This window comes from Mesocricetus auratus, unplaced genomic scaffold, assembly GCF_017639785.1.
Source record: "Mesocricetus auratus isolate SY011 unplaced genomic scaffold, BCM_Maur_2.0 Super-Scaffold_100028, whole genome shotgun sequence".
NCBI classification, from domain to species: Eukaryota; Metazoa; Chordata; class Mammalia; order Rodentia; family Cricetidae; genus Mesocricetus; species Mesocricetus auratus.
Window position 1 is genome coordinate 4,523,067 of NW_024429209.1, and position 70,974 is coordinate 4,594,040.

Here is a 70,974-nt window from a genome sequence, read left to right on the forward strand (position 1 = left end):
GCATTTTACTTAGAACATTTTCACCTTCAGCGACTTAATCCGGTGGCAGGCGACCCCGTCATAAAGTGCAGGCAGTAAGTGCTGGGAGAGAACTTAGAATGGGTGAGGGCTGTAGATGTGGCTCAGCTGGCAGGGAGGTTGCAGAGACGGGTCACTCAGTAAAGTGCAGGGATCTGAGTTCAGTGTAAAAGCCCAACACTGGGCCACATGCTAGAAATCCCGATCAGAGACAGGAGGGCCCTGAGGCCTGCCGGCAAGATAGTCTAAGTGAATCAGTGAATTCCAAATTCAGTGAGAGATCAAGAAGTAGGCAAGGAGAGCAGTTAAGGAAGACACAAAGTGACCTCTGGCTACCTCATGAACACATGTGCACGCATGAACATTTGTACACGACACATGAGCACGCATACACACATGGTCATACACAGGAACTATGGTGGCAGTGATGACGAGTCATTTCTGGATTCTATTGCTCAGGTTGATTTTGTCCTTGTGTCCTTGAGAGTTTTTTTTTAGGCTACTTTGTCTTAGAACCAGGAGCTGGGAGAAGCTACATGGAATATCCCTGTGTAGGCCCCATGGCATCCATGCAGCCTTAGTTGGGGGGTGGGGGGGGGTTTGGGCCTGTCTGATCATCCCACAGCAGAAGGAGCCTTCGGAGGACAGAGCCAACTGCATCTCCTGCAGCCAAGGAAAGCCACCCACTGAGTCCCAGCAGTCTCTGGATCTGTGAAAGGTGGCTACTCTAAGCTGCTACTTTTGGGTGGCTTGTTATATAGTAAGACCCCTACTGGAGGCTGGCAAGATGGGACATGGGGAAAAGCGCTTTTTGCACAAGCCTGATGACCTGAGTTTGATCCCCTATACTGACTTTCAAAAGTTGCCCTCTGACTTCCCACATGTACTGTGGCACTGCCCACCCCACCAAAATAATAGCAATAATAATAATAATATAATAATAAATGAAGTGAAACTTTAAAAATAAAGGACTGGAATACTGTGGTCTAGATGAATATGTCTGAGCATAAGTCTTGGAGAAGGAAAGGAAACGTTTTTGGTCTTTCAGAAACTCAAGTTTAGCTGGAGTCTAGTAGGGCTGGGGTGGCAGAAGCAAGTGTGGGGCAGATTACAGGGACAGCTGAGTGGTTTGGGCAAAGGCAAGTGATGATAGGTTCTGTCTTAAAGAAACTTCTGGTGACTGAGAGGAGAGTAAGTGGCAGAAGGACACAAGGCCCTGGGGTGCCACCGGGCTTATGCTGAAGGGTGATCCTGGTGACTTAGAGCAGGAAGGTCAGACAGAGCGGGTTGGCAGTAAAAATCATCCAGTCTTGATAGTCTGAGGGCAGTTTGTGGGATTTGGTTTTGAGCAACTGAATGGCCAGTGATGTCCATTACTAAGATAGGGCAGTTATAAGAGGAGCAGGTTAGAAAGGAGGATTTTTTTAAATTAATGGGAAGTCTGCAGTTCTCAGGACCAGCCTCACAGGGATGGATGTGAGTGGCCAGTGCCTGTGTCAGTCTAGTGTTTAGATGGATGTGAGTGGCCAGCGCCTGTGTCAGTCTAGTGTTTAGAAGAGAGTTCTGGGCTGGTCAGAACGCAACGCTTAAGTTAGATGAGTTGAGCAAGTGGTGGCAGGTCAAAGAGGAAGTGAGCTCTCAGGTGTCCAGTCATCTGGAGTCAGGAGGAAGAAGAGGAGGCAGTATGAGGCAGATGAGGAAGAGTGGCACCATCAGACAGCTATAAAACACAGACAAGCAAAAAGCACAGGCATGCTGTCTCCGTTCCTGAATGACCACCTTGAGGTAAATCCTCTGCTTACTGTACCATTCCTGACAAAATGGACTGAAAACTTCTGATGCCATGGCCTTCAAAGTTGTTCCAGTCAGGTATTTTCTCACAGCAACGAAATGTTTAGCTAACACATATATCTTAAATAATTATTACTTATACAATGTAGGTTTCCTCTGTCTGAATTAGTAATCCTTGCCTATTTCTGGCCACCCCTAACTCTGGAGGCAAGCCTCATGTCCTTAAAACCACTTCTTGGCTAACCACAGTGAAGACCAGATGTCTTCTTCATTTGATCTTTTTGTGTTTACTTTAAGACAAAAAAGGGTATTTCCACAGTGAATAAATGCATGTTCCATTGTGGTTCTCAATCTGTGGGTCAAGACCCCTTTGGAAAACTTCCATCTCCAAAAATATTTACATTATGCTTCATAACAGTAGCAAAATTACAGTTATGAAGTAGTTATGAAAATAATTTTATGGTTGGGGTCTTCACAGCATGGGTCACTGACTGTATTAATGGATCACAGCATTATGAAGACTGAGAACCATTGCATTAGGAGCTCATTTATTGAATGAAGGCTGATATGGAAAAATGGACAATTAGAGTGAATCCTCTGCACCCTTTTAAAGATGCAGTTGATAGCCTGGTGGTGGTGGACCATGCCTTTAATGCCAGCAGAGGCAGACTGATTCTCTGAGTTCAAGGCTAGCCTGGTCTACAGAGTGAATTGCAGTACAGCCAGGGTTACAGAGAAACCCTGTCTCAAAATAAAAATAAAATAAAAACAATTCCATTGTTGTTATTGTTTGAAAGTGAAACGTCCCTGCAGGCTCATGAACTTTGACATTTGGCTCTTACCTTGGGAAACTGTTTCGGTAGGAGGCTGTGAGACAGTTGTCAGGATGGCTGAGCAGACCAAGAAGGCTGTGGGACCTTTAGTGGAAGTTCATAGGTTATCGCCTGATCACCTAGTTTTAGCATGAGCACACTCCTCTTCCCATCCCCCTCCTGATCCACTGAGGTTTGAGCAAGTGGTCTCCTGTTCTTGCTGCCATGAACCTGGCCATTTTGAAGGGCTTCTGTGGCTTCCCTGCCATGATGGACTGTGCCCTATCAAACCATGGGTTTTATTTCCTCTTTAAATGAATACATAATAAATAGATGTTTCCTCTTTAAATTGCTACAGATAGCATAGAGGTGAGAACAGTAGTTACTATGAACGCCTGTTGCATGCCAGTCCCAGTGAGGTCTTCTGTCTCCAAAATTTCACAATAAAGTAGCAGAGGCAAGATGAGTTCTTAAATCATGTCAGCTGTAATAAATGTTGGCAACCCAATGGATGGTGCCCTTTAAATCATCACCAAGGAGTTCGGGGGACAGACATATGCTTCTGACCGGAGTCTATTGAGGAAGTCTTTGTAATGGCCTTTGAGCTGGGTCTTGGAAATCAACAACCTGTAGTCACTCAGAGAAACAAAAGAAGGAAGGAGGGACTTAAGTAAGACAAGAGCCTAAACAAAAACATGAGTACCTTCTTATTTTAAGGTTTCATTTTTGAAACGTTTGTGTATTTTTGTGTCTGAGTATGGGTATGTTTGAGTGCAGTGCCCATGAAGACCAGAGGCATCAGATCCTCCCTGGAGCTTGAATTTCCAGTGATTGTAAACCACCTGATATGGGTGCTAGGAATTGAACTCGGGTCTTCTGCAAGAGCAATCTGTACCCGTAATTGTTGAGCTGTCTCTCCGTCCTCATCTTTTTGTTTTAAAATAGAGGTATAGCTTATGAACCACACACTCACTGCCTGAAAGTGTGGAATCCAATATTCTCAAGTCTGTTTAGGACTTGCATAACCATTGCCATCATCTTTAAGTTTACAGGAGTTTCACCATCTCCAAAGAAAATACTCGTTAGCAGTCACTCTCCACTCTCCTCCGCCCCCATGCACCCATGGCTAATCTACTCTCTGTCCGTTGGTCTGTTTGGGGGTTATTTCACATAAATGCAATCATACAGAGTGTGTGCTGTGAGCAGCTTCTTTCACATAGGAAAATGTTTTCAAACCACATCCATGTGGTTTAACATCACTACTTCCTTTTCATTGCATGATAATATTCCACTGTGTAGTTAGTCCCCATTCACCTGCTTATCCGTTAATGCAAGTTTTCGTTGTGTCCACTCTTTGGCTGCTGTGAATGCTGGTGGTCAACTTTTGTGTGGACACGGATGTGTGTTTCACTTTCTAGTTTTACCCTGGGAGGAACCAGTTGGTCAGATGTTTGCTATGTGCTTAACTTTTGGTAATAAGCACTTGTTTCCCCAAACAGCTGCCTCGCAGAGTGTCTCCAAGTGGAGCTGTGAGAGCGTCCCAGCTTTCCACATCCTGCCCTTGCTTGCCATCATCTGCATTAGGGTCACAACCCCCAAGTGGGTGTGATGAATCTCCTTGTGGTTTTGAAGTGAAAGCATCTCTACTAAGTATCTTTCCATATGCTCAGTAAGCCTTTTGCATAGAGCCCCTCCCTTCCTCTCCCCCTGCTTCTTGTGTGTGTGTATGTTGTGTGTACGTGTGCTTGCATGCATTTCCTGCCATGTAAGACTTCAATAGCATTCGATGAGACTGATGATAACAATCCATTCCTCTTCCGGGACATTGTGAGGGGCTAACGGTAAATGTTTGCACGGTGCCTCACTCTGGGTCCCACATTAGCGCATGGTTACTGTTATTGTAATTATTGTTGAAATCTAGCTGTGGGCCTGGGAAGACGGCTGAGCAGTTAGGAGCACCTCATGATGTTGCAGAGGACCAGAGTTCAGTTCTCAACACCCAATCAAGCAGTTCACAATCACCTGTAACTCCAGTTCTAAGAGATCTGACACCTTCTTTTGGCCTCCACAGACACCTGCATGCATGCGGTGCACATATATACACTTACACGCACATAAAATAAAATAAATACGTCTTTAAAAGCAAAAGTTATACTTTAAAAAGATAATCCAGCTCTGCCCATTATTTGTTGGTGACTTTGGACTCAGGTCATTTCCTATCGCTGGGCTTCGTTTTTCTCAGGACCACCAGGCAGCAGCATCAAGGTCAAGAAGCTCCCCACACCCACCAAAGGAATGGGCCAAAGCAACAAGAAAGAGGAAGAAGTGCTTGCGAGGGGGTGGGAGGGTGGTCTGTGATGGATGAGAGACAAATCGCTAAGGCTGTGAGGACCTGGCGCTGCAGAGCACAGGGTGTGGGCGGCTTGTCAGCACTGCGCAGGGCCAGCCAGGCCTGGCAAAGAATGGAGGGGGAGGGGGAGCTGGCAGAGAAAACCCTTTCGGGGATTTGGGGCCTGGTAGTGCCTGGTGGGGCTTGGGCTGCTCATCTTCAGCCAGCCCTGTAGGGCAGGACCACTCGGGAAAGCATAAGAGGCCAGGCTCCCTCCTCTTCCATCCCCATCACAGCCCCTCTTCCTGGCTTTTCCCAAACCTCTCAGCCCACCTCCCGTCTACATCCTCTCTCTGCTGTGTCCACCGTGGAAAGCATCTCTGCCATCTCCCCTTTGGGCAACTTGGCACCATCCCTCCCAGCTCTCCCCACTTCTGCCCTGGTCTAGCGCCCCCTAGCTGGACACAACTTACTAGAGCAACAAGGAGACTGGCTGCCACTGCTGTCAACCCACAGCCCTCCAGGGGGCACCAGTCATGAACATACATCCCAAAGCTTCCCTGGCCTGAGGCTAAACCAAGGTTTTGAGGAATTTGGTTCTTGAATGCCAGTGCAGGTTTGACATGTACATAGAGAGGGCACAAATTAGCAGTGTGTGTGGGCTCATGTCTGTAATCCCAGTACTAGGGGGTTGAGGCAGGAGAATGACTGAGTTTGAGGCCTGGGATGCTTAGTGAGTGAAACCGTCTCAAAAGAACAAGAAGGGGGAGGGCCGAGGAAAAGGTTTAGTGGATAAAGTGCTTGCCTAGCAGTGGTGAGGACTGGAGTTCCTATCCCTCATGTAAAAGCCAGGTAGGTGCTCACTGAGAATTTCAGCATGGGAGAAAGGGACATAAGATAACCAGAGCAAGCTGGCTAGTTAAACTAGCAGGAATTGGTAAGATCCAGGCTCAAGGAGGGCTCTCACCCCAACAAATTAACTGGACGTTGATAAAGACACCCACCCAATGTCAACTTCAGGTGTGAACACACACACACACACACACACACACACACACACACACACACACACATGCTCTGTTACAGAGCAGTCAGAGGCCAGCCTGAGATAGCTGAGACCCTGTCTTTTTTTTTTTTTTAATTTTTGAGACAGGGTGACAGGGTTTCTCTGTATTGCTTTGGAGCCTGTCCTGGAACTTGCTCTGTAGATCAGGCTAGCCTCCAACTCACAGAGATCCACCTGCCTTTGCCTCCTGAGTGCTGGGATTAAAGACAAGTGCCATCATCACCGGGCCCAGTGTGTTTTCTTAAATAACCCAGTCACGCTAACTAGCATCCAGACTCCGAACACTGCTGGCACCCACCCCCCAGAAGCTCCCTGTTCCAAGAGCCCATTCTGAGCTGTTGCCCAGCCCTTAAAGGTCACCGCCACCCTGACCTCCATCATTGTGGACCAGCTATGCCTGGGATGGAGCTCCCCCATCTGTGCTCACTAGCAGGTGAGATGCAGCCTGCTATCCAAAAGCACCATGTTGGTCATTTCTCCTCCCTTTGGCATTATCTGCAGGACTGGTCACAGATTCCCTATCTGTGCTGGGAGTATCAGACCCTACATTGTTTTCAGCTTTGGGGTATCTGGGAAGAAAGATGCTCTGAGACTTCTTGCTTGTGACTTTTGGAGGGCACATAGGCTCCCATACATCTGCTCTATGTCCAGTAGGGCTTGCTGACCCAAAGGGGAAGATGAGAGTGCCTCTATTTAAGCTTAAGCTTCTGCCTAATGTTCCCCAGGGTGATGTGCCAAATCTCCCTTCCCAAAGCCTGTTCCACATCTTCACTGACGTGTGTGTGTGTGTGTGTGTGTGTGTGTTACAACTTACTGATAGACTTTACTGTGGTTTGACAATATTCTCATATGAGAATATTGTTTTCCCCTTGTAGGACACATTAAAAACATAAACACAGAAGACCAGGGTGTGGTGGCAAGACTATAACCTTAGCACTTGGGAGGTGAAGGCAAGAGGATCAAGAATTCAAGGTCATCCAGCCTGGGCTACAGGAGACCCTGAGTCAAAGCAAATGAATGGATAATAAATAAACAAACAAACAAAAACCCTACTCCCAAACCAACGCCATGTCAGCTAGCCAAGCCTTTGTTGTAAGGCAGACTTTGGCCCAGTCATAGGTTGTTGGAGTGGCCAGATGGTCTCTGAGGGAGACTGGCTGACCAAGGGTGTCTGGCTGTTCGTGCAGTGTACATGTAGTGGGAAGAGGATGGGAGTTTGCAGGGGCACTCGCCTGGGTGCGCTCAAGTGGAAGCCAGACACAGATGTCCAAATTCCTTCTTCAATCACTTCCCCATTGTATTTTCTGAGACAGGGCTGTCAGGGAACTGGGAGCTTGATGGTTCATCTAGACTGACTGGCCAGGGAGTCCTGGGGATCCTCCTGTCTCAGCACCCCAGTGCTGAGGCCACAGACACTCACCTTTTTTTGTGGGTTCTGAGATCCAAACCCAGGTCCCTACATTTGTGCCGCCAGACACTTTATCTACAGAGCCATCTCCCCAGCCCATAAACATATTTTTACTATAAAGTTTCAAAGTTATGTTATAATTTGTTGTAAGTGAACAAATGTGTATTTTAAAAATTTCTTAATTTTACTCCCTCTGGCAAGGCAACGGTAGCTTTACTTTTTATTTTGACAGATCGGATTTAAGGAGAATGCAAAAGGAAAATGATGAACAGCAATTTGGACACAAAAGTAAATATTTAGTAAAACTGAAAAGAAACCACAGCAAATTGCTGGAGACCTCTAAGCTGAGGATTCCTTTTTTTTGAAGTTTCGGAGGCCAGTTCCTAAGAGCACTTTTTCCCAGATGCCTTCTTAGGTGGCCGCCCAGCCTGGGATGCATAGCACAGCTCCTAACACTGGGCCCACACAGATACACAGTTGTCCCAGCCAATGTACCCTGTGCTTCCTAGGACATGGTCTCCCCATCCTCTCTCTGCATCCCCAACCCAGCTCACAGGCTACCCCCACCTCCAGCAGCCCAGCCGCCACACTCCCTTCTTGTCCCTGGCTGATCCTCCTTAGGCTCCTCTCCATAGAGGCTTCTCTGCCCCCTGCCTGAGTCCACCAGTGTGTGTGTGTGTGTGTGTGTGTGTGTGTGTGTGTGTGTGTGTGTGATGTACATTATACTGTCAAACTGTCACATGCTGTTTGAGCTTACTGAAAAGCTGCCTCTGGAGGTGGGGTTCACCGCCCCCATTTCAGACCCAAGCATGTGTTTCTCAAGATGTCTTCTAAGGCTCCTTGTCTGGGGATGGGCTGTCCCCCGACTCTGACAGGGAGTAAAGGGACACAGCAAAGCAATTGGAGAATAAAACCATGTGTCCTTAAAAATAGCTAGAAGGTAACCATTCCCAGCAGACATTGCTATATTTATCCCGTGATATAAAAGCTCAGTTGATAACCTATCCTCAGGCAGACTCTGCTGGATGTTGTAAACACCCCGTCTGATGGTGTTGGTTTTGTTTTGTCTTATTGAGACAGGGTTTCTCTGTGTAGCCCTATCTTGGAACTTATGATGTAGACCAGAATGGCCTTGGACTCACAGAGATTTACCTGCCTCTGCTGGGATTAAATGTGTTTTGTTTTGTTTTACCTGTAAGTTGCACCTAAGGGGACACTCTGCTCTGCCTGTGACTCTCTCTTGGAAACTGCAGCTGCCTGTACAGTTTCCTGAGTCCATTTTGGCGGGATGTTTCCAACCTCTGTCTGATTAGGTTTTGATCTCTTCTTGCTATCTACTTAATAAACTCACTCATTCAAAATTAAAACTACAACTATTGTGGATGAGTCTCCGAGCCATACGGAACACCGTGGCAGGTGAGGACAGGGTGGGAAGTTGCAGGCAGTCACTGTGGGCCATCTTGACTGGTTGGCGCTCTGGCTCTACCATCTGTTTCCAAACGATGTGGCCCTGGCCTGTGCAGTAACCTCTCAGCCTCTCTTTGAGCTGCTCTACAGCAGGACAGAGGTGTGGGGACACAGGACCAATGCTGGGGTTGCATAGGTGCTGGGGATTCAAATTCAGGTCCTTATACCTTCAGAGTAAATGCTCTTATCCACTGAGCCATTTCCCCGCCTCAGCTTGCATCTTAGAAACGATACCACATCTATGCTCTTCTCAATCTTTTTGGCTCATCTTGTTTCTCCCCAGAGTCTGCTTGGACATTCTATAGGGTAGTCTTGCCATGGTGACCTTGTTGTCCCGGCCCGGCAGCCACCTCTGCATTCCCTGTCGTGGGAGCTGATTAAACAAAGAAATGAGCCCTGCCTCCGCCACCTATGCTAATCCCACCCTTGTGTGTATTGCCTCAAACTCACAATCCTGCCATAGACTCAGTGCTGGGATTTCAGGCATGTACTACACTGCTCAACACTTCCTGACCTAGGGCAGCGGCTGAGAATGCTGTCTAGGGGCAGCTCTTTGGCCATTTGTGAAGCGTGTAGGTTAAGGGTGACCTGCAGATGGCCAGAGTGGAGGTAGTGGTGAATGATTAGGTGTTTACCAAGGCCCCGAGGAGCCTGCTGACTTTACCCTGTGGGCCAGCGTACACGTAACCATGGGCAGCTGTCATGAAAAATGTAACATGCTCCCAAATTGATGGCACTGACCCTTCTCTCCTCCCTCAGCAGCAATAACAAAGACCCAGGGAGGGGGTGAGATTTTCACTGATCATGCCCAGGCAGAATACCAGGTTGCTGCTCTAAGCTCAACCTTTTCCTTCCCTGTGCTCATATTAATTATCTAGACAGCTTTATTGAGATAGAATTCACACTCTTTGCAAGTCACCCATTTAAAGTACACAGTTCAATGACTCCAGTCCAGACTACTGTATCTACCAGTACAATTTACAGCATTTCCATTACACACTTTAGTTCTGACTCGCCATCCCTCCATCCCTCAAGCCCCGGGCGGCTACCCTTCTACTACATCTAGTCCCTGTAAGTGGGACCGCACGTTCTGATAGCTTTCCCTGTATGTTTTCCCTGTAAGTGGGACCGCACATTCTGATAGCTTTCATTTCTGTTTTCTTCCACTCACGTGATGTTTTCTCCCTTACTGTAGCGTGTCTCGGGGCTATGTTCGTTTTTATTGCTGAGTAATATTCCATGATGCATACACCGTATTTATTTGTCTCTTAAGTTAATGGACAGTTGAGCTGCTTCCACTTTTTGTCTACTATGAATGATGTGACTGTGGACATTATTGAACAACTTTCTGTGTGCACGCATGCTTTCATTCTTTTGAATAAATACCTGTATGTGGAATTTCTGGGTCGTAGGGTAACTCCATATTTATCAATCTGATCTTTTGACCCTGTCTTTCTCAGCCCCTGGGGCTGTTGATGGGGAAACAATGTGTGGATAAACTCAGGACTTCCAATTTCCAGGGTTCAGGAAACAAGCCCACCCTCTCCCTCCTATTTTGGCCATTCTGTTGTGGGCCAGCTGGATTCCAGCTCCTTTTTGCTTGCTGGGGCTTGGGTGAGTCTGTGACCTGTGACTCTGCTTCTCTGACTGGTGTTTGTGGGTTCATGTGAACAGAGTTACCAAGCAGTGTTTTCTGTCTACAGTTTTTCTCAGCACTCACTGAGAGTCTGGCCCTGTTCTTCAAGGCTAGACATGCCGTCCTTTGGGCACAGCTTCTCATTTCGATGGGCTATTTCTTTTCCCTCATGTCCCAGGTTGCATGGGGTTCCCAGTCCCTGTATACTTTCTCAGGCCTGTGCTTAGGAGGAAGCAGGGGAGACCCTACATAACACCCCAGCCTGGCTGTCGATAATAGCGGCATATACAACTCGTCTTTTCTTCCCCCAGTGGCTTCCAAAGCAGCTCTTCCCTTTCCTTGTCTTCCATAGAAAGCATACCTTCTGGAACCTAATAATTAACAGTAGAATGAACCTTTGCCAGGAAAGGAGCCAAAAAGACTCAAGCCACACACTTCCCTAATCAGTAACTTTTCTTTAGACCTGCCAAACCCAGAGTACCCAGTGGCCTGCAGATAAGGACAGCTTGGGAGAAAGGACGACCCCACCCCTGGCCGATCTGCCCACACAGCCCTCTGCCTGTGCATGCCTGCAGGCACAGTGCCACGGCTGGAGGAGCCTCCATCTTCTTTGGTTTGTTGGCTTTCTGAACAAATCTTTTCTTTGTCCCAGCTACATGTCTTCCAGCCGCTGGCTTTTTTGACTGGGTTTCCCTGTTACACCAGCCCCAAGGTAAACGTGCTTGGAGGAGGCACTGGCTTGGCCCCACCCCGCCCTCTCTCCTGGACTCCATCAGCATTCTGTCATTCCAGGCTTGGCTGGAGGCTGAGGGGTGAGCTGGCAGACATCCTAGGCAAACAAGAGCAGCTGGAACAGAAAGAGGCCCTGGGGTAGGAGGATGGACCTGACCCCCCCCCCACAACTCCACAAGGGCTGCCAGGCACGTATGAAGTCCTCCATCCCAGGAACCCTGGTCCCTGGTGAGCAAGGAGAATGCTGGGAGAAACAGGCCTTCATGCCACACTGTGCTGGGCACAACTGCTTGTGTAGACTAAGGCTCAGTTTTGCAACCTACCAGCTGTGTGACTTGGGGCAAATTGCTTAACTTCTCTGCCCTTCCATTTCTGTATCTACAAATAGGTAAAATGCCACAACCCCCAGGGTTTCTAAAATCCCAGATGTGGAAGTGCACCACATAAACACATTTGAGACACTCTGCCTCTCCATGGAAGAGCCACAACAGGAACCAACATGTGTCTGTCCTGTTCAAACAGCCCTATTTCTCTAGGCTTTTACTGAAACTTTTGTATTCTAAGTAGGCAATGGACCTGTTGTGTGAGTGTTGTGTGTGTGTGTATGTGTGTGTGTGTGTGGTGTGTGTGTGTGTGTGCACATGGAGGCCAGAGGTCAACATCAGGTTTCTTCCTCAGCAGCTCTCCAGCTTACTTTTTGAGACAGGACCTCTCATTGAACCCAGAGATCACGATTTAGCTAGACTGGCTGACCCCAAGATCCACTACCTGCTCAGTTTCATCCTCCAGTGCTGGGACTGTGACCTTGGGTGCTGGGCTCCCAGCTTCTATGTGTGTGCTAAGGATGCTCACGCTTGTGGGGCAGGCATTTTTCTAGCTGTACTTTCGGATCACAGGAACAAGCAATAAGTAGAAGTGTTTACTGGCGTGGGGAGCGCTGGGTAAGCAGGAGAGAGGGCATAGGTCTGCTGAGCTGTGAACAGCAGAGCTTGCTGGGACAGCTCGGTCCCTCCATGCTAGGGGGGAGCAGGCAGGTAGGGAGCCTGAGTGGGCAGCCTTGACTTGAGTGAGTCTGCCCTTGCTGTGAGTCTGCCCTCACCCTGGAGCACCCAGAGCACAGTCAGGCGCAGAAACGACTGCTCACAGCACTGGCGGCCACCTGTGTAAACATCTGCCCGAGATGCAGAGGCAGAAGCATCTGGCACAGCCTAGGAAGACCTCAGAGAGGTGGCCTCCTCGGGGCCCGGTTTCCGAAGCCCAGTAAGAGTCCTCCATGTAGGCTGACAGGAAGAGTCAACGACAATAGGTCCCACCCAAGCCCGTCCTTCCCTTGACTGACCACCTCTGCTTTCCAGGGGAGTTTCCCAGAGTCCTTTGCCACCTGATCTCTACTAAGTATCTGCCAGCAGGCGACATGAAGGAGGATTAGCCAGGCCAGCCTGCCTCTCTGGTAACCCCTCCCCAGTGAGATAGCCCTTGCCATGCCAGGCCTTCCAGATTCCTGGGCCTTCAGTGCCTTCTAGGTCTTTTAGAACCCTTCTCCATGGGAAAAGACAGCTACGTTTATCTATTTACTTATTGTGTGTCTGCATCCGCATGCGGAGATGAAAAGACAGCTCTCAAGAGTCGGCTCTCCCCCTCTGCCACGTGGGTTCAGTCATGTATGTGGTAGGTACCTTTACCTGCTGAGCCATCTTGCTGGCCCTGTGTTCTAGTATGTCACTTACTGAGGCAACGCCCAAGCTACCCTAGCCAGCACAGGTATACAGCATTCAGGGATCACAGGGACTTGGCACCCAGGAAAGGTGATGTTAGGGTTATTTTACATTTGTGTGTATGTGTGTGTGTAGGTGTGCATGCATCTGTGTGTCTGTATGTGTATTATATATGTGTATGTGTACACTCATGCATGTCTGTGTGTACCAAATGCCAACCCTGAGGTGTCATTTCTCAGGTACTTGTCACTCTGTTTTTGAGATAGTCTCTAACTGGCCTAGAGCTCATCAAGTAGGCTAAGGTGTTTGGCTAGTGAACTGGAATCATATCCCTAAAACTGGGCCTATAGATGGGCACCACCACTCCATGGTTTGTTACCCAACACACGAAGGTGACCTTCGTGTGAAGCCAAGTAGATAAGGAAAGACAAGGAAGGGTATTCCGGGCACAGGGAACAGCATGCAAAAACTAAGAGGTACATGAGAGGAAAGGACACTGGGGGACAAAGGGAGTTCCTGGCTCTGCTAGTGGGAGAGCTTAATGGGTAGAGCCTTGAGTGCCAGGAAAGTGTAGGGCCAAGTTAAGGCTTGGGTGAGGAAGCAGGGAGTGGGCACAGGTGTGAGCGAGCCTCTCCATCCGCTCCCCTTCAGAAGCTCCCAAAGGATAAGGGTAGACCTTGCTTGAATGTGAAAAATAGACCTTTATTTCAGTGTTCATGTGTGCTTCAAAAGCATGCCTACTGCCTGCTTGGAACCCAAAGCTTGCACAAACCAACAGAAGCATTGCTGTGTGGGGATGGGCAGACACATGGCTCGTGGTACAATTCTCTGTGTAAAGCGGAAGTGTTAAAGGCATCAGTGTGATTCTTCTCAAGCTCTTCTCTGGGATTTCAGGGGGTCCCAGAGCCTCTGATCCCATCACCTAGAGAACTCCCCCCTGAAGTCTTCCAGTTTGAGGGCCCAGCCATGGAGAGGTAGTAAGGGATGGCAACCCCATAGGCTCCCATGCTTTCTTGTAGACAAGTGCTGTGCCTGGGGGTGCTGGCTGGTGGAGGCGTGGCCCTGGTGGACGTGACCAGCAGGGACAGTTAAGGCTCCTCCTGTGAAGTCTAGGCTAGGCACTGCAGGTAGCTTATGGGTAGTCCTGGAACTGCATCTGAGGGACTCGGGCATAGGTGAGAAGCAGGACAGTCCGGGCCCAGGCCTGGTGCTGCTGTCTCCTTCCTAGCGTGCCCTGGACCTGGGTGGCCAGCTTCAGAAGCATAGGGCCATAGGACTCTGCAGATGGGATCACCAATCATTGCTCTGATGAAGGAGCATCAAGCCCAGAAGAGGAGGGCAAAGTATGGCTCTCCTTGGGGTTCACACCTAGGCTCTGAATCCCAAGCTCCCCAGCCTCACTGCCCTTCCCTTACCTCCTCACCCCAACTGTGTCCTTCCAGATCAGTCCCATGTGGCCTCTCTGACTCTCTCAGGTCAGGGCTGATGTCACAGATGGAGTACTAGAGTTCAAGTCAGATGGCCCAGGCCCTGTTTGCAGGCTCACCCACTGGCCGTGCAAGTGATGGCCAGCCTACTGGCACAGCACAGCACGGGCAACCTTGGTTTCCACCCTGCAGTTTCTCATGGACATTAAACAGGCTGGTGGCCCTGTGAGAACTTGAGGTGCCTAGCACATAGTAGTTCCCTTTCAGAGGGGAGGTGGCTGGGATACCGATGGCTGGGGCAGCTGGGTTCCTTCATTGAGCCAGAGGGCTCTCCATCCCTTTGTGCTTTCTCTGGCGATCTAGGGACAGTTTGAACAACACAGGGTGCTGGCAATGGCTCTCTTCTTCCCCTAGCTCTGGTCTGCCAAGGCCAGGGTTCCCACTGTGTTGGCACCGAACATTCCTCACAGCTAAGGGGACAGATGGGGAACTAGACCAGAGGAACAGGATGGACCGGAAGTACATTTCCTTCCAAAGAGCCCCCAGGCAGCCATGTCAGCCTGAAGGGGTGAAGTTGCTCATTATCTTGGGATAAAGACCAGGTTGAGTTGAGGGCTGGCAGCAGGTGAGGTGGAGTTGGGTGAAGGGGTTCCTTAGGCTGGGCCAATGATGACGTTCCTGTAACCCTTCACAGACTTCAGCTTGTCACACTGGAAGTTCACCACCAGCTTGTGGAGGCCAATTTCAGTCGGGAACAGGTCGACCCTCACCTTGACCACTTCTCCTGCTGGCACTGGGTCTGAGCTGAAGAAAGAAAGAGGGTGAGGAGACAGGCCTGGCTGCCATGTGAAGCATGGGGCAGCCGTGAAGATACACAAAGACTTAGGCCAGGGCCTGGAGAAGGAGGACTAAGGCCAGTATTAATGATGGGTCCTTCTCATGGCCTATGCAGGACTTACAGAGTTGGGCCTTCTAGAGTGGTGTGTGTGTGTGTGTGTGTGTGTGTGTGTGTGTGTGTGTGTGCACATTTGAGTGCGTACATAAGTTTGGGTGTGTATGAGACAATAAGTACATATGCTCATGTGTGTACATGTATGAATAGGTGTGAATGGGAAAATTGCTTGTGGATGTGCAGTCCTGTGTGATGAGTAGATGTGCCCATGTGTGCTGGCAGTAGGGGCACATGCACATGTTCAGTGGCTACAGGAGAGACAACACATCATGTGGATTGTGCATGCACTCCAATTGCTTTGATTGTGTGAGTTCTATGGCACTGGAAAAGAAAAACAGCATGCGTTCCTACACGTGTGTGCACAGATGTGAATGAATGAAGACACACAGGCATGAGTGTGCATTTACAAACAGACTCATGTGTGGGCATCCATGTTCTGTGAGGAGTCTGGAGGCAGTACACCGTGACTGATGTGTCTTGGGTCAGGTGTGTGCTGGTGTGGGAACAGCCTGTGGGCACTCTGGCTTGGGGCTTAGGGTAGATGGATGCAGGTGAGCAGGAGATGGGTGTCGTGGGCTACAGGCTGGGCTGGGTTCAAGGGTGTCTCCTGGCTCCAGCCTCCTCCTTCCTGAGACCTAGGTTCCCAACACTTACACTTCCACAGACTTTTGCTCATTGGTCAGGCCGGCCCCCTCCACGGTGAAGATGCAGTCATTCAGGGGCTCAGAGAGTGGATTCCTCAGGGACACCTCAGCCACCAGTTTGCGGTTCTGCTTGGGCTCCCCCAGGACCTGCAGGGGGGAGGGCAGATGAAGGTTAGAGAAGGGGGCCAAGCTGGGTGCCTACAGAATTTGCCCCAATGCTTGCTAAATGAAGCCTCCCCCAGCTCTGACACGTCCAGAACAAGTATTAGTGCCTGTTTCCTATCTGCAAACTGCGGGTGGTGGCTATTCCCTGGGTCTTTTTCATGGAGCTTTACTGAGGCTCCCCAGGACCCTGGAGGTGTATGAAGGCTCTCCTGTGTTCCAGGGTCTGAAGCTGACAGGTCAGGACTGGAGCTTACTGACCCTGCCCTTCTCTGCTGTGTGGTATTGTGGAAATCGGACCCTCTTTGAGCTCTGTGAAAGCTGCCAGTTCTTCAGGACAGGGGAGCTAAGGCGTGCAGCCCTTGGCAGACCCTGGCCCATGACTACAAAGCACTCTAGGGCCACTGCATCTGGGGCTCAGGGCCACCTCAGAAGAGGGCTAGGAGGAAGATGGTGCTGACGGCACAATTGGCTTCCACCAAGTCTCTAAACATGCAGGGCACACCCCTGATATTTCCTGTGGCCACCCTTGGATTCTCACAGCATCCTGAGTGCCAGCATTGATGCCATCCCACAGAGGACTGAACTGGGACTCAGAAGGGTGAAACAGCACCTTCAGTGCCACCCAGGCACAAGCCTGGGCCTCCATGCTTGCCACTCCTCCCTGGCCCCAGAGGTATCACCAAGGTGGGTACGCTGGTCTTTTAATACCTGGATACTAGAATCCCACAGTCCCCCCAAGCCCAGGGCTCTAAGAGCCCTTTCCAGAGGCTCGAGTCCTGCATTCTCTTAGCTTTATGATACCCTCCTTCCACAAGGATCCTGGGGTCCAGAAAGGCTCCAGGCTGCAGGGAAGCAGGTATGTGCATAGGTGCAAGCTGCCTCTTCCCCAGCCCTAGACGGTCTGTCCTGGGGCCCCACCTGCTCCTTACCCGGATCTTGATTTCGGGATTCTCCAGGTAGACATCTCTCTCGGCCAGCAGGTAGCTGTTGGAAGCTGGCTCAACAAGGAGACCCCGCACCTTGATGAGGTTTGATTCTGTCAGGCACTCACTGTACTTCTCGTAGAGGATGCGAAGGGGGATGGTATTCTCTGTGGTGAGGGAGAGGGGGGTGTGATGTGTGAGCTGTGAGAGATGGATCCTCCCAGCTGCGGAGATTACAGACATGCACCGCCACACCTGGACAGTGCCCAGAGCCTCGTGCACACCTAGCAAGCGCTCTCTCACTGAGTTGCATTCCCAGTTTGCCTCTGTTCCTTCTAGCTGGTGAACCTGCAAGTGTCCACCTTCTAGGACCTGTTCACAGTACCTGGGCTTAGGAGGCTAGGGTGGGTTTCCTGAATGGGACATGGATGCACCTGGCTGCTGCAGGGAGAGGACAGCAGCTGACTGCCACACACCACACCTCTTCCAGTGCCTCCTATTTTACCTTCTTGACAGCCCAAGCATGGCTGTGCTTGGATCATTACCTGGTTTACAGGCAAGGGAACCAAGGCTTGGGTAAGTAAAATGGTATTGCCATACATCATCACACAGCTGAACATGCCACCCAGGCATCTGAGTCAGATCCCCACTGGGCCCACAACCTTGACCCATTTTATGGAGGAACACGTGCCTCTGCCAGGAAGTGCTCACCAGTGAGCCAGCTGGGGTCAGCGTGTGAAGGGCAGAGCTCCAACCAGAGATGATTGCAGAAAAGTGGCACACAGCTTAGGGGCTGAGGGTGGGCTTAATCTTATTTTTCTGGCAAGAAAATGGAGGCCTGGGGTAGCAAAGGTCTTTCAGATGCAGGCAGGTTTAGAGAAAGGAGCCAGAGCTGGGATCTACTGGCTTGCACAATGCACTCTGTCTCCTCACTCACTGATCCCCTGGGCAAATCCCTTTTACCACCACCACCATCATCACCATCACCACCATCATCATCACCACCATCACCACCATCACCACCATCATCACCATCACCACCACCATCATCTTTTGCTAAGAGAAGATTTTCACCATTATTTATAGCAAGCTAACACCATAATAAATACTAACACAAACCAACAAACTCTTCCTTGCTGCACTCTGGCAGGACACTGATGTCACAGGGTCCAGGGCTAATTGATAATGAGGGGACTCACAAGGGCTGGGGATCCGAAGGCAAACTAGTACCGCTCTGCTCCCACCATGCGGCTGCCACTCAGGTCAGCTGGAGGACTGACAAAGCTGAGAGACAGTGGCCTTCTCATTGCTGGCTCAAGCAGCAGGTGGCACAGGCGCTAGAAAGCTAGGCAGTGGGGTGGCCTTCCCAACTGCATCACCCCCAGAGGGATCTACTCCAGCCTGATGACATGATTGGAGAGCAAAGCCCCGTTCCCAGGAGGAAGACTGGAATGAGCAGCCCTACCCTGGAGGCATAATAGAAAGAGGAAACACCAGACACTAGGAGGATGTGGCTATAACTGTGGGTTTTGGCAGAACATCAGGCCAGGCCAGGCCCTGGAGAGCCAATGTTCACAGGTCAGTAACCAGGCCTTGGTCTTGGGCCAAATGCTGGCTGGGAGGAGAAACTGAATGTGGTCAGCCCAAGTCCTCCCTTGAACATTATGCCCTGTTCTTGAAGGTCCCCTGGGTCTGGTCCCTGAACCACACTGACCACTGGTGGCTGAGGGAGGAGAGAGAGAGAGCAGGGTGGAGGAAGGGGAGAGCAGCTGGGCTGCGGCCAGGCTGGGACAACTGAACTCCATCCAATTGTCCTGGGCCTGGCTTCCTGTCCATTAGCATGTGGAAGTCCCCAGATCGTATCATGAAAGAGCAATAATCGTCAACAATGCTGCCAAAGAGGAGAAGAATCCATCTCATGTGATCCTTGGATTTGGAAGCCCCAACAGGCCACGTTGGACTAGCTGTGCCTTCCAGTCGGAGCCCAGCACACAGAGCTCTTGCCCTGTCCTCCCTGTTCCCTGTGCTGTCTGTCCCTCATGGATTCCGGGCAAGCAGGACACCCTCAGCTGAACTGTGGGCCTGGCTGGAGCTCCTGCAATACAATGCAGGCTCTCTAATGCTATCTGTGGGGCAGAGGTGACTCCATGGCTGATGGTAAGGCGCCTGGCACTTAGCGCTTGGCCCAGGTTCATCACTGCCTCCCTCGGGGTAGCTCATTTAAAGGCTCAAGTGACTGGTATCGGCTGGAAGGCCTTAAAAGATGGACTGACCTTTGTACGAATGGGGGCCTGTGACCTGTATGGGAAAGCAATGTCCAGGGCAATGGCAGCAGGTGGTGGCAACCAGAATATGGGTATCCAAGCTACCCCATGCAGCCATGGTGACAAGGCCCTGCCCCTTACTCTTGGATCCAGATATAGTGGTGTCAGTGTGTTCTTCCCATGCCATCAAGGTGACAGACATACCCTGAGCTGATCCTGCCTCCTGTCACCACCGTGGTAAGGAAAGACCCTGCCTGTCAGTCTCTCTGGATGTCTCCTGAAGCAGAAGCATGGCACCAGGTTCTGGCCACGGTGACTCCACATCTGCTCTGAGTCCCCAGAGCTGTTCATCAGGCGAGTGTGCTGCGGCCTCCCGTGATGGGTGTGGTCACCTTGCCAGCCTGTGCACTGTGCACCGTGAAGGTGGCAGCGGCAAATGCCACGTGAGTCCAGCTGGCTTCAGAATGCATCATTCAATAGTGTCAGTTCTGGGACCCCAGCCTAGGGCGGGGGCTTTCCAAGCCTGGGAGAGAAGGGCCAAGAGCTGGTTTCAAGCTCAGGGCTGTCTGCCCAGGGAAGCTGAGCTATGCCAGTGCTGGGTGGAGGGCCTGGAGTACTGTGTGAAGGCAGGAGTGGGAGTTTGGGCCTCCCCCCTCTCCAGGCAGGTCCCACTGGCTCTTCATTACGGAGTGTTGATAGTGCAACCGTACACGACCAATGATGGATGGCTATGGAGATGGACTGTGTCCTGGCACTTTGCTATCTCAGCGTGCGACCTCAGGGCCCAGAACAATTTTAGGAGAACACGGAGGAAGGGAATTAGCTGGGACAGGAACACAGCATCTAGGAAGCCAGCAGGGTCGTGGGAAGATGCCATGAAACAAGATAGGCTCAAACTCCTGACTTGACTGCTCTGTGCCTCCGTCTCCTCATCTAGAAAGTGGGTGCAGTGACGGAATCCACACACCCCATACACACACCTTCGGGTTTTTGTTGTTGTTGTTTTGTTTTGTTTTGTTTTTAGACAAGATCTCATTATGTAGCCCAAGCTGGTCTCAGACTGTCAACCTTACTGCCTCAGCCTCCAGAGAACTGGAATTGCAGGTATGCTCCATCATACTGGCTCCCATTTCTCTTTTAGATATAAGAATTAAGCATGCTGGGAGGCTGGGGAGACCACTCAGTCAATAACAGACTTGCCTTGCAAGCTCGAGAACCTGAGTTCCATCCCTGGAATGAATACAAGTGAAAAGAAGAGAAAGGAAAAGAAGAGAAAAGAAAAGAAAAGAAAAGAAAAGAAAAGAAAAGAAAAGGAAAGGAAAGGAAAAGATGCCAGGCTTGTAATTGCAGTTCTGGGAGGAGGGATAGGAGGGGACAAGAGAACCTTGGGACTAGCTGGCCAGTGAGAGACCCTGTCATATACAAACAAAGGTGGGTGGTACTTGAGGGATGACACCTGTGGTGGCTTCTGCTCCCCCGCCCCACACACTCACGCATGCACGCACACTCACACGCCATGGTACTAAGAAAGTGCTTAGCACGTGCTTGGCCCTGGTGATGCAGGGAGGTGAGACACACTCGTGAAGTACTGGATGCTCTGGGCAGGCAGAGCCTTACCAGAGAAGGGGTCCAGGGTCAGGTTGATGTTCTCAGCGCCGCACTCGGGCCCCAGCACCCCGTTGTAGCTGACAGTGCGGGCACAGAGCAGGAGGTGACAGTCACGGCTCTCAGAGGTGTCATTCCCGATGTGGGCAAACACATCAAAGTCGTTGCCCATGCTCATGCTCTCGCCCACACGGATCCGCATGGCCACCCCCGTCTCCTCCTTCTCGGCCAGCTTGTTCAGGTGGTTGGCCCTGGTGAAGGCGTCCCTCTCCTCAGGCGACCCTGTACAATAGAAAAGAGAGCTCTGATCTTACCTGCGACAATGGGATAGACTTGATGACTTTTCAGAGTCCTCGTGACTCCAAGCAGCCCCAAGGGAGCCAATCTCTTCTCTACAGTTCTGTGCTAGGAAGTTGGATCCCATTCTCCACAGCTGAACTCCTATACTACTCTCAAAATCCAACCTTAAGCAACCCTTCCCCCCGAGAAGGTTTCCTTACCACTCCTTCCTTTATGTGTTTACCCTGCCCCCCCAGCACCTCAAGAGTCAAGGTTACATTTTTTAAACCTCTGTGCCGCACTCAGAGTTGTGACAGTGGATGGAGCACGTGAAGCAGGGACACAGTGATTTGTTAGTACAAGGACTACTCCTCCTGACGGCCCTTCCTTCCCTCCTCTTCCTACTGTTGAGGCCTCCAGTGGAGACGACCATTTCTCCCTGTGTGTTCCACCCACCCTCTCCGTGTGCCCTTCCCTTCTCTGGCCACTGTGATTAGGTACACAGCTGGTCTTCATTTGTAACAGATTTATTTATTGTTATGAGAATAGGTTTTATCTGCATGTATGTATGTGCACCATATACATGTCTGAAGCCCATGGAGGCCAGGAGAAGGGGGTCAGATTCCATGAAACTGGTGTTACCGATGGTTTGAGCCACTGTGTGTGTGTGTGTGTGTGTGCGCGCAGGGGGCGAGTGTGTGTGGGCAAGTGTGTGTGTGTGTGTGTGTGTGTGTGTGCTCACACATGCACGCGGCACTTTGTAGGTGCTGGGAACAAACCCTGACTCTTTGTAAGAGCAGCGAGTACTCTCAGTCGCTGAGCCATCCCTTCAGCCCCAGCTCTGTTTTTCTATCAGTCTATCAGCCTGAACTTTTGAAGGCCAGAGAAAGCATGTTTTCTTCTGTCTCCTCCTTCCCAGCTAGAACATGTCCAGACAGTACCAATCAATCCCCAGGTAGCCTTGGACTCAGTGGGGGCCAGGCCAAGGCCAGGATTGCAATATTTCAGTCACCTCTGTAAGTGTCGTGAAGGTTGGCACACAGTGAGACTTAGGAAACCTCTAACATACCAAGTGGGTTGGTGGATGCACCCAGTCAGTCTTGCGAAACCTTTTCCTTACTGATTCTCCACTAGCGAGAGAAAGATGCTGCCTTCTGGGTGGGATTGAACCTGTTACTATCTGGTTTTCAGGAATGTGCCTCATGGCATCTCTGGACTGCTAGCTTTTCTGGCAGTCCCTGCCCCAACACACCCCATTAATAACATAAGACACAACATGGATATTATCAATTTTCCTCCTGAGATCCACGTCTCTCCTATTTTGCAGCTATGCTCTCCAGTTTTATTGAGAGTCAAAACAATGAAAAAGTGAGGCTTACAAACCAGGTGGACAAGGATGAGGGCATGGGTCAGTCAGTGCCATTGTGGACCCACTTCAGATCCTGAGCACCCTTGCGAGCCCAGGCATGGTAGAGCATGTCTGTAACCCCAGTGTTGGGGATCTACAGATAGGAGGCTCCCCATAGTCTGCTAGCCAGCCAGCTTAGCCAGCTGGTGAGCTCTGGGCTCAGTGAGAGACTCTGACTAAAGAGTAAGGTGAGGCTGGAGAGATGCTCAGAGGTTGAGAGCACTTCCTGTTTCTCCAGCATCCACAGCACTCAACTCACAACTGTCTGTAACTCCAGTTCCATGGCCACCAGCACTCTCTTCTGGACTCCTTGGGCACACACACACACACACACACACACACACACACACACACACTCCATATGAATAAAAAAATAAGTCTTTTGTAAAAATGGAGAGCAATAGAGGCAACCAACATAGTCTCTGTCTCCAAATATATGCACATATGTACATATGCATATGCGTATGTCCACATGGACACACACATACACCACATTCTATCTCTCTCCAGACCATTTTTTTTTAAAGATGAAGGACCTCAGAGTTGGAGAGATGGCTTAGTAGTTAAGAGCACTGGCTACTCTTTCAGGGGACCTGAGTTCAATTCCCAGCAATCACGTGGCAACTCACAACTATCTGTAACTCCAGTTCTAGGGGAGCCGGGACCCTCATACAGATATACATGTAGGCAAAACACCAATGCACATGAAACAAAAATAAACAAATCATCTAGAAAAAAAGATAAAGGACCTCACTCACAGTGTTAGTATTGAACTCATGATTTTCCTGTCTTAGCTTCCCAAGTAGCTGGGATCACAGACATGTACCCCTGTGTCCAGCTCAGACAAAATCTTTTGTCGAATGATTTTTCTAAACAAACAACCCTTTACTACTATACTTCAGTGTCTACACCTGCTTTTGAGGAGTTTCTTAAGATAGATCACAACATGTGGGTCACTGACATAAATAGGTTGCCAAATGTAACACACATGTATACACAAGGCTGACGGGCTAGTAAAACTAGCTGCCCATCTGCAGGGCTAGGTTGAAGGCTCAGAGGGTGCGGACACCTACCTTCTGGGTACTTGTAGGTGTGGGTGATGTCCTCCCGCTCGTCACGGCCCACACTTTTAGTGCTGATCTTCTGCCCCACAACCAAGGAGCGGTTGATGGATTTGTGCACAGACCCATCTTCCTGCCGGATCCAGTCCACCACATCAGCATTGACCTCAGCGAACACAAAGGGTGCGTCGTACTTGGTGCTCAGGTCACCCTCCTTGATGGCCCGAACTGAGACTGGGCCACAGCAGTACGTCCCTGTTTGGGATAAGAGGGAGGAATGGGCAGAGCTACACAGAGGGTGACACCAGACCCCTTCATGATTGTCACACAGGCAGCAGGAGCTCTCAGGACCAGACAACTCTTTGGCCAGGGAAGCCATTCCCAGAATGCACCAGGATACAGACTCCAGAACAGGATGTTGGCATTCAAGTCTGAGCTTGGCCTGCTGTTAGCTGTGTGACTTTGGGCAAACCAGTCACTTCTCCGAGCTGCATTTTACTGTGGGGTTGTATCTGCACCCACCTAATGATGGTCCATGAACCACAGAGGTAAAGTTCTCTGTCTAAAGCTCCACAGTCTTTGATAACGTACCCCAAGGCATCTTAAGAACACCACGAGGCCAGGTCTTGCTTCCACCAACTGGGCATGCTGGATGGAGATTAACACCCGGGACAGCTAAGTCTCAGCCAATACTGAATGTGGGACCCGGGTTTATGAAAGTAAAACTGTCCACATCTACAGTGTTAGGGGCTAGAGACGGGTGGGGATATTCTGGCATGTCACAGCAAATGAAAATGGAACTCACAGGAATGTCACCCTGGGATACAGATGAGGCTACAAAGAGGCCACCTAACACTGTCACTCCTCACCTACTCCACAGTCCCTGCCCAGCTTCCAACAGAACCTAAAGGTCCAGTGGCGTTAGATGTAGAAAAATGACATCTTTAACTTTCTGAGCTTTGGCAGCTTGTCCTCTGACAAAAATCAAATGAAAAAGCACAGGGGCACTTACAACTGCCACTGCTAAGAGCCAGAGACATTTCTCATCACCTTGCAGTTGTCCCAGATAGCAGGAGCTGTCACATACACTGGCCCCAGGACTAGAACTTGCTCTGTGAGAATCAAGTGTTGCTATGCCATAAAGGGCTTTTTCTAGAATGTTGGTGCTCTTTGTATCCCTATGCCTTGGATTCTGCGCATTTAAAAAATATTCCAAGGGAATGTCTATGCACTTTGTCAGACTTTGCCTTGGTGATGTCTGTCTCTCTCTCTCACACACACAAACATCACATTTAGAATCACTGGAATCAATTGACGATGCTATTTTGGGGGAGGGCGAAGATGTTACTTTTTCTTTGTGCTTGTTTGCACTTCCCCTCCTGTACAACGAGCATGCAGTATCTCTAAATGATAACGACGTACACTATGAACGCTGATGAAATGCTGTCATGCCATCGCTGGCCTCAGGCTGGCATCTCAGCCCCACCATGCTGCAGCTCCTCCACCTAGCTTCCGTCTGGGAATGCTGTCCCACTCACCTTCGCTCTTCTCCTGTGGTGTGGGGTCAATGGCCTGCCACCCCTCATAGCCTGGCTCTAGGTCCGGCCTGGCCATCCAGGACTCCACCCAGCAGTGGAAGTTCCTAGTTGGGGACAGAGTCAGAAGACAGTTTTTGGTTTTGTTTGTTTGTTTTGTGTCATTCCCTACAGATCCTACTCACTTTGGGAAACCAGGAAGTCCTGAGCCCATCTCTCTGGCCTCTCCAGGAGCTGTCTCAGTAGCAAGCTCCTTAGTGGAGACTCCTTGTCCTCTGACCCTCCACAATCTTTGGAGCCCTTTGGTCTCACTAACCTCTCCTTCCTTGGCTCTAGCTCCTACCCTGCCCTAACTCCCTGCCTGGTCCAGACCCCCTCTCCACCCCCTGAGCACCCCAGCCTCAGCTCCCTGCTCCAGCCCTGGTCTTTGGGGATGCCTCAGTCCTCTCCTACTCTGAAGCTGAGAGTAGTCCTGGAAGTCAGTCAGGATCCCAACTCACATTCCAGACCCCGTCAGGCATTATGCTGGCCTGCCCCCTGTCACCTGGCAAGATGCATTCAGGCAGTACCCTGGCCAGCCCAGGGCTCTATGGCTGCTACATCACTACGTAGTAGTCTGCACACAGGTGCAAAGGTTTCTTTAAGAGGCAGGCTCCGCCCACCTCCTTGCTCTCCAACATCCCTCTAAGGAGGCAAACAGATGTCTGTTCTGTCTCTCCCCATTCTCTTCTCTGTCCCTTTCTCTTTCTCTCTTTTTTCCTCTCTCTCTTCCCCTCTCTCTCTTCCACCACTCCCAATAAAAGTTCCTTCGCATGTATGTTTCTGCCTGATAGCATGTTTGTCCCCTGCCATGGGATCCACCATGGTCCCACCTCGTGCTGTATTTATAACCCCCAGCCCCTCCCAGTTCCTCCTGCCATCCCTTCCAGGGCTGTCTGTGCTAGGATTTCTGCCTCTCAGCCCAGGTCCCCTGTGCACTCCTCCTGCTCAGCCATCGAGGTCCAGTTCAACTGTGGCCTATCCCAGGGAGCTTAGCAGGTTTCTCCTCTTGGTCTCGCCACAGGCCCCTCACCAGATCATCTCGCTCTTGTTGCTCTCCAGCTCCCCGAACTCATTACGGAAGTACTCGATGAGCAGGTTGCTGTTCTGGTCGTGGGCTGAGTTGTAGTTGGTCACCACTCTGGTAGGGATGCCAAGGCACCGGAGCACTGGAGATTGGGCGGTGGGAGACGAAAAAGGGTCCACAAAGCTGCCCCGCCCAGTCCTCCATAGGCCCATCTGTGCCCCAAGGGACGATGGGCCCACTGAACAGGTGGTGAGATTATGCACCAGTCACTCTTGCCCGGCAATGATGCCTACCTGGCTGGTCACCCCATGCCCACTATGTTCCTCTTTCATCACTCTAAAATACAAATAAAATAAATCTTCAGTGGCTCCCCATAGTACTGGACATTAAAGCCAGATCTCTGCTGTGGCCTCCGATTTCTGATCACCTCCTGGCACATTTCACTCCAGCCACACTGACCTCTAGTACCCCTCTAGCTTGGAAGCCCTGGGAGCAAAGCACAGATGATGAGGGAGGTCAGAACCAGTCAGGAACAGCAGGGGGCAGAGCAAGGTGCTTAGTGCTCTGGGTAGGCTAAGCTCAACCCTGCGGGCTCATCACAAAGAGGAGGGCAAGACTCACAAACGCCTCTCCCCGCTTTAAATTCTTTTGACACAGGGTCTCATGTAACCCTGGTTGGCCTAACTATGGAGCCAAGGATGACTCTGAACTCTTGAACACTGAATTTCTGTTCCTGATCCTCCTGCCTCCATCTCCTGTGCTCTGAGATTGCTGGACATTCACTATAATACCCATTTATGTGGTGGTGGGGTTCGACCAGGGCCTCATATTTGCTAGGTAAGCACTTTGCGAATTCGTTGCAAGGGCCTTGGGCCCACTAGGCAAGCAGGGTAACCCTGAGACATACCCAGCCCTTCCTGTAAAAGGGAGAGATTCCCGGGATGGGGAAAGGAAAGTAAATGTCTAAGAAAATAAAACCAGACAAGAGTTCACAGTGAACGCCAGTCATGGGACTTAGGTTTTGCTTTTCGTTTTGATTGACTTTGAATCTTTGAAGGGGGGTTGGGTGTGGTCTTTGCCCTTTTCCCACATTGGCCTGTGAAAGAGCTTCCCAGATGGCCTTGACTTCTGGCCAGGAGAAGGTGTTTGGAGGGGGAGGAACAGCAGTAACCCGCTACCTCTTGCCTGGTTCCTGCAGCCTCGGCTGGAGCTGGTGTAAGCCCTAGGCCTTGTTCCATACGCAGTGTGCCTCCAGGCACAGACAGGAGGCTCTGCGTTGCTTGGCTGCTGTCAGAGTCAGCATCTTTCCTGTCCCCAGGACAGTGTCCTGAGAGACCTCATCACCACAGCCTAAGGACTTGGGGCTTCCCCAGCGTCATACACACCTTGTTGAGGGCCAGACTGTGCCCTGAGCCAGCTGTGTGACCCCGGGCAAGTCATTTCCTCTCTTTGAGCTTCGTTTCCCACTGGGGAAGAGGAGCCTATAATAGCAGCTTGCTAGGATGTGGTGATTCAGAGGAGTGGTGTGACAGGCCCTTCTGCCTCATCCCAGAGCAGCACTGGGAAGTACTATGGGGCAGCCAGGGTGTCACATGCCCTCCAAGGCAAATGTCGTGTGGTTGATGCTGCTGAGGGCCAGGCACTGATAAGATACCCAGGGAGCCACCAAGACGCCTTGGGGCCCTTGATGCCCTTGGTCCCCAGGCCAAGCCATTCTTGCCTCTGCTGAGTGGCACTGTCCCAGGCCTCAGGAATCCCTGTGATCAGCTTTATCACTGTTGTCTCTATTTTTCAAGTGAGGAAACTGAGGCTTGGAGACACTAATTCTCTGCCCCAAGTCCACCTAGAGACTGGACAGTTAGACTAAGCATTGCTCCCAGGGCCTCTGAGCTGTGGACTTGAGGGTTTCCTTATCTCTTTGCATACCAGCCTAGAAGGTGGCCATAGCCAGAGACAAAGGCACCTAGGTAAGAGGCAGGGGTCCGGGATCTCTCCAGGAGACTTCAGGAGGTCCCTTGGAGGGAAGGTGTAGGCCCTAGAGAAAAGGATCAGGGTCTGGAATCCATGGGAAGAAGAGAGGCAGGAAAAGGACCAGCTAGTTGCCATATTGTCTAGGCTACATGGTATCGTAATAGCAGAAACAGTACTGAAATCGGGTCTCCCTGTGTCCCCATGGGCTACTGGATGCTGAGACTGGTCCCAGGCTACCCAGTCACAGCTTACCTGTGCAGGCTACGGCCGCAAACACCCAGCATTGCCCGTACTTCACTTGCTGACAGCCATGTTCCTTCCACCGCCTCAGGATGTCCACGCTGCCAATCCAGGACATGGGGCTGACACCATCCCCATAATTGTTGTCCCATCGGCCCAGAAGCACACCCTGGTCATCATTGCAGTTGACCTGCAATCAACAGAGCATCATGGGAGGCAGAGCTTGGACCGAGGTGGAGGGTAGGCATACAGCACGGGATCAAAGTCAGGCTATCTTAGGACGAAGGATTGCAGACGTAGTGTGTCCCGGTGCAGACAGACAGATGTCAGGGATAACTGGGGGGCGCAGCCAAGGGCTCAGGAGACAGAGGAAGGCAGAACCAGCAAAGCCATGGCCAAGAATTTGATTCAGGGCCTGAACCGCCCTATGAATCCAGGGTCACTCGAAAGTGGCATGGTGTGATTTAAGTTTTCCAAACACCCACGCTGGCCCCACGTATCTCCCAAACATCCACTGCTTCCAGAACAGAATCCAGCCTCTGGTCCACAGCCCACATGGCCTTGGATGCTCTGACCCTGCCCACCCAGCTCTTTCTGAACCCACCCACTCCCCTTGCTCACTCGACTCCAGCCTCTCCTCAGGCCCTCAGCCCAGGTTGTGTATCTTTTCCTTCTAGTCAGCTCTGTGGACCACACCTGAGCGAGGCCCCTCCGCCCCTCCCTGGGGTGGGACCCTGTGCTCAGCTGCTCACACACCCTGTTCCCCAAGCACATGCATGTTGACTGATGCCTGGGCACTCATTCCTCATGTTTCCACGAATGAATGTCTCCTCCCACCCACTAGGATAGAGTACTATGGAATTTGAGACCACACACAGTCTAGATCCAGCTCTACCCTAGTGCCCAGGACATTAGTGGCCATTGGTCAATATTTGCTGGGTGAATAGCTAAATGAATTACACTGGGAACCTTGTTTGTGTAAAGCTTTCTAAACTTATTTGCTGAGACCTACCTCTGCCCCGAGTCCTCATCATCCCCGACACAGAGCACAGCCTCATCACCCCAGAAGGAAACAGCCTGCCAAAGCCCCCCACACTCACCATGCCGCTCACCACCCGGCCCACATAGATGGGACTCCCGCGGCGGGAGCAGTCCCGGGCACGGTCCTTCAGGAACTTGGGGTTCACATCCAAGAGCATCAGGCAGGTGTCCAGGATTCCATCTTCAAACTGTGTCCAAGCAAACAATAGAACAGGAAGCTGGGATACCAGCCTCTCCAGGAAGCCGTCCTATACCCCTACAGCTGTGGGAGCCACAACTCCATCTTGCTAGTAGATGGGAGCCCAACTGGTCCTAGGCATCCCCAGGGTACCAGCTGCTGAAGGCCAAGGAGGGAACAGTGTGACATCTGGGAGACATGGGTGTGGAGAGGAGGGGCCTGCCCATGTGGCACCTCAAGGGTTCTCTTCCTGCCTCTGCTCCTCTTCTTGTGCTAGATGGAGCCTTGTTCCATGCTACAGAACAGCCCTCTAGGGCTCCCATCAGCCTGATGCTCAGGGATATTTACAACCAGGACTTTCCCCACCTCACCTCTTGGGGATCCTTTGCTTACAACGGATATAAGTTTTCCCACTTCTGAGTTCCCCCACCAAGCTAGCCTCTTGTATGGCAAACTCCTACTTGCTCTTCAAAGCCCAGGTCAAATGCTTCCTACTTCTAGAAGCCCTCCGAGATCACCATGGGCAATGAGGCTTCCTCTCCGTTAGGTCTCTGCGAAGTAGAACCTTGAAGGTCAAAGTAGGGATGTGGCCTGTTTCTCAGAAGAAAATGCAAAGCCCTGGGAGCCCAGACTGATTTGTGGGTGAGGTTTATGCGTCATGGAGACACGGCTCCCTCACTCCCACAGCCAGGCTGTCTGGTAGGATCTCTGCAGCTATGATCCATCAGGAGGAAGCTGTGGTCAGAGTGACCCTGAGGCATATGGGAGGACCTCGCTCCACCCAAGGAGGGTCTGAACACCAGACTCTGATCCAGAGGCTTGGAGGCGGGAGTGTCTCAAGATGAGTTGCACTCTAGGAGACCCCCAACACGCCAGCAGCCAGGCGCCATGGTTCTGCTTTCTAAGTTTTCTTTACGGGATCAAGAGGTTTTCTGGGAGTCTGGGTAATGAAGGAAATGAGATCTGGGGTTTGCAGAATCAGCCCTGGCTGGGAACCGGAAACAACAGTAGTAGCCAGCTAGCTGTCTAAGTTCAGCCCGGCCAGGATGCCATAGCTTTGCTGTGGCTGGTCTTGATTTGTAAGGAGCCATGACCTGACAATGGTCATTACTTTCAGCCACTTGCATGACAGGCTTGTTTGTTACTGAGCAGTGGCTGACGCAAACACATGTTCTCTGGATAGCAACATCAGCATCCTGGAAAAGCCTTGTGAAGGTACACACCAGCCCTACCCAGGTCTGCCTAATCAAAGGCTAGGGGTGTGGCCACTTGTGTTTTCTTGTATCCCAGAGATATTATCACCCACTTCCTGACACAGGCTGAGCACACACTGAATATCTGCTGAGTGTCATCACTTTGTCAAAAGGCCTTTGCTGCCCCCTCCTCTAAGAACCCCAGCTAGCTTCACTGCTCCACAGACTCTCCTCATCCTTCCCCTACCCTGAGCCCAGGGATGCTGACTCTGCTGTGTGACCTTAGGCAAGCCTTAGACCACTCTGGGCCTGCAGCTATATGGACACCATGCATTTCTAAAAGGATGGAATGGGTGACTCTGTAACCCCCTCACATTTTGAAATCTCAGGCTCCCCAGACACAGGGTAGTCACCGTAAGGGACAGGCACAGTCCTACCTGCCCAAAGTTCCAAGGCACACTCTTGATGAACTTGACAGAGCCCTGGTAGATGAAGCCCTGCTGGGTAAGGACGTATTCCCGTCGCTCCTCCTCTGATTCCAAGTACACATCATCCGCTGTGGACAGAAGCAAGGGAGCTCAGCTTGAGCCAGAAAGTCAGGGGTCTTGCAACATGGCATCTGGGGGCTAACTCCCTAGTCCAAGCCTCTCTCAATTAGAGAAACTAATCATGCATCCACTTCCCAGCATGCCCAGAGCTGTGATGAAAGCAGAACACATGAACCCATTTACTCTCCCCATCTTAAACATGGGAGGGAAGACTGAGGCTCAGAAATGTTTCACAGCTGAGAAAGCGCTAACATCAAATAAGTGATGGGGGAGGCTGGACTAGGAAGTCCTTGGTCCTGATGCTCTTTTGTTGTTTTTGGTTTTTGTTGTTGTTGTTGTTGTTGTTTTTTTTGTTTTTGTTTTGAGACAGGATTTCTCTGTTTAACCTGCTGTCCTGGAACTAACTTTGTAGAACAGGCTGGCCTCAAGCTCACAGAGATTCAGCTGTCTCTGCCTCTGAGTGCTGGGATAAAAGGCATGCGCCATTGCTGCCCAGCTCTGATGCTCGTTTTCAATGTGACCTGGGCCTTTGAATCCATCTCAGCACCTCTTGGTGCTGCCTAAAAGTGAAAGGTGTGGCAGACACGGTGTGCTGGGAACAGAGCCCTAGGCCAGACAGGAAGAAGGTACCAGAGCCAGAAAGACACCCTGGAAGGGTCACCACAGTCCTGGGGAGGCAGAGCCTGACCAACTTTGGGGTCATGGATGCTCCGTGAGACATGATTAAGGAATCTGGAAGGTGACGGCATAAGCTGAGGACACTTGTCAAAGCTTTGGCCCAGAGAAGGTGTGGGTCGCAGGGTTCCCCATGACTACAGGGGAGGAAACAGGGCCATCGAGACTGAGGCTTAGTGGTCAGGCTGGCTTTATGGTGTCTGTTCCATAGACAGGGAAACTGAGGCTGGGAGAAGAAACCCAGGACCTCGTGATGACTCTGGTGAACCCCTAGCCTGGGTGTCTATTTTCTTGAATTCCTCTCCCCATTACAGAGAAAATTCAACTATACTTGATGTCTTCGTATCACACAATGAAATGATTTACTTAGACAACAACAAACGCTTTTAAAGGCAGGGTCTCATGGATCCCAGTTGACTTCAAACTCCCTATGTAGCTAAAGGTGACCTTGCATTTCTGATTCGCCTGTTTCTGTCTCTTGAGTGCCAACATCACACGTGTATGTTACCTTGTCTCGCTTCTGTGGTGCTAGGCATCAAACCTAGGGTTTCGTGTATGTTACCAACTGAGGTGAATCCCCAGCACCTCCTTCCCCCTTTAAAGAAATTAAAATATCTTCATCATGTCTTTTTAAAAAAGGCAAACTCTAGTCTCTGCTGGATCTGCTGGAGAAAGGGCTCCAGGGGCTACTACGAGGCAAGGTTAGACCACCAGAGAGACCTGTGTAGTGCCCCGAACCTCTGCATTGCAGGAAGGAAGGTGAGTGTGGTGGGCACTCTGGGCACGATGCTCTTTGACTCCAGAGCCGAGGGCGGGGGTAGCTTTACATTACGAAGCTCTGTGCAGAGTGAAGGAGGGAGAGGGAAAGGAAAAGGAAAATTCAGGGTCGCCACATGGAGTGTGGTTGGCACATGTGGTCTTGGGACCATGGCTCTGACTTCTGGTAAAATCGATTGCACTGGGGACATGAAGCCATATGCATGCTGTCACGATCCTGTGGCCTTAGATCCAGGGCAGGGGCACCCATTTCCAGGCAGATTCAGCCCTTTCCCATCCATCCTCAAAATTTCCCCCCATAGCTGTTCCCACCCAAGTCCAACTTCCTGCCTCCTCCAGACCCTGCAATGTGGGTCACCTTAGTCATTCATTGTACTGCTTGGCTGAGACCCACTCCAACCCTCAGGGCAGGGTGAGGCGGAGCCAGAGGAAGGGGGACATCCCCAGGAGAGGCCTCTCCCTGCCCTGAACTCTAAGACCCTGGGGGTTGGCAAGGGTTCTTCCTCCACCCAAACAAACCATAGTTTGTCTCAGCAAAGCCACCTTTGTTCCAAAAACCACTGCATTGTGTGTTCTGTGAGACACCCCACAGGCCGCTGGGGATGACCTCAGGGGCATTAACAGGGCACTGGGCAGACGCGGTCTGTGTTGGCAAGGTCCAAGGCATTTGGTCTCTTGGAAAGACTTGGCATTGTGCACAGATCTGAAGACGACTGCAGGAGAACCCAGATTTTAGCTGATTAGACCCAGGCTACATCCCCAGCCTTCTCTTTTTTTGAGATAGGGTCTCACCAAGTTGCCCAGTCTGGCCTTGAACTCACAATCATTCTGTCTCAGTTTTCAAGTATGAGACTCATAGGCCTGCAATACCAGGCCTGGCCTTCCATGTTTGATAGAGGCCTTCTTGGAAATGGTAATCTCTCCAGGTGTGTATGGACAGAGCTAAGATTAACTTAAATAAACAGACAACAGAATCCTTGGAGTAGTTTGTGTGTGTGTGTGTGTGTGTGTGTGTGTGTGTGTGTGTGTGTGTGAGAGAGAGAGAGAGAGAGAGAGAGAGAGAGAGAGCATGTGTGCACATATGAATGTGTGAGTGTGCATGTGTATGTGTGGGTGGGTGTATGGGTATTTGGCTGGCATAAATGTATGTGCACCACCAAGGAAGTCAGAAAGGCATCAGATCTCCTGGAACTGGAGTTAGAGGCGATTGCTATCCACTGTATGAGTGCTGGGATTCAAAGCCTGAGCCTTTGGGGAAGCAGCCAGTGCTTTTAACCACTTAGCCATCTCTCCAGCTTCACAAGGGGTGGGGCTGTATTTTTACCTGGGTATAGAAGTAGGAGGATCAGAAGTTCAAGACCATCCTCAGCTACAGTGAGTTGGAGGCTAACCTGAATTACATGAGACCCTGCCTCAGAAAATCAATAAATAAAAAATTTTAAAAGGGCTGTTCTGGCATCTGTTAGAATTAGAAAAGCCAAAGTAGGCACAGCAGAAGAATTTTAAAAGCCTCCCTATCAAGTATGCCATAAAACTTCCCAAAATAGAGAAGAAAAGCAAACAAGTAATGATCCAGAGGAAGGGGTTGCCTAAGAGCAGAGAGGTCAGACACGCCTGGAAGGCTGCTGAATTCCCAAGCTGGACACCTAAGGGTCCTCTCCTGCCTCATTGTGTCAGAGCGAGAAGGAAACGGCTGGCCGAGATAGCGGAACTGATGCCGAGGAGGTGTCCCCCAGCCTGGCTGCCTGGGCTTTTCCCAGCTCTCCTCTCTCACTTCCTCCTTTGCAACTGTCCCCAGCTGACCGAAGGAGCTTCCAAGAGTCACTTCACTTCTCTGAGTCTCAGTTTCCTGTCTGGGCAACAAGGACGCTGACATCTCCCCTGGCAGCTGTGTAAGGACATAGCTGTGTAGTTAGGAGCCAGACCCGACCCCTGCTGTGCCTCGTTCGGTTTCCCATCCTGGTGCCAACCTGGATGAGTTTAAACCAGGGCCTTGTGAACAGAATGAGCACAGTGTCTGGCACTGGCCATAAGCTGGGGGTACCTCTCCCCTAACGGAGCCTCATGATGTGTCCCCAAGGCTCTTGCATTGTAATGGTATTAGGAGGAGGGCCTAGCAGAGGACCAGGTTAGTTACCTCGAAGTTAGGATGGCTACTGAAGAGTTTAATCCCCTCTCCCTCTCTCTCCACGTGATGCTTTTCATCATGTTGGGTCACAAGAAGGAGGTCCTCACTAGATGTGACCCACAATCTTGATCTTGTACCTCGTGATCCCCAGAATTGTCAGCCGGTCTATGGGATTCTGTGATAGCAGCCGAATGGATTCAGACACCTGGTTCCTAGTGCAGTAGGAACTAATGGGCCCCAGACCTGGACTACATCCTTTGGTACCGGATGAGTCACCTGGCTTCCTGTCTATAAACTGGGATGCCAAAGGAATCCTTAGTTTGAGTCTGCAGACACGCTCACCTATGGCCCCACCCAAGCAATCCTCTTTGATGCTTCCTCTATTGGTTCCTGGCACCCCCGTCCCCCTTAGATGGAAAGTGACTCACCTGGGCACCAGGCATTGAAGAGCAGGATGAAGTGGCCCAGCACATAGCTGGAGCCTTGGTAGCCAGAAGAGGCCTCTAGGCTGAGGCGGTACTGGCCGATGGGAGCATTGGCTGGAGTGCAGAGCTGCAGTGCAAGGACATTGTCCTGCTGGTCCAGCACTGAGGCTGTCCAGGATCCCTCCTCTACATCGTCAGACAGTGGGAAGCGGACCTTGGTCCCTGTCTCTTCGCTGGGAACTGGGCCTGCAGAGGAGATGGCACAGCTGTGAATGAGAAGGGCTGGCGGGACACTGCCCAGGCTCCCAGGCCTGGGTTCAAGGCCCAGTTCCCCCTCCAGCCACTGGAGGAACTCTGTCAAGAGGCTCCAGCTTCTAAACCTCTGTTTTCTCATTGCCAAAGTAGGCACTGCAAGCCCACTTGAAAAGTCATAGGACCATGGTGAGTCTACAATCAGAGAGAGTCCCCAGAAAGGATAGTACAACCTGGGAGAGCTGAGTTTATCCACCTCAGATCTGAGGAGATGTTAGACAGGCCCAGCCTGGGTGTGACTCCAGCGGGAATGAAGCAGACATTGCCACGGACCCTTGCTTCTGTCTGGATCCCTCTCCTGCACACCGCTCCTCCCCTCCCGAGATAGCTGCACTCTCTGAGACAGGAGCTGAACATCTGAGATCCTGGCTGGTAAGGGGCCTTGGCCTACCAGGGGCCTTCTGGCCATGGGCTCAGATCCCATGAACAGCACATGAGGACCATCACTTCCCTATAGCCCTGTACATCTTACACACAGCTAGGACTCTTTCGGTTCCCTTCAGTTGCTAGAGAGTGGAGAATTGAGGGCTGGAGAGGAGGCTTTTAGGAGACCCCGGGTTTCGGGGATCTTGAGGCCCTGGTACTGCCACACAACTTCATTTCACTTCCTGACAGGTTAAAGGGTCCTGTGTCATGGTCTGCACAGACCTCTTCCAGGTGAGGGATGACCTGGCCCGCGCAGGCAGGCCTGAGTCACAAGAGGGCGGGGCTGGTCACTTTGGCCTTGGGCAGAGAGTGGAGAAACAGAGGAGCTTTCTGGCTAGCTGGGAGGCAGCCTGGTGGTTTATTTTTATTTCTCCACCCACCCCTTCCCTGTGGCTCTGCCATCCACAGCTGCTGACAATACTGGGGCCTGCTCACTGAGGGGCTCCCTCCCAGTCCCCGCCCCTCCTCCCTCCCAGTCTCCGCCCCTCCTCCCTGCCAGCCAGCACCACTGCACCCAGGCCCAAATATAACTGTGAACTAATAGGCATGACACAGGCCTTAAGAGGCTGTCTGGATGCCAGGGGCTGAGGTAGAGGCATTCAAACCCTCCCTCCCTTCCAGAACTGACATTTGGAAAGGAGCCAGCTAGCCCTGGGACTCAAGAGAGCTACCCTGAGTTTAGTCCCCACCTCTACCCCAACCCATCACTGTGCAGTCTAAGCCAAGAACCCAAGCTTCTCTGGCCCACAGTATCATCATCCAAGAAACAGGCTTGGGCCACATGCCCCAGAAGGTCCAGTCTCAAGTCTGAAACTGTCTTGTAATTTTGTAGCAAGGGACTTTGCTTCCTTAAGCCAGAGTTGCACTGTCTGTGACCTGGGGCTTTCCTCTATCTATGAAATGAAGTCATTCCTTCCAAGGTTGCCAAGAAGCTTCAAGAGGGCAAGCCTGGCACACAGCAAGTACTCAGTAAACAGTTACTAGGGCCTATTATTCTCACCGCTATGTCCTGGCACAGCTGGCGGGTTCAGGGAGGACCTGCAGAAAGGGTTAGAGCAGGGACTGTCCTCATACGTGCTCCTTCCAAAGGGACACGAGGCATCTGAGCTCTCAGGCCAGATAGAAGGCTCTGAGGGCTGTGACACAAGACAGATGCTCTTAGCACAAGGAAATAACTTCACAGATGGGGGAGCTGAGGCCCAGGGAGTAAGGCTGGAGGACTGGATGGGGTAGGTCAGTTGTAATTTTGCTTGCAGCCCCAGAACAACCTGAACACTGCCCTTCCCTACTCAGAAATGTCCCTGTTTGGATGATCAATTATCTGGTCATCTGCCTGCGGCCAGGTCCCACTGGCACTGTCTCTGTTGACATACCATCCCTAGAGTAAGTTAGGAAACACACACACATCCTGCCTCTCTATCCTGGACCAGTCACACGTACACACATACTTGTGTTCTCTCTCTCTCTCTCTCTCCTCCCTCCCTCCCTCCCTCTCTCTCTCTCTCTCCCTCTCTCTCTCCTTTCTTTCAAGAGGGCTTGCTGGAGGACAGGTAAGAACACACTGTCCCCTGGTCCCACCACTGTTTACGTAGCTGTCACTGCCAAGTTCCTGGCTGGGATTCCTCAAGGTAGTCTTGGTGAGGTCAAGGGTGCCATGATGATCACTTTAGACCCATGTAACTCTAGAGGCCCAGGGGTCTTGGCACTGCCCAGACCATGATGACAGGCTGGGCTGGGACAAGTGAGGCTTCCAGGGCAACACCTTCAGTTAGCCTCACAACTGCTCCCTTCACCCCCTTGGGCTGGCCTCATCTCATGCCTCCACCCTCCAAAAGGGGAATACTTCATCCTTGAACAAGGGCTGCTTGTTCACTGTGGCCCAAGACTGATGCAGAGCCCACCAGACCCCAAATTGCCTAGAGAAAAATAAACAGCTAGGGTGGTGTCACAAGTCCTTTCACTGAGCGGCTTGGCTAACTCTCTCCCTTCTCTGGGCCTCAGTTTCTCTGAAGTGCTAGGACTGGCTGAGCATAAATTATAGGCTTCTAATGGAGAAGGAGGTCCCCAGCCAGGCTTGGGCTGGGCACTGACTCAAGCCTGGCCTGGAGGTAGGAGCCTGGCTTCCTGGTATTGTCCCTCAGGCTTCCCAGGCACCCGGGAGGGTCTTGGATAGTGGACAAAGAAGCCACAACTGCCTACAGATGGAAGTGACCCTTGGGGACTGGAGAACAGAGATTAGCTGCAGGGTTCAGGAGGTCAGTGTACCTCCCAGCACTGACTTCAGGACGCTAAGCAGCTCTGCTACACTCCCCAGACCATGGAAATGGAGAAGGAAGAGTCTGTGTTGGGAGGAGAGAGAATGTGGGTGCTCCCAGGCTGCTCAGGCTGACAGCTCACCTGTCACCCATGTCACAGGAGTACACCGTGGCCAGGCAGGCACTCAGGTGGACACTGGGTTAAGTGACAGAGAGCCTCAACTCACAGCTGGGTCAGGAACTGAAGCCCGCAATGCTTCTAGCCATTCCATGAGTTACTAGATCATCTAGCCTTACCACAAACTCCCTGTCTGTGAAGCAGGACGTTATGCTTCCACACTGGGGGCATTAGAGTGGGCCATCTCACTCTGTGTGTCACCTTTCCAAGTGTGACCCAGCCTTGCACAACTTCATGCTGCCAGCTTCTACTCCGCAGGGGTTGGAAGGTCAGATACTGGCTAGGACCCTTTGGTGGCTAGAAAGAGCCCTACAGGTGCCGGTGGGGAGTGACCTGGGTAATGGTTTCATCGGTGGATGAGGAGGGAGGAGGAAGGGATGGAGGGGATATCCTGGCAGCCTGCAAACCCCGAGATAAGCTTATCAAACGGCCCTTAGATAGAAAGGGCCTCAGCTGGGCTGGGCCGGCAGCTCCTGCCTGGCATTCTTTCTAACCCCAAGACCAGAGAAAGCTGGCCTTTAACACCCTTGGGCCAGAATCCCAGTCAGGTGGCCCCTTGCTGACCCTAAGGGAGAGGTTCCTACCAGAAGCCAGACAACTGATTTGACACTCAAGGCCAGTTTCCTAGGAACAGTCAGCCAGAGAGATTGGAATAGGGTGGACAGGGTCCAACACCTCTTTGCCTATCCCAGGAGCCCCTGGAATGAGACAAACAGCAGGCCATCTTACCTAACCCTCCAGTGTGGATTGCTGTTGAAACTTAGACTCAAGAGAAGCTAAGTGTCTTACTGTCACACAGCAGGTCAGCAGTCCACCCTGCCTTTGGTAGGACTCTTTCCCCACTACCTAGAACTGGTTTAAACCAGATCCCAGAGACCTGGTGGGTTCTAGGAAGCCCTGTTGTGAAAAGACAGAAAGTTGTTTGGTGTGGGAAACATTATGCTGGATCATGCCGTGAAACAACCCTTCTGTCCACTGTGAATGTGTGTTGCTCTCGTTGTTAGTAAAAAGTTGGTTGGCCAATAGTTAGGATTTTCTGGGCAAAGAGAATGCTGGGAAAAAGGAGGCCAGAGTCAGAGGAGTCAAAAGCCAGACACAGATGAAGCAACATGGGGGAGTTCATAGATGAGGTAAACCAGCCTCAGGACAGCACATAGATTAATAGAAATGAGTTCATTTAAGTTTTAAGAGCTGGCTGGAGACAAGCCTAAGCCATCAGCTGAGCATTTATAATTAGTAATAAGCCTCTACATGCAGCTGGGTGGTGGTGGCGCACGCCTTTAATCCCAGCACTTGGGAGGCAGAGGCAGGTGGATCTCTTTGAGTTTGAGACTAGCCTGGTCTACAAGAGTTAGTTCCAGGACACTACTAAAGCTACAGAGAAACCCAGTCTCAAAGAAGAAAAAAAAGAAAGAAAGAAAGAAAAGAAAAGGAAGAAAGTCTCTGTGTGGATATTTGGGAACTAGCTGGCAGGACAGAAAAGTTACCTACAGGATCGTGATGAACCTTCAGAAAGGCAGAAAGCTGTGGAAAGTGGCAACCCAGTATATAGGCTTGGGTGGCCTGTGGTGGCCACTCCCTCTCCATCCTGGGCCCCATTTTCTCATCTGTAAAATGGGGCTAATGACAGCCGAGATTCTCACGGGATTGGAGAGGCTGTGAAAAGAGGCGGGAATTCATCTGTCCTGTGACCTATCAGAAGCAAGACACAGAGGAGATCAAAGGTACCCACCTGTCACAGCACCAAATGTAAGGCTGTCTACGCTGGCCTCATAGCCTCGGCCCTCAAAGTACAGCGTCAGCCGGAATCGCTGGCCACGCCGCAGCACCAGCTTCTCGTGGCACAGGTCTGCCGTGTGGTGGTCACGGCCATTGGCCTGTATCTCCAAGTCACACCTCTCCAGGATCAGCTCTACAGAGAAAGAAACGGGACAGGCATGAGCCACCATGGCATCTCTCAGAGGGCTGTGGTCTTCAGTGATACAATCCCATCCCTGCATGTGGGGGTTCGGTACCCCCTGTGACCTTCTCCAGACCCTCGTGACACTCTTTTACCTCTATAAGGTGCAGCCGTGACCCTTTCAAGCCCAGTTTCCCGTGGTCACAGGAGTCTGACAAGGCTAAATATCTCCAGTGCTTTCCATCACAGGGTCCTGCTTGCAACAGAAGGGGCCTCTGCCATGCCCAAGTCATGTGATCTCCAACAATTCAAAATTCCTGGGCCTCAGTTTCCAGGACCTACCTCATAGGGCCATGGCAAGTATTAAGTCAACGGATGTGTGACGCATAGCACTGTACTTAATACCCAGGCACCTGGTCTACACAACCTACCTCATGGTCACAACCTTCAAGGGGTCTTTGGTGGGATCTGCTGAAGTTACTCAGCATTTGCTGCCTGAACCAAATAACTTTCTCCTTCCCCCTCCCCTCTCCCTTCCCCCCTTCTCCCTCCCATTCCTCTCCTCTCTTTCCCTCCCTTCCTTTCCCCTTCTGTTACACCGAGTGTCACTATGTACCCCAGTCTGGCCGTAGCCTCCTGTTCCTCCTGCCTGAAGACAGCCTGTGCCATCCTGTCTGGCTCAGACACAACTTTCAATGTACAGGAAATACCATAGACTAAGGACCAGGCCAAAGGACAGGACCAGAGCACAGACAACAAAATTCAGACTCTAGGAGACCTTCATCAACGGATCTGTTTTCCCTAACACATCAACTGCAAGAAAGAACAAACAACAACAATGCTAACAGCTTGAAGGCGACCCTATAATGAGAAACTGAGAGTGATTCTGCCCATTACTAAGATTGATTTTACAGGATGATTTTAAAACATTTCCTACGTGAGGGGACAGCCGGGGATTGAATTGGTAATGGAATGGAGACCTCGAGGGACTCTGCTGACTTGTCTACTTGTAAAGTGGAGTCCTTATTTTTGATGGCGTGTGTTGTGCGGCTGAGACCATGAGATTTTCTTCCCAAGCGCAGCAGAGGGGCTGGAGGCAGGAGTAGGTTGGATAGTGAGAGCAGAGGTATTTATTGTATTGAGCTATCCTCTCTACTTTATAGATGTCCAGTATTCTCCCAAATACAAGGTTTGAAAAATGTTAGTTTGCGAGTGTTGGGACCTACATTTTCATCCCACGATGTTGCTTTGTGATCCTAGAAAAGGTCCCTACTGCTCTGTGCCTCCTCCAAAACCTCAAAGAAGTAAAGGAGGACCCAGGCCAGGAGAGAGACCTGTGGAGTGGAAGCTCGATGTTTCTGTTCCAGAAAAAGCTGAGGACCTGGGAAGGCACAAGGTGACAGGTGGAGGCAGGGGCTGGAGATCTAAACAAGCTCATCGTCAGGACTGGGGAGTCCTGGGAGTCCTTAGGGTCAGGAGTGGGCACAACACTCTCAGAGTTGTCGGGGCAGTGAAGGACACGTGGTCCAACCAAGGCCCAGGGCATCGACGGCCCAAAGTCACCCAGCCCAGGTGTCAGGCCTCCTGCTGTGTAGGGATTTCAATTGAGGGTAAGTGTCCTGGAAACTCAGAGAACCACCTCAAATGACATGCTGTGTGATCCTGGTGCCACAGCAGCTGGCTACTTTAGTTTTGAGCAGGACTCAAAGATTGCAATGACCCCCAGGCAATGACCTCACCACGGTAGAGACATCAATGCCACTGCCATTGAGGCAGGACAGACTCACAATATCCTCAACCTTGGCAGGCTAGGGCAAGCGATAAAAAGGAGTCTCTCTAGAGACCCTGGGGGTGACCATCCCCCAGCCTGGGGAGATAGGGCTCACAGTCACAGAGCTCATGGTCTTATGCGTTCTGGGCCAGTGGGTCCTGCTGGAGGCATCCCCAAGGCCTGGGCCATCTCCCAGGGCCCCCAGCTTTTGGAACTAAGAACGGAAAACTGCTTTGTAGATAAGCAGCCCCCAGGTGACATATCACAGCCTGTTAGGGTTCCAGAGAAGGGAGTGACCAAGGCCGCATAGTAGGGCTAGTCCTCTGAACTTCCCTGTCTACTGCTTCAGGTCCTTCTCCGTGTCCCCTCTCTCCTTGCCCCTGGCCCTTCTTTGGGGTCACAGTGTAGGCAGATGCCATCCCTGAGCAGATCTGACCCGAGTCCGCTGGGATTTGGGTCTGACTGTGTTAGGAACATCCTCCATTGTATAAGTCCTGACCCATGTGTGCCCGTGTGCTGCCTGCGTACATACGTGAGCACATGCCACAAGAAGGAGGCAGGCAGGAAATGAACCCTTTCCACTCTTCTCAGCCCTCGTGGGAGCACCAAGGCTGGCACTACTGTCCCTAACTTACAGCAGGGAACATTGAGCTTCAGCAGGTGGCCAAGGTCTGGGCTTAGAGATCATGAAGCTCAAAGGGACTTGAGAGAACAGGGCCTGGCTTCAGCGGTGCTACACTAAATGCTGGAATGTCCCTTCAACTTGAGGCCACAGAATCAGGCTGCACCCCTCCCCAGGCACCAAGGAAAACCAAGTACCCCTTGCCTGCCAGCATCCCTGTACCTGACACACAGTAGGGACACAGTTCTAACTAGGTAGTCAGGGAAAGGTGACAGTACCTTACCCTTCCAGCGACATTTTCTGATAGCATTTCACCTCATTCAGGGGCAGGGCTAACAGCTGTGCCTCTGGATTGCGGAACGACGGTCTGTAGTCCACAGCTTAGAGCCAGTGAGGTCCCTCCCATTGGCCCACCTGTTCTCCTCTGGGGACTTGGAGCCAGTACAGCCTGCTCCGGACCCCACCTCCCTGCTGCCCAGTTACTCACCCTCGGCCATGGCCAGATTAGCGGCGAAGCTCAGACGCGGCGGGACACTCGTGCGCGGACCACCAGCGCGGTGCTGCCGGCCAGCTGCGCGGCGCGAACTTATAGCCCGTGGTCGGGCGGGCCCGGGCGGGGCGGGGCGGACACTCCTGGCAGTCAGTTCGGAGACCAAGACGGCCAAGGGCGCCCCCTGCCGGACAGGGCCATCTCGGCACAGAAACCTGGTCTGCGATGTACACCCAGACCAGACCAGGGCCACTGAACACGCAATACACAGGCCAGATCAGTGGCCCAAACCACGCACTCCTCCTCAAACATATATGCTCATACCACACACCACACATACCACACACACACACAGACGTACACACCACATGCATTTGTACATGTGCATATACACCACATACACTTACACACTGTGGACACATGTGCACATACACATGAACACACCACACGCATATGCACATGGAGCAGACACACACAACCAAACAGACAGACATAGAGATCCATGCATAGTCCCACAGAATCCACTAACAATTTTGGACAAACAGTGATTAGATTGCATCTGACACTGGAAGCTTAGAGATCAGCCAGGATACAGACACACCTAGAAACGAGGCTGGGTTCCAACTAAGCCACATATATCTCTCAAGTGAATCGGTATCTGGATGTGGGAGCTTATAGACTCTTGGCAGACAGGGGCACAGGTACTGGCTTGTGGACATCCCACAGACACCCATACCCTTCCTGTCCCACCCAGCCACACATTCCGTTAATTCCCCACCCACCCATTGCTCGCTCATCCACTCACCCATCCCCTTCTTCCCTCTCTCCCTCCCTGTGCTCCTTTGTTTGTCGCTAGCACACTGTGACCTAAAGCAGGAAGAACCCCCTCCAGGGACGGTACCTCTGCCGCTTCCGTGGACCAACTCCCATCCTAGCTCATCTGGTGACAGCCTGTTATACTCCCCTACTACTACAATTCTGAGTGGGGCTTCCTGAAGAGACCTGTGGGTCCCCCAGCCCTTTATCTGGAACACTTCCCATGACTGGCCACCTTGGCCTGAGAGGACACCTTGGGGCTCTATTTGAATGTCACCCGGGCAGCCAGGACTAACCCACACAGTTTCCGGGGACTCTGGGTCACCCCACTTTATGGTTGTTGCTGCAGAATTGCTCCCTGTGACTGGTGAAGGATCAGGGGAAAGAGTTGGTGAGTGACTGACAGCCAAGAGGCTAACCCTGAGTGCCCATGCTGGCCCTGACAGCTAGGAACTCAAGAAGGTATCTCACCTCCGGGGGCTTCCATTCTGTCTTGTGAAGAACAAGGAAAGAAATTCCACACAAATTTGAACAGGGCATAGTCAAAATGGTCAATGCCCAAGGACTCGTAAGCCCAAGTTAGCCTAAGGGCCTGGTGTCCCCAGGGTGTCAACCCTGATATCAGAAGGGCAGAGATACCTCTGCCGGCCTTTCTCATTCCAGGAGGGTACATTCTTCCCACCTTTGTCACCACCCTAAGTACCTCAGAGGACAGGAATGCTGTGAAGTTGTCCAGCCCCTTGCTGTCACTGCCATAAGGCCCTCCACCGGGCCCCTCTATGGCTGAGGCGGAGGCTGTCACTCTTGCCACCGCAGTGCCCCTATCATTTTGGTGGCAGCCCCTCTCCTGAAGTCCTGTCTGTGTTAACTCTCTTAATCATTGCACTCAAGTTCCCACCTGTAAGGCGGAGGCGTGCATCGCGTTACCATGCAGGTTTGAGAGGCCCGGGTGGTGTCAGACACTAGCAGGACGGGTGCAGGGGTCAGCAGGCGGTGACTGGCAGAGCAGACTGTGGGGGGGACATCCCTTCAGTTATTCCCCGTGCTTGCAAGGGACCCAGCATGAAACGGAAGACTTGCCCCTCACCCAGCAGCCGGCCCTGCACCCTTCCTCTGTCTTTTCCCACAGAACTATAGCCTCTTGAGTGACTCAGGGCCTTGAGCCATATAGGGCTGGGATGGTTAAACCAGGACTGGCTTCAGGGAAGGTGGTAGGCAGGGGCCAGGGCAGAGCTGGACCCAGAGACTTGGTTTCCAGTCCTATTACCAGGGTCCCTTGCCCACTCTCTGAGCTCCAAGCTTGCTTTCTTCCTTTCTTTCTCTCTCTCTTTCTTCTTAATAAAACAGATATTTTTATTGTATGTGCATTGGTGTTTTGCCATGGATGTCAGGTCCCTGGAGCTGGAGTTACAGACAGTTGTGAGCTGCCATGTGGGTGCTGGGAATTGAACCTCGGTCCTCTGAAAGAGCAGTCAGTGCTCTTAACCACTGAGCCATCTCTCCAGCCCCAAACTCTGAGCTTTCTGAGGTCTGGTCCCTCTGTCTGTGAGATGGATGGGTCCCAGCTGGGGGATTAGACATTGTCTGCCTGGTGTTGGTCACATAGTTGGTCACAGACACACACAGAATCAGTAAACATCACCAATCACAAGGATCTAGTGCCTCCTCACAAAGTGGGGCTCCTCAGGGATGGGAAGCAGGTCACAAATGCCGAACACTGTTTGCTGGGGGTGTTCCAAAGGGCTCCCTGTCCCCCAAGGATTCTGTGTGCCTGGGTCAAAGTGCTGAGTCCTATAGCTCTGGGTACTTGGTCTCTCATCTGAAGGGATGATTGGGTCTCACAGTGATGACAAAGGTGATCTTTTGGGTACTTGAACACTCCATTTATGGTCATGTGTCCTGTTGAAGCCTTGCTACATACTTTTTGCTGTTTGTTAAATGAGCTAACAGAGGTTCAAAGAGGTGAAGTGACATGCCTGACTTCACACAGTCAAGGGCTCGAGATAAAAGACTGAGGTTGATTCTTCCAGGAATCCGGCTAGTTTTGTCTCCAGCAGCCCTGGGGAAGCCCTCAGGGGCCTGTGTCAGTCTTGTCTACAGCAAGGGAGGCCCTCAGGGCTGCGGCTCATGCATCTGACCTAAGGTCTGTCATATGCTGTGGGAGTCCAAAATGTCTGTGACATTACAGAAAAGGGGATGGAAGATTAAACTCGGAGATGGAGCAAAATCTGAAGTCACACAGCATGACTGGGCTCCCAGACATTGTCTATTCCCATAGAGCAAAGGTCCCTGGGCCAGAGCTGACCCTGGGTTGCACGAAAGGGTGGGACAGGATGGGGTACTAGGAAGTCTTCCGTCTTCTACCGTACCAACCGTGACTAACAGGGATGAGCATATCTGGTGTGAGGCATCCAGGGCAGCGGGCCACTCCCCTGAGCTGAGATGATGGTGCCGTGGGGCCATTAGCATGGGGGATGTGTGGAAATGTCAAGAGGTCAGCAGACCCTGCAAGCCTCTGGAGAGGGTGGCATGTCTAGGCTGCAGGGGAGGTGAAGGGTGGTGCTCTGACTGAAGGCCACCAGCATTCCATCTAGAGGTCAGCGTTGAATGTCTTTGTCTACACCCTACCAGCACTGGGTTACATAAGGTGTTTACTGTGGTACTCGGCTCAGGTCCTCATGCTTGCTAGGCAGAGCCTGTACCAACGGAGATGTCTTTCCGGCCTTCCTGTTTTCACTCTTCTGTTCCTGTGTGAAATCCTCCAACAGGAGCATCTTAAGAGGGAGAGGGTTTACCTTAACTCACAGTACAAGGTCATAATCCATCATTTCAGAGGAAGTTCGGAGTCAGCCACTTGGAGCAGCTAACCATATTGCTGTCCCCAGTCAGAAAGAAAGGAGAGGTGAATGGTGCTGTCTGCCCAACCCTTTCTTCACACAGTCCAGAGTCCCAGGCAAGGAATGGCGCCACCCACGGTGGGCAGATCTTCCTGTATCAGTTGACTGTGCCAATCAAGGTACTACACTCCCCCACCCCCAACCCTTCCATCCCCCCCTCCCCACCTCCGATGCACAGGTATGCCAAGAGGTCCATGTGCCCCATGGCCCCGGAGTCTGTCGAATGACAATTAGCAGTAGTGACCTGCAGACCCTTTTAAAGTGTCCACTAGCAGTGTCACAGTCCAGCAAAAGGACCCAGGGCGAGAGCATGACAGACCTAGTCCAGGTTCAACTCTGCCGTTGTAATCTTGGGTGTGCCACAGCGTCACCAGTCTTGGGAGAGGAAACTCAACATTGCCAGCAGGATTTTCTCACAGGGCTGTCCACTCGGGTGCAGTTGGGGTCTTGGTTCATACAGAAAAGAATTCCAGGGCCAACCAGAATGAAGCCAAGTTGAGGTTTATTAAGAAAGGGTCTGGGGAGCTGGAGAGGTACCTTAGCGAGTAAGGGAACTTACTGCTCTTGCAAAGGGCTTAAGTTCCGTTCCCAGCACCCACAAGGCAGCACACCGTCTGCAACTCCACTTCCAGGGGTTCTAACAACCTCTCCAGGCCTCCACAGGCACTGAATGCATGTGCCTGATGCATATGCATACAGACAAAACATCCAAACATAAAGTAAAAATATCCTTTAAAAAAAAAGAAGCATCACCAGGCATGGTGGCACACACCTTTAATCCCAGCACTTAGGAGGCAAAGTCAGGCAGTTTGTTGTAAGCTAGAGGCCAGTCTGGTCTACAAAGTGAGTTCCAGGACAACCAGGGTTATCTCAAAAAAAAAAATAGGTATTTGTATCTGAATGTCTTAGGTGTAGCTATATGGAAAAACTGAAGGCCAGTTTGGATCACATGAAACCCTATCTCAGAAAAAAAAGGCACGAAAAATAGACATTTTTAAAAATTATAAATACATGCTGGGAGCCGGGCGGTGGTGGCGTACGCCTTTAATCCCAGCACTCAGGAGGCAGAGGCAGGCGGATCTCTGTGAGTTCGAGGCCAGGCTGGACCGACAGCCTCCAAAACAATACAGTGAAACCCTGTCTCGTAAAACCAAAAAAAAAAAAAAAAATACATGCTGGGCATTGGTGGCACACACCTTTAATTCCAGCACTCGGGAGGCAGAGGCAGGCAGATCTCTGTGAGTTCGATGCCAGCCTGGTCTACAGAGTGAGTTCCAGGACAGCCTCCAAAGCAATACAGAGAAACCTTGTCTCGAAAAACCAAAAAAAAAAAATTATAAATACAGTCATAGCACGTCTGAGCATCATAGAAGCACATAGGCTTACAGAAGACAGTGTAATAAGGTCACACTGTGCTCTGGCTGGTTCCTTGGCTGTTTTAACAACAGTGCTCAAGGAATCACCAGAAAGGGGCACTATTGATTGATTGATTGATTGATTGATTGATTGATTGATTGACTGATTGATTGATTGCCTCTATGCAGGCAATCTTCACACCTGTTAGTTTTGAAGAAACACCGATTACCGTCATTGACAGACTAAGATCACATCCCTGCCCTTCCTGTGGCCTCATGACTTTCCCTGTCTTCTCTCTGGCCTCAAGAGTACTGCTCCAAGCCTCAGTTTCCACCTCTGTAAAGTGGGCAGTGACAACAGAGCCGACCTCACAGGCTGTTGAGTCTAGTACCACACTTGGTGGGCTTTGAGCGCTCACAGAAGGGGCTGCTTATTGGGGGGCAGTAATAGCAACAGAGTAGTGGGATATCCTAGGCACTCAGGATGGCATGTGGATAGATGAACTAACTGTCCAACCTGGTGCCACAGAGCTCTGCTTATACGAAACCAGGACAGGTAGGTCCTTGGAGACAGAGTGGATCTTTACCACCCAAACCCAGGAAATAATGGGTAATGAGTAAGGGATTTCTTTGGGCATATAAAGAAAGTATTATAAAATTAGAGTGTGGTGGTGGCTGCCCAAACCCGTGAGTCTGCCATAACCACTTTAAATGGATGTCTTTTTATTTTCCTCAAGTGTGATTTACAGTTAATGGTACACACGTAATGTCAGGATGTGTAGGAACAAAAGCAGAAAGCCAGGCCTAAGCTCCGAAGCTTCTGCAAGCACTGACCCGCACGAAGAGGGATCAGTGCACATCTGGCCAGCGGTGCACAGCAGCCCTCAGACCGGAAACATCCAGTTCCCCTCCCAGCCCTTGGCCTTCGTAGAGTTACATTGATTTCTTTATTTGTGTGTGTGTGAGGACACGCCAGTGCCACAGCACACGCGTGGAGGTCAGAGGACAACCTGTGGGAGTCAGTTCTCTCCTTTCACAGTCTGGGTTCTGGGGACTGAACTGAAGTTGTTAACCTGGAAGGGGGGTGGGCTTTACCTGATGAACAATTTTCTGGTCCCTGCTGACATCTTGAGATCAATAGGACCACCCTACCTCCTCAGACCCACATCCGGGAAAAAGTTCACCTCTCACTTTGTACAACCTTAATTGTTATATCAAAAATCAGCCACAACCTAAGTGCCCAAGAGGGGCTTTCATAAATAAGTCATGCCCAGGGATACTATTTAGCAACTAAAAAATAAATAAATAAAAAGGGAAGAGGTAGGGGGCTTAGTCAGTAAATCTTACCAAACACCCCCTGAGGACCTGGGTTTGGATTCCCCAGAACCCACATAAGAATTAGGCACAGCAGACTGTCCATAATCCTAGCACTGGGGTTGGGGTAGGGCTGAAACAGGCAGAACTCTGAACTCAGTGGTTAGCCAGCCCAGCCAAACCACACACTTCAGGTTAAGTGAGAGACCCAGTGTCAAAAAACAAAGGCAGACTTGTCGTGCATGAGGGGGGAACTCCCCAGGCCCTACCCTTCACTGACAACTAGGGGCAGTACTTGGGTGGGGGTGGGGAATTTCGAAAGTCGCCCACATTCCAGCCTCCCAGTCATGTTCATGCAGCAGCCACAGTTGAACTAAGTGGATCAGGGGACTAGAGACACTGAAGTAGGAAGGGATTTGATAGGAAGGGAAGGTTCTAGCAAGAGAAAGGGGAGGAGAGGGGGATGCAGGGTAAAAACAGAGTGGGGGCTTTATGTAATTGGCAAGAGTTAGATACTTTTTAAAAAATTTTTAAGCTTTATTTTATGTGTATTGGTGTGAAGGTATGAGATCCCCTGGAACTGGAGCTACAGACAATGTGATCTGCCATATGGGTGCTGGGAACTGAACCCAAGTCCTCTGGAAAAGCAGTCAGTGCTCTTAACCACGAAACCATCACTTCAGCCCCTGCCACTTTTTAAAGATTGATTTTTTAATTTTTTGCTTATGGGTCTTTTGCCTGCAGGTACATATGTACCATGTGCCGAGTCTGGTGCCTTCAGAGGTTAGAAGAGGGAGGGCTTGGTTTCCCCTGGAACTGGAGTTACAGACAGCTGTGGGTGCTGGGGTCATTTTCAGACCCTCTGCAGGAGCAGTCTTAACCCAGCCCTGCCCCTCCCAGTGCTTTTTAAATGAAGGTGAAGATAGAGCAAGAAAAGAATCTGTATGTGGACCTTGTCTCTTCTTGCATTTGCACACACACACACACACACACACACACACACACACACACACACTTTTTAAAAGAACAGATAGAGCTAAGACTGTGGCTTTGTGGCAGAGCTCTAGCTTAGCCCTAAATTAAATCGTCCTCAGATTAAGAAAAACAAACCCAACATCTGAGTCTCAGTGTTGAGCGAAGAGAGAAAAGCAATTTGCAGGGCGGGGGTGGGGTCTCTACAGACCAGCCCTGTTGTGGGGACAGACAGTAAACTTGTGCTCACTCTGTGAATGTAAACATGCAGAGGAGGGAGGGTGTGGAAAAATCCAGCCAAGCTGCCCACAGAGCTGGGAGGGCCCCGGCCCCGGCTAGGGGTGGGTTGCTGCCTTTAAAGGTTTCAGTGTTTCCTGGGAGGAGGAAACATTTGATCCTCAGCCTCACTTAGGTGAAGGTTAATTTAGGAATGAATGGCCTGTTCTGCACTCTCAGAATGGACCTTTCACAAAACATGGGGGATTCTCCCGGATCGAGGAGTGCTGGTGACGCTGGTAGATGAAGTACAGAGATTAAAAAGAGAAGGGACACACTTCCTCTACACCCACAGACAACCCAGAAAATCCTACTGTCAATATTGGCACCACTTCTGCCAAAGCCACAAATAGAGCTAGGAAGAAAGAGAAAGAAAGAGTCCCCACGTCTGAAGCCTGAGACTTCCAGACTGTACTCCTCACAGCCCTGCTTGTGTACTTAAAAAAAAAAAAAACCAGTCGGGGTCTCACTATGCTGGCCCAGAACTCATTATGTAGTCCAGGCTAGCCCTGAACTTGCAGAGATCGGCCTTGTTCTGCTTCTGGTGGCTGGGATTAATGATGCTGGACCACTCCACCTCCTGAGACTCAAGTCTCCGAAAGAGCTGAGGATCATCACTTTCCCGGAAAAGCAAGGTTCAGAGAGGTGAAGCAAATGGTCCAAGGTCACAGAGCATAGAAGAGATGGAGGATGGCTCAATACTGCTGGGATATAAGAGAAAGTCATCTGGGTAAGGTCATAGGTGATCATCCAAGCTTCCTAGGCCCAGTGGGGCTGCCTGAGACACTGGGATCCTCCGCCCGGATTCGGCAGGGTTGCTCAGCTCCTCATCCCTCCTTCTGACTCAGGCCTGTGTCTGCCAGACACACCCAGTTCAGTCAGACAGAGCCAAGGGCACTTTTTCATGGGAACAAATGAGCCTCGAGGGCCCCAGTTGAGGTTGTCCTACTAATTTAAACACATTCGCTACACTGTCTACCGCATGTATCCTGAGCCTCCTGGGGGCTTGTAGATCTGTAGCAGCAAGCAGTGCGACACACTGAGGCTAAATTCCACTGTCGTTCTGGGGGATGGGAGGTCTGGTTCACACCTGGGACGGCATGGCTTGAGCCCTGGATCAGAATCCCCCAGGACATGAGAGTCTCTACATTGGTATCACCCTCTATAGACACAGCTGGCCCAGTGTTTGCTGCTGGATAGTGGTCCCTTCCTATAAGCTCATGAGACTGTCAATCAAGTGGTCTTATCCAATTCTAGCTCATAGTCAAACTCAGCCAATGGGACACTCTCTTGGGACTTTGGGTCTTTACAACAAGGACAAAATTTTTCAGCAAGGTTGGCAGTTGCTGATCCATTCCTAGTCGGCTTCAGTTTGGGCCTTTCATCAAGTCGGGCCTTTCTAGTTTTGTTCGATATTTTTAAAACTTCGGATTCTGAATTACAGTTTACATGCCTTCCTCCCATGCTGGATTCCATACAGTGCAGTTCATTCAGGTCAGCTATGACCGAGGAAGGGTGCTAATTCATAGTCATGATCTAGATTCTAGAATGTTCCTGAGCTCCCCAAATTGCCACCAGGCCCTTTTGCAAGTACAGCTGCTTCCTTCCTTCTATGCCCAGCAAGCACTGTTGGATTGGAACCCACAGCCTCTGACATGCCAGGCCTCTGAGTTACAGCCCCAGTCCTCTTTTAAAAAAATGTTTAAGATAAGGTCTCACTAACTGGCTTTGAACCCACGCTATATCCCAGATAGGCCTTGACCTTGCAATTCCTCTGCCTCAGGTCCTCCCGAGCACATGGTAGGCCTGAGTCATCAGGCCCAACTTGACTGTTAGGTCTCTTGTTCCACTGTTTGCAGAAAGTCAGATGAGTGGAGTCCTGTGTAGATATGGCTGCTCTCACTTAGAGTAATGTGGTGGATTCTCCCACTTTGCCTCAGACCGCCTCAGTTCCTCTTTATTACCAAGCAGGACTCCATATGATGAATGCTCCACGATTTATTTCAGTGTGAACCATGTGGCTGGTTTCAAATTGTTCTGGGTGATGACAGAGGAGATGCTGTCAACTTCCATGTGCTGCTCACTCTCTGGGTAAATGTCTGCTAGATGTCCTTATGTCTCTCCAGTAGATTGGAGGATGCCATCCAGCTGGAAACTGAGTGGACACTCAAATGCCTCCTTATGTAGTGTAGTAGTGACGACTGTGAACTCCTTTCGCCTTTTATGACGCCTGTCATCACTTTGCCTAGGAGAGTGGGACTCAGAAACCCCAAATAGCACACTCATGGACACACATTGGACTTGGGGACTTCCTTGCAAGGTAAAGTGTCAGGGAACCATGGCCCCTGTCTGGGCTATCTGGCCTTAGAGGTGGGCAAACATCTCCTCAGTGGAGAAGGCAGGGAATGTTCTGGGACTTCCACTGGCTAAAGGAATTCTGTATATCCTTTCTCTGGGCCTCAGTTTCCCATTTGTGGAAAGATTAAATGGAATCAAACAATGCTTTGCGGATGGTTCCACTGCCAGCTAAGTTTGCTGCTTCCACTGGCTAAAGGAATTCTGTATATCCTTTCTCTGGGCCTCAGTTTCCCATTTGTGGAAAGATTAAGTGGAATCAAACAATGCTTTGCTGATGGTTCCAGTTCCAGCTAAGTTTGCTGTTTGCTGTGATGGGGGGATGGTGAGGGAGGGAGGTTCATCTGCCTCTCTGCTGATTCCAGGGGGTTGGGGTTGCTAGGTGCCCACTGAGTTAGCATCTCAGGCCTTCAATCCCAGAAGAGCAATTTGCACTGTCTGCCTTTTTGGTTTAAAAAGAGAGATACCCCTGTCAGCTTGGATTAGTGTCACTCCTCCAGAGGAATGGTCTAGCAGGCCCAGCCCCCTCCCGTAGCCAATATTTTCAGAATGTTCAAGTTCCTAAATGAGACCTGACAGGCCTTTTTTTTCCCCCACCTTTTAAAAGTAAAGCGAATTGTTCCCGCACAATCTGGAGACTGATTAGATTAACCCTGTCTCTTCCCAGTGGCTGTATGCTGGGCGGTAGATGTGGCTGGATGAGGATGTGGAGATATTAACACCTGGGAGGCCCCTCCGGTGCAGGCCCTCCTCCTCCCAGTCTTCCAGTGCAGGCCCTCCCCCTCCTCCCAGCCCTCCGGTGCAGGCCCTCCCCCTCCTCCCAGTCCGTTACTAATGCTCACTTGTCTGTGGCCTCACCTGATCCCATATTGTCATTCTCTGGACAGTTCTCTGCAAAATGGCTCCACGCCCTGTGTTCACAGAGGAGCCTGAGGTTGAGGAGCATGGGCAGGGCATCTGCCCGTGGCCTCTGGTGGAGTTTGTGCTGGGACAGGTGCTGGATCTATGGGCCAGGTTCACAGCTGAGCTGGATCTATGTCTGTGGGGTCCACAGTCCTGCATCAGCTGCTCTACTCTCCCCATCTCCAAGTGAGTACAAAGCCTCACCTCCCTTCCCTGTTCAATTCCCCAAACCACCAGCAACTCCCCACACTGGGATCACCCTTCTGGCTTGGCTGAGACTGTGGCCGGTACTCCTTACGGCACAGGGCCTCATGATTTTAACATCCACCACTCCTCCTCACCAGGCCCACGGGAGGCCAGAACACTAGCTTAGATACCACTAATGGTCCACCCTCCTACAGATGGGAAAACTGAGGTACTTGCTCAGGACTAGGGTTGCCTGGTTCTCGTACTCAAGCTTCTCAGGAACTGACAACCCCAGTCCTGGTGTCTATCACCTGCAATAAATCTTCCTGCTTCATCCCTTGTCCCTGGTCTATACCCCCCACATAGTAGTCAGAAAGGCCCCCTGGCCTGTTAGATTCAACCGTCAAGTTGACACAACCTAGGTTGCCTCCCTGCAAAGGGAGCTCCAATTGAGGAATTGCTCATGTCATCCTGGCCTTTGATCATGTCTGCAGATGGTCGCCTTGTTAGTTAATGGATGTCAGAGGGCCCAGCCCACCGAGGATGACACCATTCCCTAGACAGGTACTCTTTGGCTGTGTAAGAAAGCAAGCTAAGCATGAGCCCTTGAGTGAGCCAACTTTCCTGCAGGGTTTCTCCATGGTTTCCTTCGCCGTGAGTCCCCTGGTTGGAGATGATGCTGCATGCATGAAGTAGCAGGCAGCCCGGCCTTGACTCCTGCAGCGATGAACTGTGACCCGGAACTGTAAGATAAACTAAGCCGTTTCCTCCCCTAAGTTGCCTCTGGTCAGAGTGTTTAATCGAAGCAATAGGAAGACAGCGAGAACAGTTCTTTAAGACCTAAGGCAGATCACAGCACTCCTGCTCAAGAGCAGGCAATGGATCCGCTCCATTTCCCTTGGAGTGCTCGCGTGCCTCCTGTTGTATGGCACTTCTCCTCTGGCCATGGCAAGATGCCATCCTTGGACTTTCCCCTGTGGCCATGGCGACTAGAGCAGAAGAACACAGTGGTAGCCGGGTCTGTGGTCATGGGGCCTGAGCTATTGACCTTCTGAAGAGCTCATCAGACCCTTGCCTGGCATTCCTGTCATTGCTCCTTCCACAGCTGCAAGTGACCTGGGGAGATGCCAGAATATACAAGAAGAGAAAGGCTAATTAATAGCAGGAGCTTGTATAAAGAGGCGGGGCTTTGCGGTGATGCGATTGATTACTGGGGATCACTCCCATTCCTGCGAGCGTCTCCTCGCCTGTGCTCTGCAGGAAAGCCAGTAAACTCATTGGTCTCACAAGTTGGACTTCTGTGGCGTCACACTTGGGTCTGTTACTGATGCCAGTCTGGGGTGACAGGACATCTCCTTCGTGGCCTGACCATTGCTCTTGAACCTCCTCTCCCAGCACTGTCCCTGGTCCCTTAGCTCCAGCAGAAGTAGGCCTTCATCACTTTTGTGTTGGCTCTTCCCTCTGCCCGGACAGGACAGACAGACACACTGCCCCAACTTTGTGCCTCAGTTTCGGGAATCTTAGAGAAAGGGAACTCCACAGGAAGTTTGGCCCCACATGTTAGGTGCTGTGTGGCTTTGAAGTCAGCTTCACTCTCTCTGTCTCTTTCCTCTTCAGTGAAACTCGCGGGCAGTTTCACAGGGCCTAGGCTGACCACAGCTGTGTGAAGACAGACAGAAGACAGACATCATGAGGTCATGACCTCAGAAGCAGATAGTACAGTTCCCTCTTTCTTTTCTCTCCCTCTTTCCCCTTCCTCCTCCCCTCTTCCTTCCTCTTCATTCTTTTCTGATGCTGGTGGCAGAACTCAGGGTAAAGCACAATGCCGGGCCAGGTCTCTACCACTGTGCCACACCCTAGGATCAAGTCACAGAGGTGAGCAGATGTGGAGAAACTCATGTGTTCTGGGAGACAGAGGCCTCTTGGACTCTGGCCTTGTGCCCCTCTCCAGCCCAACACAGTGGCACGGGCACACCCCTGTGAGGGGCTCCAGGTGATATGCTGGGCAGCCTTGAGGAAGGGCAGGCCTTCCTAACTCCCATCTCCAGAAAGCTTCTGTTTCCGGGTACAACTGGGAGCTTTGGCGTCAGGCCTGGTTTGGAAGCTGGCACAGCAATGGCCTAGGGCCCTTGTGGGAGTATGGAGGAGCTGGGCTGAATCACGGATCCTGTCCTTAGAGACCCTGACTGAGCGTGACCTGAGCCAGCCTAGGCAGTACTTAAGACTGGATCTCTCAAAGGGCCCAAGCCAACTGAAGCACTACCAAAGAGGTAGGATCACCCAGGAAGCTCAGTTCCCCTCAGGCTCTCGGAGAAAGACTCAGGGAACTCTTCCCTACCCTGCTCCTGCCCGCCCAAGACACACACACACACACACACACACACACACACACACCAATGATGCTCCCACTGCTGCTTAGCAATCAGGGAGCAGCGCCCACTGTAGGCCCAGTTTGGCCAGCCCTATGAGAGAAAGAGCAATGAGATCAGTGTGTTTTTCCCTCTGAGGCTCTTCCAGAACATCTGTGCTCTCTCTAATTGATATTGATGCCTGCTCACTGTTTGACATTTACAAAGTTCAAAGAGCTAAAAGAGGAGAGTGAAAGTCACTCTGAAAATCACCAGTAGAGCAGGAGCAACTGCTGACATCTCTCCTGCCTTGCTCTATTATATCCAGGCAACTGTAAGCTTACAAAGCTATGCATTGCGTTCCTAAAAGTAGAACCACTACATCATTTGGGATTGTGTTTTGAGGGCCTCCTCTGTGCTGAGTACGTATCAGGTGACGGGCAGGAAGGACGTGGTGCCTACTTTTGTGAAAGTTGCCGTGTGATGTGTTTGTCACCTGCCCCCTTTCGGTGTGTCTGATGCTTTTCAAGCCACGTGCGTGTCTGCAGCATGTGTATCGACGGTCTAGAATTCCACCCAATCGATGAACTCCACTGTATCAGTCCCATCTTATTGTACACTTAAGTTGTTTCCCTTTGTCTTCATTACTGCAAATAGAGGCATTCCTGTAACCGTGGGCTCATGTTAATGTTCGTTTCAACCTCTTCTGTGTGCTTTCTGGTATCATAGTCTGGAAGGAAAAATATGGTATTTCCCAGACTATTTTGCAGCTAGGGTTTGGAGATCAACTAGGTTGTACCTATTAAAATGCACTTGTGGGGGCCTGGAGGTGGGGTAGCTGGAGAGAGGGCTTAGCAGTTTAGAGTACTTCCTGTTTCTTCAGAGGACCAGGGTTCAGTTCCCAGCAACCATGTCAGGTGGCTCCTCCCAACTGCCTGTGACTCCAATTCTCCTGTGGAGACACACACACACACAGAGAGCACATATACAAAATTAAATCTTAAAATGTGCTTACATGGAATGGACATATAAACGCGAGCAGTCAGAAGGTAGGATCGGGATGCTTGACCCAAGCTTGACTTCAGTCAGAACTCACAGTAAGACCCAAAGAAAGCAAGCATTTGTGTGGCAGGAAGGTAGGGGTGACCTCTTCACCTTCATGGGTGTGGAGGCATTGAAACTTTTTGTGGCTGGGTCTTGGTGCCACCAGCTCCTGGGCTGAGAAGTGCTCTTGAGGTTCCAGCAGTATCCTTGGTCCCTAGATTAAAACTAAGGTACACACATTTCCCAAACATGATTCCTCAGCTTCCGGGTTGTCAGCAGAGATAATGGCTTCTCAAGACAAGGCAGCTTTGTGGTGACATCCGAGAGTCAATCCTAAAAGTCCGGGGTTACTTCTCCAGATCTTTTGATGATTTCTCAAGACCTCGGTTTCCTGTATTATATTACTTTCTGTTTGGGCAGTAAATGTGGTTTTTCTGGGCCATAGGTATGAACCCCGAGTAACAGAAACTGTGTCCTTGAGCTTTTCAGCAACTCTCTCTCTTCAGAATCAGTTTCTGCCTGTGTAGACTTAGGTCAGGCTTCCTCATTCCTGGTTGTTGTTGAGATATGAGGTACTTGTTGTAAAAAATGTACCATCACAGAGGCTAGTAGATTACAGAGCTTAGCTCACCATTGTCAACAGGGTTAGGATACTGTCTGACTTCCGGAACAGGCTTCAGCGAATAGTGGCGGCACACATCTGTTATCCTAGGCTGAGTTATTTGGCTTCCTTCCCAGCTACAAATGCCTTTGTGCAACCTGGATGTAAATTCCTTAAGAAGTTATGTGCTTTTCCAAGCATTTTTCTTTCATACTGTGCATTGTTGTTTGACTTTCTTGGTGATGTTGTCTGTAACATAAGCCTTTTATTGTATGTTTGTTTGTTTTATTATTTATTTGGTTTGGTTTTTGTTTTTTTTGAGACAGGGTCTCACTATGAAGCCCTGGTTGTCCTGGAACTCACAGAGATCCTCCTGCCCCTGCCTCTGGAGTGCTGGGTTTAAAGGTGTGCGCCACTAACCTGGCTAAGCAAGTGTGGGAACACCAGACTAGCTAGAACTTTTTAATGTTAAATTTGGCACTTTGTTATATAACTTTGTGTATATGTCTGTGTGCATATGACCTGGTGTGTTGTGTGTTTTGGGTGCTTTTGTTTGTGTGGGTATACATGTCACTAGAGGTGAGATCAACCAAGACTGTCATTCATCAAGAGCCATCATTTTTTTTCTTTTTGGTTTGAGACAGTATTTTGTTGACTGACTTGGGGCTTGCTGGCCCCAGGGATCCACCCATCTCCTTCCCAGGGCTAGGATTAAAGGTTCAAACACTGTGCCTAGAATCAAAGCAAATATATATATAGTTAGTTAGTTAGTTATAGTGAGTTCTTCCCCTCCCCCATGTTGGTCTCAGGGGTTGAACTGAAGATTCACTCACCGAGTGGGCACTTTACCGACTTCTCTGTCTCCCCTGACACACTTGATTTTCATTTCTTTCTTCTTTTTCTTTTAATTATTTTTTTTAGGTTACCACTTTCATACTTGTGCCATTTTGCTTTGTTCTTGCTAAGTTTCAAACCTGACACAAAAGGCTGAGGTGCCTACTTAACACATCAAAGCGGACCTGGTGTCCAGGTTCCCCCAGCATCCCTCACTGGCTCCCTGTTACAGGGTGTGGCTCACATAGCACACCCCCTACCTGAACTGTGCAGCCCAAGGGTCTGGTCGGCTCTTCCCTGTTTAATCCAGCCATTTTGGCTACCTGCCCCTGGTTCTCTCTCTCCCCCTTTCCCCTTTCCACACATGGCCCAGCTCGGCCTGGTCATGTCTACGCTGAACTCTCCCAGGAGTCCCTGTCCCTCCCTGCCTCTGGTTATGCTCTTCTTTTTATCTGCAGTAAACTTTCCCCTCCACCACACCTAGCCGCAGTCATGGCCTTTCCTTTTTATTTCTTGTTTCCATTCAGTTCTAATTTGTCTGCCTTCCCCAGCGACTGACAGAGCTTGCACTGACTTTAGGCTGTGGAGAGTACCGCCACCATCTTGATAGCCTTCTGACTTCTGAAGGCCTCTCTCATTCCAGAGCCCCACCCCTATCCCCTTCAGTGACAAGCTAGGGCTTTTGTTGTATAAGCTGTGGGCTTTCATCAAATCTGTTCCTAAGTATTTTAGTCTTCCGGCTGCTTTGGGACTGAAGCTACTTTCTTAATTTCATTTCAGACCATTCACTGCCAGTGTGTAGAAATGCCATTGATTTTGTATATTGCTCTTTTGTCCCTCAACCTTACTGAACTGGCTCACGAGTTCTAATAATGTCTTGTTGGTCCCTATATAAACTTATGACACCTACAAACTGAGATATTTTTGTTACGTTGTGTGTGTGTGTGTTTTGCTCTTTGAGATAGGGTTGTGGTGTTTATCCCAGGCTGACCTTGAGCTAGCGAATCTCCTGTCTCAGCCTCCCAAGTGCTGGATTCCAGGGCCTCACTGTGCCTGAGTGCACCCTCATCCAGGTTACCTGTGAGGGTGTACTCTTTAGAAATGTTACAGGACTGGCAGAAATGAAGATATTCTAATAAGACAATTGTGTTTCTCAATGTGACTATCAGGTTATGGAAGCAATGGACCCCAGAGAAATGGGAATTTCCCTGGGAATCTCCTGCTGGGACAGGGAAAGGCTCCAGACAGAGGGGAGCCTGTCTCTGAAAGATTCCACAGGGCTCTGACAACTCCACAGACCACCTTGCAGGAAGAGACTGAAGCCCAGACATGGCCAGCAGCTGGCCGGACCACCTGTAACTATGACTACTTTACATGTGGCATTCTTGGTCCTCTGTTTATTAACTTTACTGTCACTTCAGAAAGTCCTCACCCCCAATACCAAAGTAAAAGTGAGGAGTCGTTCCCAGATCTCCTTCCTCCCTTCCCTTCCTTCCTTCCTCCCTTCCTCCCTCCCTCTCTCTCTCTCCCTCCCTCTCTCTCTCTTTCTTTCTGTTCTTTTTCTTTTTGGTTTTTGAGACAGGGTTTCTCTGTGTAACAGTCCTGACTGTCCTAGAACTTGCTTTGTAGACTAGGCTGGTTTCAAACTCACCAATATCCACTTGCCTCTACCTCCTAAGTGCTGGTATTAAAGGTGCAGGCCACCACTGCCCAACCCCAGATCCTTTTTCAACGTGACCATACTGAGTAAATCTCTCTTTCCTGCTTTCCACCATTACTTTGGCTCTTTTGAAATATTTTTATATTTATTTATTTTATTATTTTATGTATATCAGCATTTTGTCTGCTTGTATGTACGTGCATGGTATCCTTGGAGATCAGAAGAGTGTATCAGATCCCCTAGGACTGGAGTGGCAGATGATAGTGAGTGCTACATGAATTCTGGGAATCAAACCCAGGTCCTTTGCAAGAGCACCCAGTGCTCTTAACGGCTGAGCCATCTCTCCAGCTCATAGTTTGGCTATTTTAATTGGCTTGTTGAACACGGGTGGTTGAACCTGCCTTCAGGTACAGACTATGATCCCCAAGTTTGATAACAAAGGCAGCCAGATTTCTCCAGGTTACATTGACAAGCAATGCATGGGGCCTCCTGGGTACGGTCTCCTTTGATCTAGTTCTGAGAGTCCTGCTCATGGAGTAGACGTGGCTCTGCAATGATCATAACTATAATAAGACCTCTTGGGAGCATTTCCACATTAGCTGTTCTCAAACCTGTCAACCGGAAGCTCCTCGCCCCTTTAATGACTGCTTCATTGAATAGTAGCATTGTGCTAGTTCATTTTATGAGTCCAACTGACTAGGTCATGATACCCTGTTATATGATCAGGTATGATCCTAGATGATTCTATGAAAGACTTTTGTTTTCTTGTTGTTGTTTTATCAGACAAGACAAACAAACATCTAACCTTTAAATCCATAAATTTTGAGTTATAGCCAATGAGCCTTCAGTCAGTTACTTGGGAGGAACAGAGGTCTTTAAGATCCAAGCAGCCACCTTCCTGACTTCAGCCTGCTGGTCTACCCTGAGGAGCAAGCCTGTGTCAATAGTCTGTCTGTCTGTCTGTCTATCTATCTATCTTCTATCTATCTAACCTTCAGCTATATATATCTTCTGTCTATTCTATCATCTATCAATCCATTTCTCTTCTCTCTGTCTCTGTCTCTGTCTCTGACTCTCTGTCTCTGTCTCTGTCTCTGTCTCTGTCTCTCTCTCTCACACACACACACACACAGAGCATAGAGTTTTGCTTTCTACTTCTCTGGAAAGCTTTAAGACTGGCCTATACAGCCAGGCAGTGATGGTGCACACCTTTAATCCCAGCACTCAGGAGGCAGAGGCAGGCGGATCTCTGTGAGTTTGAGGCTAGCCTGGTCTACAAAGCTAAACAGAGAAACACTGTCTCAAAAAAAACAAAAACAAAAAACAAACAAACAAAAAACAAACCACAAAACCATACATAAGGAAGTGCTCACATGTGAGCAGCTTGGTGAGTTTTTACACACTGACAGACAGATCAGGAAGTAGGACACCAAGTGAGCACCTTCCTGCAGGTCTGCCTGTCTCTCCTTACTTTCACTGGGTCACTGACCGCAGAGGCAGGCCCCTCCCTCATGTCTGGCAGTACAAAACTAACCCATGCTGCTTTGGGGCTCTGGCTAGGTGGATACAGTTTTGTGTCTGACTCTCCCTCTTCCTCTTCCTCCCATCTGTGGACAGTGAGTGGTGCATGGCTCCTCTTCCTCCTGTCTGTGGACAGTGAGTGGTGCATGGCTCCTCTTCCTCCCGTCTGTGGACAGTGGTGCATGGCTCCTCTTCCTTGCCATAAAGAGCTCACAGGGTTGGGGATTTAGCTCAGTGGTAGACTGCTTGTCTAGCCAGTGCAAGGACTGGGGTTTGGTTCTCAGCTCCAGAGGGGGCGAAAAGAAGACAAAATAATAGAAAGCTGGGCGTGGTGGTGGCACACGCCTTTAAGCCCATCACTCAGGAGGCAGAGGCAGGCAGATCTCTGTGAGTTCAAGGACAGCCTGGTCTACAAAGTGAGTTCCAGGACAGCTAGAGCTGTTATACAGAGAAACTCTGTCTTGAAAAACTGAATCAAACAAACAAACAAAAAGAGTTCATAGTGGGCCTCACTTCAGGGAACATTCCCTCCAACTCTATGGCTATTTCCCACTCGGGGCTGTTATAAGTGGTGCTACCTCAAGCATTCTGGCAGTTTCTAGCTGAGGTTTTGCTTGGTTTTGAGACAGGGTCTCTGGCTCTGTGGGTGACCTTGAATTCCTGATCCTTTTTCCTTCCAGCCCCCCAACCCTAAAATCACAAGTATAATCACCCAAGCCCATTATTTTTATCAAATGTTTTATCTTTTTTTTCATTCCAGTGCAACATGCCTAGTCTGTGATATAAAGAAGGAATAAAAGGGACACTATTTATAATAAAATAATATTTTTCAATGTATTCTTGAGAATAACCACCCGGAAAGCATAAGAAACATCTCTGACTCAGGGCTACCCATAATGAGTAAGTTCAGATTCCAAGCTTGTGAGCACCCAGTGACCCTTAGACCCAGGAAGTACGGGGAGGCGAAAGGACAGGGGCTTCAGCTGGAATGAAAATGAAGCCTGCTGCCCGGCAGGACATAACAACACTCGCCCATTTGTATGTGACCCTGACCGGAGGGAGCTGGAAAAGGAGAGCATACAGAAGGAGAACAAATGCCACTGTCACTTGGAGAGTGTCAGTCAGCAAGGGGCCCCAGAGCACAGTGATGAGCAGTTCCCAACTGATATCACAATTAGAAAGAGCACCCCCAGCTCAGAGATCCCTGAAAAGGCCAGCGGGAGCCAGTGGCACATCTAGTGGGTGCTAAGCCTGCAGAAGCCTCGTGTCCATTCCACACTCCAAGTTGGTTTTGCTGTTTGCAGTAATTACAACCACGTTCAGAATCCTTTTCCTATAACTCTGCAACTGGGGATGGTTCAACCTTCCGACCAGACAGGCTGTGTGGAATGAGAAAATGATTCAGAAACTGAGTCATTGTCCTTATTCCATTTCTACTTCCCTGTCAGTAACAACCTGTTCCAAGCTAGAGTCCTTCCTGGGACTTCCTGTAAAGCCCTTCAGTTCTGTTGTGGGTGGAAACCTGGCCTGTTTAGGTTAGTGGTGGGGTTTGGATAGTGGGCGTTTGACAGCAGTGAAGGAAATGGGGTGAGGTTCTGTGGGAGGAGACTGTTCCAGACATTTTGGGATACCCAGGATCTCTGACTCTTGAATCCAAAATATCACTCCAGCCCTTAATTGTTGTGACATCCAAAATAACCTTATAAATTGTAAAATGCCCCTCAGAGACACGCTGACTTAAACTCACACTGCCTCAGAATCTGACACTAGCTGGAGGCTGTCAGAATTTCTCCTCAGGTTCCACGTCATCATACCCAGCCCTCCAGTCCTGCTGCTCAGAGTCTTGGGACATTTTGGTTCTGATGTCCTATGACATATTGTCCCTCATGAGTCATCTTTCTGTTTTAAAGTGATCTGCAGACAGTTTGTTGACCTCACAGATCGAGCCTGGGCTTCATCTGCTTGTCTGAAGAAAGCTTGGATGCTAGAGTTCGTTGGTGGAAATGGCACAGATCTGAGCGGAGAAGTGACTTGACCAGGTTCACCCAGTGAATCGCTGGAGCCAGGACCCAGCAGTCTGCCTTAGAGTTAACCTGCACCAGGCCCCTGGGGAGGGGCTAATTCCTCTGATAATGACTCAGTAGCCTGGAGTGGGACCACACACTGCTCAGATCTGTCCTAAAAAGGGGTGGAATCCAGGGATCTGCTCTGGCCAAGTGCACAGAGTCCACAGGCTTTTTTCAACACCTGGCTCAAGGCCATTGAAGGGCAGTGAGCCAGCACTCTGTGGAGGGAATAGGGTGAACAGCCCCGTCTGATTAGAGACCCCAGTAGATGCCATTCAGGCGTCAGTGTCAGAATGGTGGATAGGGCGAGGCTGGCGTGTGAACTCCACGGTGCCCCAGACTCAGTTTTCCCATCAGTAAAGTGGAGCAGCGCCTCCATGATTGTTAGTTCATGTTGATTACCAACTTGACAGGAACTTTAATCACCTAGGAGACAAACCTTACATTGAATTCACCTGGCCCGGGTTGGGGGGGAAGGGGGCACAGCCTAGTGTGGGCGGCACCGTCCCATGCATTGGAATCCCAAGAAACGGAGTGCAAAAGTTCATCCCTCTCTGATTTCTGACCGTGGATGCTACGTGGCCCACCACCTCCAGCTCCTGTCTGACCCGCCCTCCCCTGTCCTCCCCACTGTGATGCACTGTACGAACCACGGGCCAAATAAACCCTTCCCTCCTTAAGTTGCTTCGCCATGCATTTGGTTATAGTGACGAGAAACATAATCATGATGCCCTCCTCCCTTGCTTACTCTAAAAGTTATTGCAAAGATCCAAGAAAGCCTGAACTATTTAGACTGTCCAGAGCCACTCCAAAGATACTGATTTGTTCTGAGATGGGGGCCGTTGAAGCAGTAAGAGCTGTGAGAAGTAATCCACCTTGGTCAGGTTTTAGTGGGAGGTCCTGATGCTCGGGAAGGGGCAGATAAGCACTGAGGGGAGCCGTAATCCAAATGTGAAATGAGAGTGTGGCTGAGGTCAGGTTCCAGGTGCCTTCAGTGTGGTGTGAGAGACAGTTGCCAAGACTGAATGGTAGGAGTCTGACCAGCAGAAGGCACCTGTCGCTGTCTTGGATGGGGAGGTACAGAAGGAGGCTTGGCCCTGGCCATGGGAAGTGTGAGCTGCCTCAGACATCCACGTGAGAATATCCAGTCTATCGTAACTGAACAAATAAGCCTGCTGTCCCTCCCTGGTTCGCCAGTGACCTCAGCATGTTGTCCTTGACTGAGGAAGGGCAGTGTGGCACACGAGTGTCTTTCTTGGAAGCACCCATCCTGTGGCCACTGTTATTTCTCCCTGCTGGGCTGCTTAGTGGGCTGCCCTCCCCCCATCAGCGTATGTTCCAGCTCCAGTCTGCCTCGTGGGCTGAATTTCCTCTCAGATACCCGGGCAGCTCCTGGAAGCCCTAAGAGAACGTTTAGTGGTCTAGGCACTTGGTATTAAAATCAGACAGTCTGGGCTGGAGAGATGGCCCAGTGGTTCCCATCGTCCACATGGTAGTCTGTAATGCCAGGGTCAGGGGACCAAACACCCGCCTCTGTTTTCTGGAGGCACCAGGTATGCATGTAGTGCACATACAAGCAGACAAAACACCCATACAAAGAAATAAACAATAAAAAAAATCAAGACTGTTTCCCAGCCCCCTCCTCCATCCATGTGCCGGGCAACAGGCAAGAGTATTTTCCTGCCAGGCAGTGGTGGTGCATGTGTTTAATCCCAGCACTCAGGAGACAGAGGCCTACAGTTGGTCTACAAAGCAAGTTCCAGGCCAGCTAGAGCTACACAGAGAAACCCTGTCTCGAAAAACAAAACAAAACAAAAACGAGTTATTTTCCTTAGTGAGTTGATAATTCTTGCAGAAGGCATCACAACCACCCAGCTTACAAACCTGTGTCTTCTGTAAACGGCCATTGGCTCACCCAGACAGCAGGGAAACAGTGGTCAGAGTGAGGCTCTAGCTATGTCTTCCTGTCCTAGAGTCAGAGATTGACAGCTCCTGAAGCAGCTGGGGCTGGGACCTGAGCTCATCCTTGATCCAGATGTCCTCTGTATACACATATCCCCAGGTCCCTTAAAGCAGCCCCTCCCACTCCCCCCACGATTCTGTTGCCCAGAGTCTCCCTCTTTCTTCCCTCCCTCCCTCCATTACCTGGTCCCTCCCTTCACAGGCTTTGTCTGCACCTCTGTCCATCTTCCTGGTTTTATTCAGCCAACAGTCAGACCTTTGCATTCAGGGCTTCTCCTTTCTAGCCTTCGAGGACCAAAGTGTAACCTCCCTGGAGATCTGCTGTGTGAACTGTGGTCATAAGCCAATAAGTGTGTCTCCAGACCTCTTAGCAACCTTCAGACTACTATCAACCCATTTTACAGATGAGTGCATTGAGGCCCAGAAAGGCTATAAAACAGATCTGGGATTCAAAACAGCAGCCTCAGTCCCTTCCCCTCAGGCTCTGCTGTCCAAAAACCTTGTCCTGTGGCAATCAATCCACTGCAATGGACAACACTCCAACAACCCCAAGCTGGAGTCATCGCATTCCTGTGGACCAGGAGAGCCAGGCCTCTTGGAAATGCCTCCCTGGGAGACAAGTCCAGGCAAAAAGCTGAAGAGACCAAAGCAAACCTAGTGAGTTAGGTGTCTGACAGGGTGGCTGGGGCCAGGCCAGCTGAAGCTTGGCTGGATCAAGGAGGGGTCACCCAGGAAGCCAGGCTTGGAGAAGAAGCCTCCTTCCTCAGCATGCTGTCCTTCTAGGGGCCTCAGTGACAAAGCCAACCCCAACCCCAGGTCCTCTCGTTGAAAGAGACCCTCCCCTTTCTCTCTCTGAGCGCAGAATTTGGCCCTTTATTGCTCCCAGATGTAGGAAACAGGAGAAAGGTCCCCAGAATGCCTGCCAGGACGTCTAGGCTGTTCACTCATCAAGTGTGGAAACTGAGGCAGAGAAGTAGTTTGCGCAAGGTCAGTCAGCTAGTACAGCGATAGATCTGGGAATTTAACTCCAGTCTGCCCGATGCTGAAGTGCAGCTCTCATCCAGGCCTGCCACGGAAGTGGGGAATGGTTTAGGAAAGGACAGAGGAGGCTGCAGTCTCCACAGGGGATGTTCAGGCATATCCCGTCAGATGTCACCATGACGCAAGGGCCACACTTCATTTGTAACGAGAGGTTAGCACTGGGCACCTTGGGTTGAAATCATTTTGCAAAAAAAAAAAAAAAATAAGAGAGAAAAAAGTTAAGTGAAAATTTAAAACGCCAGATGGACGTGCAGTAGACAGTCGGCCTCTTCACCTGCCGAGGCTGAGCCACAGGCTTAGAGGGAAAAGTGGGAGGTGGCTGGAGCTGGCGTCATTCCTTCAGTCCTAGGCTTTGTTAGACCCTAATCACGACTCACCGTATTCCCAGCCTGAGCTAGGCCCTTGGGCCAGCAGGATCCAGAGGAGCACAAGCCAGCCGCAAGGCTCCAGACAGGCATCCCAAGAGGCTGCGGATACACAGACACCTAATGACTGGACTGCTTGCCTAGCGTGCCAACGGCCTGGGCCTGATCCTACGCAGTTAGAGCTTAGGCTGTGTCACAACCATGAACAAATGTGACCACTTCATGGCTGGACAAGAGACACACTGCAACCTGAGGTGGCGTGGTCAGAGAGGCCTTCCACATGGTGCCGGGGTGCTCTGCAGGGGGAGGCAAATGGGATTGGCAGCTGCCAAGGCCTGGACAAGCAGAGAATGGCTTCCTCAGGGAACTAAAGGTGGCTTGGCATGAGGAGGCACAGAGGGAGCATGGCCTCCAAGCCCAGACACTCGGGCCCTGAGATGCTGGGCACTGAGCCAAGGACACTGGGCAAAGGAGGGAGATGAACACTAGGAAGTTTCCATGGTACTTCCTGGACCAGACAGCTAACCAACCCGGCACATCCACGGCTCAGGGACAGGGTGGCTTCCTGATCTGGAGCCGTACTCGAGCGTCTCGGTTTGCAGCAGGGTAGAGGATATCAGTGATGATGACATCGAGGCAGTGTGCTCACAGTGGGACTAGCAGGACCTTGCCATTCCCTCTGCAGCACGCAGGGGTGGTGAGCAGCCATTTTGTTCTTGGCCAGTCTTCGTGGGCCCCTCACTGTCTGAAAGATGTCCCAGAGCTGTCTCCCCGATTCTTATCGCACACCCTGTGCATCCATCCAACCAGCGGTCCTCACCGTACCCAGCACGCCCTGCATTGGGAACAGGATAGTGAACGACACGGCCAGGCAGCCCATCTCACCATGGCATGTGTAACGCAACTGGGCGACTGATGTCAGTCCCTGAGGAAACGTGGCCAGTGAAGGAGAAGAGCATGGTTTCCCAAGAACAGGGGGTGTCAAAGAGGGTTTCCTGGAATAAGTGGCCTCCACTCTGAGAGTTGCAGGAAGAAAGGTTGCACACCAGCAGAGAAGAGCAGTCAGCGCCCTGCACTTCCTCTGGCCTCTCAGTCCTGGGGCCTCCAGCTCGCTCTACTGCAGTCCACACAGGGAGCTTAGACTGCAGGGTTACCTCGACTCAAATGTCTACTGAGCCACGAAATTGGCCATCTTCCAAGCTATCTCAGGAATCTCTGCTCCTCTGACCCCAAAGCCCCTGTGGTCACCTTGCATACCCTCCCCTCCCCCGTGCAACCTACCAATGGCCCCGCTAATCTGCCCGGGTTGCAAAAACCACTGCCCGGTTCCTGAAATACCACCAGCTCACTCAGACTCCCTTGAGGCCGATGGCTGCCCCCTCTGCTCAGGAAATGTCAGCGATGGGACACGCTGACCTGGGGTCAGGGCTTTCAGAGAGAGTTCCATTTCCACAGAAAGACTGGCTTTGTGGTGACATCAAGACTGGGCAGCTGCCATCATCATTAGAGTGTCAGGTCTTAACCGTATCAGGCTTGCAATTGTCCAGTCACCTGACAAATGTTTGCCAAGTTCCTGCTGCACCCAACAGAGACACACTGATCACAGGCCAAGCAGGAGATGCAAACCCTAGGGTGCCTCGGCCCCCGTGGTACTTACATGCCGCTGAAGCAAGCCGCAGGAGTACGTAACCAGGCAGGTGCTACCACACTTGGTCACGTCTGGTCACAAGTTAGCGGCAGCAGGACTGAGGACAGACACTAGATGAGGGCTAAAGAGACGGCCCAGCTCAGTCAGCAAAGTGCTGGGTCCCCATCGCTCCCACAAAAGCTGGATGGCAGTGCCTGTCTGCAGTCTCAGCTGGGAGGGCAGGGACGAGTGGAGGCCTGGAGTTCACTGGCCAGCAGCTGATTCCAGTACAGGGATAGTGGGTGTCTCTGAGAATGAGCAGGCCTTTCTCAGGACACTCTAAAGCTGTCAAAGCTAGCCCGAGCAAGTGACTTTGGGTTTCTTTTTTTTTTTTTTAATAAATTTTCTATTAAATTCTATTTTATTTTATTTTTTAAAGATCTATTTATTGTGTATGCAGTGTTACAGATGGTTGTGAGCCACCATGTGGTTGCTGGGAATTGAACTCAGAACCTCTGGAAGAACAGCCAGTACTCTTAACCTCTGAGCCAGCTCTCCAGCCCAGGCTTTGGGGTTCTTATCTCAAGATTTGAAAAAAATTCGTGGGCCATAGAGGAGGAATTTTAGAGTGCTGTTTATTACAGATTCATAGATGGGAACCTAAGAGAGAGGGGACAGAGCTCCTGAATAGCAGGAGGGGGTCTTAGAAATACAGTGACATTGTGTTGCTATTCTAGGGGCTTTTTAATGGACACATCAGTGTTGTGCTCAAATTCTGAACCCCAAAATCACCAAGAGGCCCATTCCGATGCAAAAGCAAAGAGACTTTTATTATTACTGAGTTAACTGCCTGCATAAAACTCTGGCCCTTTGTCTGTCCAACATGGCATGAGAAGAATCCCAAGGGGCTGTGAGGCGGGGTGGGGGTATGGGGGCGTGGGAGTGTGGGGGTGTGGGAGGGTGTATATTGGGTACAGCAAGGGGAGTGTCCAGAAGTCTGCAACTGTCTCAGGATTGGTGTGCTTCCAGGCTTGGGTGGCCTATCCTGTGTTGATTGGTTAACTGGTTGTTAGGGCCTATAGGCCCTCCCAGGGCAGTTGCTATGCTCTGCAAGTCATGCCACTTTTACTGCCCAGTGAAGTATGCCCAAAGCCCACCAACTAACGTCTGATTGGATCCTTGCCCAATGGTATCTGACCTGCCAGTGGCTGGGAGGAGGGGCAAGGCCAGGCAGGCAATGTTGCTGCGTCAGGGGCCTTTGTCCTGCTGGGTCTTTTCTGCAGCCTGTCATGGCTGCTGAAGCAAGGGGTTGGATGCGGGCCCAGTCCCTTCCGTCAGAAATGCCTGTTCTTTTCAGTCACATTGTGGAGTCACTTTACAGCCTCCAGGCTCGAGTGT

The 70,974-nt window shown here is 50.8% G+C and overlaps 1 protein-coding gene across 1 annotated transcript; it reads right to left on the reverse strand.

Moving 5' to 3' along the window:
* Window positions 1-13,655: 13,655 nt before the first annotated feature.
* Window positions 13,656-43,553, reverse strand: Tgm2 (transglutaminase 2). The gene is made up of 13 exons (XM_005082655.4): window positions 43,431-43,553; window positions 40,383-40,562; window positions 35,483-35,725; window positions 31,364-31,482; window positions 29,615-29,743; window positions 28,527-28,704; window positions 26,310-26,445; window positions 25,241-25,344; window positions 23,715-23,957; window positions 20,967-21,236; window positions 17,092-17,252; window positions 16,008-16,144; window positions 13,656-15,205 (listed from the first exon to the last, which is right to left on the reverse strand). Exons 1-13 carry the CDS (start codon window positions 43,438-43,440, stop codon window positions 15,055-15,057), a joined length of 2,061 nt encoding a protein of 686 aa, XP_005082712.1. The 5' UTR covers window positions 43,441-43,553; the 3' UTR covers window positions 13,656-15,054.
* Window positions 43,554-70,974: the final 27,421 nt, after the last annotated feature.

What these genes read in the sequence shown, in the direction of transcription:
- Tgm2 (XM_005082655.4), bottom strand. An exon ending in TACATTTGGTGCTGTGACAG is followed by an intron (nt 35,726 to 40,382) that starts GTGGGTACCTTT and finishes TCTCCTCTGCAG; the next exon opens with GCCCAGTTCCCAGCGAAGAG. An exon ending in GAGCAAAAGTCTGTGGAAGT is followed by an intron (nt 15,206 to 16,007) that starts GTAAGTGTTGGG and finishes TTCTTTCTTCAG; the next exon opens with CTCAGACCCAGTGCCAGCAG.